Source organism: Phyllobates terribilis, unplaced genomic scaffold (genome assembly GCF_046119375.1).
Source record: "Phyllobates terribilis strain yellow unplaced genomic scaffold, ASM4611937v1 Scaffold_238__1_contigs__length_3037890, whole genome shotgun sequence".
In the NCBI taxonomy this organism is placed as follows: Eukaryota; Metazoa; Chordata; class Amphibia; order Anura; family Dendrobatidae; genus Phyllobates; species Phyllobates terribilis.
The window spans coordinates 24,773-93,211 of NW_027362998.1; the positions used below are offsets into that span (position 1 = coordinate 24,773).

The 68,439-nt window shown below is 46.3% G+C and overlaps 1 protein-coding gene across 2 annotated transcripts; it reads left to right on the plus strand.

The window, feature by feature from the left end:
* Positions 1–29,290: 29,290 nt before the first annotated feature.
* LOC141217354 (uncharacterized) lies at positions 29,291–44,379 on the plus strand. 2 transcript variants are annotated; one of them, XM_073665781.1, is made up of 7 exons: positions 29,291–29,366; positions 39,482–39,631; positions 39,761–39,940; positions 40,022–40,145; positions 40,229–40,326; positions 40,518–40,608; positions 42,685–44,379. In XM_073665781.1, exons 2-7 carry the CDS (start codon positions 39,554–39,556, stop codon positions 43,707–43,709), a joined length of 1,596 nt encoding a protein of 531 aa, XP_073521882.1. In that variant the 5' UTR covers positions 29,291–29,366; positions 39,482–39,553; the 3' UTR covers positions 43,710–44,379. The 2 variants fall into 2 exon arrangements, with proteins under 2 accessions (XP_073521882.1, XP_073521883.1); XM_073665782.1 differs by having other exon boundaries at positions 42,688–44,378.
* Positions 44,380–68,439: the final 24,060 nt, after the last annotated feature.

A 68,439-nucleotide genomic window follows, 5' to 3' on the forward strand; every position in this document is an offset into this window, starting at 1 on the left:
GACAGGACTGACTGGACTGATCTGACAGGACTGACTGGACTGATCTGACAGGACTGACTGGACTGATCTGATAGGACTGACTGGACTGATCTGACAGGACTGACTGGACTGATCTGATAGGACTGACTGGACTGATCTGACAGGACTGACTGGACTGATCTGACAGGACTGACTGGACTGATTGGACTGATCTGACAGGACTGACTGGACTGATCTGACAGGACTGACTGATCTGACAGGACTGACTGACTGATCTGACAGGACTGACTGATCTGACAGGACTGACTGATCTGACAGGACTGACTGATCTGACAGGACTGACTGACTGATCTGACAGGACTGACTGGACTGATCTGACAGGACTGACTGGACTGATCTGACAGGACTGACTGACAGATCTGACAGGACTGACTGGACTGATCTGACAGGACTGACTGGACTGATCTGACAGGACTGACTGGACTGATCTGACAGGACTGACTGGACTGATCTGACTGGACTGACTGGACTGATCTGACAGGACTGACTGGACTGATCTGACTGGACTGACTGGACTGATCTGACAGGACTGATCTGACAGGACTGATCTGACAGGACTGACTGGACTGATCTGACTGGACTGATCTGACAGGACTGACTGGACTGATCTGACAGGACTGATCTGACAGGACTGACTGGACTGATCTGACAGGACTGATCTGACAGGACTGACTGGACTGATCTGACAGGACTGACTGACTGATCTGACAGGACTGACTGGACTGATCTGACAGGACTGACTGGACTGATCTGACAGGACTGACTGGACTGATCTGACAGGACTGATCTGACAGGACTGACTGGACTGATCTGACAGGACTGATCTGACAGGACTGACTGATCTGACAGGACTGACTGATCTGACAGGACTGACTGACAGGACTGACAGGACTGACTGACTGACTGATCTGACAGGACTGACTGACTGACAGGACTGACTGATCTGACAGGACTGACTGATCTGACAGGACTGACTGATCTGACAGGACTGACTGATCTGACAGGACTGACTGACTGACTGACAGATCTGACAGGACTGACTGATCTGACAGGACTGACTGATCTGACAGGACTGACTGACTGACTGACAGATCTGACAGGACTGACTGATCTGACAGGACTGACTGATCTGACAGGACTAACTGACTGACTGACAGATCTGACAGGACTGACTGATCTGACAGGACTGACTGATCTGACAGGACTGACTGACTGATCTGACAGGACTGACTGATCTGACAGGACTGACTGACTGACAGATCTGACAGGACTGACTGACTGACTGATCTGACAGGACTGACTGACTGATCTGACAGGACTGACTGACTGACTGATCTGACAGGACTGACTGACAGATCTGACAGGACTGACTGACTGACTGACAGATCTGACAGGACTGACTGATCTGACAGGACTGACTGATCTGACAGGACTGACTGACAGATCTGACAGGACTGACTGATCTGACAGGACTGACTGATCTGACAGGACTGACTGACAGATCTGACAGGACTGACTGATCTGACAGGACTGACTGATCTGACAGGACTGACTGACTGACAGATCTGACAGGACTGACTGACTGACTGATCTGACAGGACTGACTGACTGATCTGACAGGACTGACTGACTGACTGATCTGACAGGACTGACTGACAGATCTGACAGGACTGACTGACTGACTGACAGATCTGACAGGACTGACTGATCTGACAGGACTGACTGATCTGACAGGACTGACTGACAGATCTGACAGGACTGACTGATCTGACAGGACTGACTGATCTGACAGGACTGACTGACAGATCTGACAGGACTGACTGACAGATCTGACAGGACTGACTGATCTGACAGGACTGACTAACCCTAACTCTTACTTTCTTTTTTATTTTATTTTTTTCACTTTTTCTGTGGAAAGGCTGACAGCTCTTGTCACACTGTTTCTCCTCTGCTCTCTCACTGAGATCGGAGGAGAAACAGTGTATTTATCAGCCAGATCGCCCGGGAAAGTTAGTTGCTAAAACAAACTTCCCTAGTGATCTCTCTGATTGGCTGGTGTGACGCTGACATCATCGAGACCTGAGCCAATCAGGTCTCGATGATGTCAGAGGTCACAGCACCGGGATCCCCGCCACTACTAAGGTATGTGGGGGGTCCCGATCGCCGACCACCGGCTGTCACTATCTTTTAAATGCCGCGATCGCTATGGATCGCGGCATCTAGAAGATAGGAACAGGTTAACATCATGGGGACCTGATCCAATCAGGTTCCCATGATGCCACATGTCGGAGCTATCGCTCTGAACCGGTACCGCAGCACTTGCAGGACCCTGGGGGTCCTGAGCGCTGCGGGACCACCCACAGTTTTTTAAACGTCGGCGCTGCACAGAGCCCAGGCAGCGCCGACGTTTATATACAGTGGGGCGTCGCAAAGCGGTTAATCCATGTTAACTGGCTGCAAGTGTGATTTAGTTATTGCCAACACCTGTTAGGTGCCACAGGTAAGTTACAGGTGCTGTTAATTACACGAATTAGAAGCATCACATGATTTTTCAAAGAGTGCCAATACTTTTGTCCACCCCCTTTTTTAGGTTTGGTGTGGAATAATATCCAATTTGGCTTTAGGACAATTCTTTTTGTGTTTTTTCATTGAAGACAAATTAAACGAAGATAATAATACCAAAGAATTTGTGATTGCAATCATTTTCAGGAAGAAACTGAATATTATCTGACAGAATTGCAGGGGTGCCAATACTTTTGGCCACCACTGTATATATAGAAACCCCACATAGCTACCATTGTAATGTGACCCCAACACGTTTCCCCATTTCTGTTCAATGTTCATCAGGAGGCTTTTTAGAAGTAACCTTTTTGGGAAGTGTAGGATCACTTGTGGTTTCAAAAATTCATGGCATCCGTCTCTCAGCATGTCATAATCCCATATACAGCACCCTTAAATATGAACTGTCTGTATGGAAATGTGCGCATGTAGCACAGCTGTGTGTGTGTATGTTTAAATGTGTACATGTAGCAGAGCGGAGTGTGTGTGCACTGTCCACGTAGAAGTGTTGTGTGTCTATATGTGCACTGTAAACTGTTTCATTAATGTTCGTACTGGAAGAGGAAAAAATTGCTTGCACCAACTACCTTGATGTTCTTATATCCATTCAAATGCTGGACTTCAGCAATCAAGCCTGATGGTACCGGTTTCTCACATAAATAAGTACATAAATGTGAAAAAAGTGGCACTCACAGGTCCTGTAAAATCCAATGTCTTTATTTAAAAAAATATTAAACCTGTCTGTGGAGAGGAACAGAGCACATGGAAAGGATGACTGCCATTTTGTGCTAGTCTGCGCTTCAATGGGTCTTTGGGAAATGTAGCGTCGGCGTCTCTGTCCCCTGCCAGGCAGAGACGCCGTCCCCCTTACCACCGCGGTCCTGCTCCGGCGTCTTCCGGCCTCCCTGCTGCTGGTGCGTGCAGCTTCCTCGGCACTGTGCTTAGGGCACTCGCGCGCTCCCTCCCTCTTAAAGGGGCCGCGAGCGCCGTCCTAAAAAGTCCCCGGCCAATGGCCGGAGGACTTTCTCTATAAAAGGCAACTCTTCCAATATGGAGGTGCCCGTGCAAGGTTGTTGCTCTGTTATACTTACTTTGCTTCAGCCCTCAGGTCCTCTGCAAGTCAGACTTGTCCGCCAGTCTGATCTTCAGTCCAGTCCGCCAGTCTGACTTCTTTCCAGCCCGACAGTCTGCCTTCAGTCCAGTCCGCCAGTCTGTCTATGGACTCTGCCCACCAGCTTACCTGGAAGCACCTGCCGTGCCTGCCAGTCTGCTTACCTGGAAGCACCTACCTGTTACCTGCCGTGCCTGCCAGCCTGCTTACCTGGAAGCACCTGCCTTTACCTGCCCTGCCCACCTGCCTGCTTACCTGGAAGCACCTGCCTGTTATCTGTTGTGCCCGCCAGCTTGCCTACCCGGAGCACCTGTCTGGCTATCAGCCGAATCAGCCTGCCTGACTACCTGGACCACCCGTCAGCCTGCCTGCCGTGCTCTTCCGATGTACCGGTCAGTTCCTGCCTTCTGACCTGTGGGAGTCACCTGCTCTCATACAAGGTCGGTCCCAGAGTGGCACCTGGTCCCTCTGCTCGGTCCCTCCCTGGTTCACGGAGTCGACTGAGCTGCCGTGCGACCCTGGTTAGGCCAAGTAGATACTTAGTCACGCCCCTCTGGTCCCTCCTTGCACCGCAGCACAGAGGTTCCACCACCCGGATCCGTAACAGGAAACATTTAATTTCCAGAACCCGTTGAAGCGCAGGCTAGCGCAAAATGGGCATCATCCTTTCCATGTGCTCTGTCCTTCTCTGCAACCAGTTTTAATATTGTTAAATAAATACATTGGATTTTACAGGACCAGTGAGTGCCACTATTATTATTATTTATTATAGCACCATTCATTCCATGGCGCTTTACATGTGAAAAGGATATACATAGCACAAACAATTACAATAAATTTTGAACAATGCAAGTCGGCAGCTGGTACAGGAGGAGCGAGGACCCTGCCCGCGAGGGCTCACAATCTACGGGGGATGGGTGAGGATACAGTAGGTAAGGGTAGAGCTGGTTGTGCAGCGAATGGTGGAGCGAGGGTTACTGCAGGTTGTAGGCTTGTTGGAAGAGGTGGGTCTTCAAGTTCCTTTTGAAGGTTTCCACAGTAGGCGAGAGTCTGATGTGTTGGGGTATAGAGTTCCAGAGTAGGGGGGATGCATGGGAGAAATGTTGTATACGATTGTGGGAAGAGGAGATAAAAGGGGAGTAGAGAAGGAGATCATGTGAGGATCGGAGGTTGCGTGTAGGTAAGTACCGGGAGATTAGGTAACAGATGTATGGAGGAGACATGTTGTGGATGGCTTTATATGCCATGGTTAGGCTTTTGAACATGAGTGTCTGGGCAATGGGGAGCCAGTGAAGGGATTGACAGAGAGGAGACGCCGGGGAATAGCGGGGGGACAGGTGGATTACTCAGGCAGCATAGTTTAGGATAGATTGGAGGGGAGCGAGAGTGGTAGAAGGGAGGCCACAGAGCAAGAGGTTGCAGTAGTCGAGGCTGGAGATGATGAGGGCATGCACTTTTTGCAGATTCGTGGCTGAGGAATGTGCGGATCCGGGAGATATTTTTGAGTTTGAGTCGGCAGGAAGTGGAAAGGGCTTGGATATGTGGTTTAAAGGAGAGGTTAAAGTCCAGAGTTACCCCGAGGCAGCGGGCTTGCGGGACTGGGGAGAGTGGGCAGCCATTGATTATGATGGATAAGTCAGTTTGGGGAGGTTGAGTGAGACGGTGGAAAGATTATGAGTTCTGTTTTATCCATGTTAAGTTTTAGAAATCTGTCAGAGAAGAAGGATGAGATAGTGGACAGACATTGTGGGATTTTGGTTAGTAGGGAGTAATGTTGAGCAAATTTGTTTGGCATTTCAAATTCGGGTTCGTATTCCGGGTTCCGGCCTGTTTGCACCAAAAAATTGGCTCCGCCCGTGAACATCCCTAATTTGCCACGCTGTCACGCAGATAGCATATGCATGATGGTGTGGCAAATCAGGGATGTTAATGGGCGGAGCAGATTTTTTTGCTGTAAACAAGCCAGAACCCTGAGCACATACCCGAATTTGAAATGCCAAACAAATTCGCTCAACACTAGTAGGGAGGAGATATCGGGTCCAGAGAGGTAGATCTGTGTGTCATCAGCATAGAGGTGATACTGAAAGCTATGGGACTCTATGAGCTGTCCCAGGGCAAAGGTGTAGATGGAAAAGAGCAGGGGTCCTAGGACTGAACCTTGGGGAAAACCGACAGATAGGGGGCGAGATGAGGAGGAGGTGTGTGAGTGGGAGACACGGAATGTCCAGTCTGTTAAATATGAAGAGATCCAAGATACGGTCAAGTCTTTGATGCCAAGAGAAGAGAGAGTCTGTAGTAAGAGGGAATGGTCCACTGTGTCAAAGGCAGATGACAGGTCCAGGAGGAGGACAGAGTAGTGTCGCTTGGATTTGGCAGTTAGTAAGTCCTTGGTGACTTTAGTCGGCAGTTTCAGTGGAGTGGTGCGGTCGGAAGCCGGATTGGAGGCGGTCAAAGAGGGAGCAGGAGGAGAGGTGGGGGGACAGTTGAGAATGGATGTGTTGTTCTAGTAGTTTTGAGGTGTAAGGGATAAGTGATATGGGGCGGTAGCTAGTCAGAGAGGATGGGTCAAGGGAGGGCTTTTTGAGGAAGGAATTTTAACACCTTTGTTCCTTGGTTTGCTACCTTGCTCACTCCTAAAACTGTGGGGCCAATTACACTTTCAATTATTTTAGGGAAACCCCAATGTGAGAAGACATTTTTCCACAAAAGTCTAGCTGTAGTCAGGGCAGTTGTTGCGCTCGCGCCCGGACTGACTGGCATGAGCGTGATTAGTGATCCCACTGTACCATGAACCGAGGAGTGCCTGGAGGGGCGTAACTAAGTATCAACCCGATCCGACCAAGGTCGCACCGCGGCTCAGTCGACTCCGTGAACCAAGGAGGAACCGAGCAGAGGGACCAGGTGCTACTCCAGGTCAGACCCCGGTCACAGCTGTTGACCCACACCGGGGAATGCAGGAACAGGCAGGTTAGACTGGCATACAGACAGGTGGGTATTGGCCGGCACGGCTGGTATGCAGACAGGTGGATACTGGTAAGCACGGCTGGTATGCAGACAGGTGGGTACTGGCAAGCACGGCTGGTATGCAGACATGTGGGCACTGGCAAGCACGGCTGGTATGCAGACAGGTGGGTACTGGCAAGCACGGCTGGAGTGCAGACAGGGAGATACTGGCAAGCACGGCTGGGGAGCAGACAGGGAGGTACTAGCAGGTTGGAGTGTAGGCTGGATAGGGTCCAGTACAGACTGAGAGACAGGAACAGAGCCACAGATGTGGTAGACAAGCAGAGCAAAGCGAAACCGCCGGAGGACAAGGCAAAGCAGAGCAGAACCACCGGAGCGGTGGACAAGGCAGAGCAGAGAGGAACCGCCAGTGCGGTAGACAAGGCAGAGCAGAGCGAAACCGCCGGAGCGGTGAACAAGGCAGGGCCGAGAGGAACCGCTGGTGCGGTGAGCAAGACAGAGCAGAGGGAAACCGCTGACACGGTGAGCAAGCAGAGCGGAGCGAAACCGCATGTGCGGTGGACAAGGCAGAGCAGAGAGGAATCGCCGGAGCGGTGGGCAAGACAGAGAAGAGGGAAACCGCTGACGCGGTGAGCAAGCAGAGCGGAGCGAAACCGCAGGTGCGGTGGACAAGGCAGAGCAGAGCAGGGCTGAAGGTGCAGGCAGAGAGGACAGGGCTCTGTTCACATGGAACAGACTGGAAAATGCAGGAAGATGGCTAGAACACAGGAGGTAGATACGGAGGAAGGGAAGAGGGACAAGCAGAACCAGATACACACAAGGTACTTACTATGAAGTAGCGAATGGACACAAAACTCACAAACAGAAGTACAGAGACAACGAGTTGGAGTTAGGTGCAGGTTCAGATACTGCAGGAAAAGGGAAGGTATGGACATAGAGACAAACAGGTAACAGGCTAGGATACAGTTCAGACAGGAACTGCTACTGCAACGAGATACAAGAACGAGCCGGGGAATACAGCCCCCAGAGTGGCGGAAACAAACTAGAAGTCAGAGATAACAGGCCTGGGTATACAGCCCCCAGAGTGGCGGAAACAGACAAGATAACAGGCCTGGGTATGCAGCCCCAGGGTGGCAGAAAAAGACAAGATACAAGACAAGACCTGGCAACTCAGAGGCAAGGAGCACACTGAAAGTTAGTGTTGCTCAGGCACCTCCTTCTGGGTGGAAGGGGTTTAAATATCCAGTGACTCACAGCAATAGGCCGGGGACGCATTAGGAGTGCGCCCACAGCAGCTATAAGAATCAGGAAGTAACCGGGCCGCCGCCCTAAGCAATCAGACAAGAGACATGCACACAGCATGAACTGGAGCAAGGTTTGCAGGCTGGACTGACAGGTAAGATTGCGGTCTTGCTTAGTGGGAGGTGGTGCACTATGCAAGCACACCGCCAGGGATGTTACAGTACCCCCCCCTTTTACGCCCCCTCTTCTTCAAGCCTGCAAGGGTCTTCTGCAGAGAATTTGGAGGCCAATCCTTCTCTTTAAGAGGATTACCTCTTCTGTCCATTAGAGGAAACGAAACTGATCTCATCATCTTGGTGACTAGGATGCTTCCTCCTATCAAGCCATCCTCAGCAACAGATGAAGTGGGTGAAGTACCAGGAACAGCACACAGGAAAGTCTCTCTCCATTTGTTATCAGGTAACACCCTGGTGGATTCAGGAGACAACTGGAGGTCCTCCGCCTGGTTGGAGGGGTGCAGAGACTCGGGGGTAATCACTGCTTCGAAGTACACTTTGCCAAGCTTACTAGATGAAGTGGGCGAAGTACCAGGTACAGGGTGTAGGAAAGTCTCTCTCCATTTGTTATCAGGTAGCACCCCGGAGGATTCAGGAAACAACTGGAGGTCCTCCGCCTGGTTGGAGGGGTGCAGAGACTCGGGGGTAAACACCGCCTTGATGGACGTAAGACCAGACCTATTAGAGACGGAGGGTCCTTGCTTTGGGACCATCTTCAATCTGGTTTCAGAGATGACATGTCTGCGAGGCGGGACGGTACCTGAAGCCAGATCATTGGTACAATCGTCGAGACTGTGTGGGGACATCGCCTCCGCTTCTCTTCCTTCGGAGACTTCAGCCCACAGCGAGTCAGCGACTAGCAGATCTGGTGAAGAAGAAGAAGAAACTGCTGACTGTCCTGAAGATATGGGGACTGGACACCCCTTGTACCTTAGCAGTCCCCCAGGATACACCATGCAGGATCTCCAGACCTGAGCGGGCACTAGATCTCTCGGCTCTGGACGACCTGTGGGTAAGCCAGTCAGCACCTGGAATGTGAACTTCTTCATGTGTAATGCTCCAATCTGAAGCTTAATTTGTACAGACATATTTTGACTGTTTCTGAGTAGGGCTCGTCCTTCTGCTGACAATGCACAAACTGGCTTCTGGAGTTGTCGGACGGGAATCAGACACCGACTCTTCAAGGCTTTAAGCCCGAAACTTCCGGTTAATCCGAGGCCTTCACTTGCCACGGAGACAGTCATGGTCATCTGTGGAGAGGAAACACTAACGCCAAGGGCAGCCTCTCCTACAGGCCTAATGTCTTGGGATTCTCCAACCTTCGCTGGACAAAGACCGTCAGGGGGTCCCAAACCACCGCAGCGGGACCGCAATCCGATTTTGTGACTGAGTTCTGGCTTCTGCTTTGCCTGACGAACATAGTCATCCTTCATGGATTCTGTGCGGAAAGCTGCCTCTACAGGCTGGGGAGCAGGAGGTCTTTGGGAGGACAGAACCTGGCGTGACGGTTTACCTCTACGCCTTGCACGTCTGGACTGCCTCTTGAGGTTGGGAAGAGAAGTATTCTGTGGAGCATAGTCATCCTGTGTGGATACTGGGTGGGCAGCAGTCTCTTCGGGCTGGAGGACTGGTAGGCTACCTACACACATTACCCATCGGGGCTGCTCCGGGATATTGGGAAGGGAAGCTTTAGCAGAGGCTTCAGGATTAGGGTCATTGAAGTCCATTAGAAAGGCCACCAGGAAAGCCTGCAGGTCAAAGACGATAGGATCCCATGCTTCCCATAGGGGGCGATCCATTTCAAGGCGTCACCAGCTAGGTAGGACATCATAAATCCCACTTTAACCCGATCGGTAGGAAAATAGTGAGCATAGAACTTGAAATGCAGCATGCATTGCTCCACAAATGCACGGCTTCGTTTTGGATCCCCATAGTACCGTGGTGGATCCGCAGGAGCGAGTGCTGATAGATCAATTTGGGCTGGTGCATAAATCGCCTGGGCCATAGTTTGAGAAAAAAAATTTTCTTGGTGCACGTATTCGCCAGACAAGGATTCAAAATGTCTCTGAGAGCAAAAGGCCGTGGGGCTCAACGGGAACCATGGCCTGAGCAAACTGTTACGCTCGCGCCCGGACTGACTGGAGTGAGCGTGATTAGTGATCCCACTGTACCATGAACCGAGGAGTGCCTGGAGGGGCGTAACTAAGTATCAACCCGATCCGACCAAGGTCGCACCGCGGCTCAGTCGACTCCGTGAACCAAGGAGGAACCGAGCAGAGGGACCAGGTGCTACTCCAGGTCAGACCCCGGTCACAGCTGTTGACCCACACCGGGGAATGCAGGAACAGGCAGGTTAGACTGGCATACAGACAGGTGGGTATTGGCAGGCATGGTTGGCATGCAGACAGGTGGATACTGGTAAGCACGGCTAGTATGCAGACAGGTGGGTACTGGCAAGCACGGCTGGTATGCAGACAGGTGGGCACTGGCAAGCACGGCTGGAGTGCAGACAGGGAGATACTGGCAAGCACGGCTGGGGAGCAGACAGGGAGGTACTAGCGTAGGCTGGATAGGGTCCAGTACAGACTGGGAGACAGGAACAGAGCCGCAGATGCGGTAGACAAGCAGAGCAAAGCGAAACCGCAGGAGCGGAGGACAAGGCAAAGCAGAGCAGAACCGCCGGAGTGGTGGACAAGGCAGAGCAGAGAGGAACCGCCGGTGCGGTGAGCAAACAGAGCAGAGCGAAACCGCAGGTGCGGTGGACAAGGCAGAGCAGAGCGAAACCGCCGGAGCGGTGAACAAGGCAGAGCCGAGAGGAACCGCTGGTGCGGTGAGCAAGACAGAGCAGAGCAAAACCGCAGGTGCGGTGGACAAGGCCGAGCAGAGCAAAACCGCTGGAGCGGTGAACAAGGCAGAGCTGAGAGGAGGGGAGGAGTCCTGAGGAGATAATTTGCATATTCCCACTGCATTTTGGGGTAAGTGAAGAGTCTCCGCGAGCTCAAAGAACACTGGATTTTGGCTGTTGGAGCTGAAAAGAGGACATCGGTAAACCAGGGGAGGAGTCCTGAGGAGATAATTTGCATATTCCCACTGCATTTTGGGGTAAGTGAAGAGTCTCCGCGAGCTCAAAGAACACTGGATTTTGGCTGTTGGAGCTGAAAAGAGGACATCGGTAAACCAGGGGAGGAGTTCTGAGGAGATAATTTGCATATTCCCACTGCATTTTGGGGTAAGTGAAGAGTCTCCGCGAGCTCAAAGAACACTGGATTTTGGCTGTTGGAGCTGAAAAGAGGGCATCGGTAAACCAGGGGAGGAGTCCTGAGGAGATAATTTGCATATTCCCACTGCATTTTGGGGTAAGTGAAGAGTCTCCGCGAGCTCAAAGAACACTGGATTTTGGCTGTTGGAGCTGAAAAGAGGACATCGGTAAACCGCGCGCCTTCCGGCGCGCGCATTTTGAAGATTTTTTTTTAAGCTTTTTTCACTGTTTTCAGAACATTAACAGTAAGAACATGGAAGAGTCCAGGAGATATTTGGTGAGCTGCATATCCTGCTACATGTTCACAGACTTGCCAGTGGAAAAGCCAAACTTCACATGCCAGAAATGCAAGCTTGTGTCCCTGTTGGAGGAAAAGTTGCGAAATCTAGAAGAGAGGTTAACTACCTTGAAAATCATTAAGGAAGGTGAAGAGTTCTTAGACAGAGCAGAATTATCTCTTCATGATTCAGAAAGAGAAGAAATTCGAACTGCACCTGAGGAAACAGAGGAATGGAAGCATGTGACCCAGAGAAGCAGGAGGATCGAGAGGCAGTCAGCACCCATACTGCTCAGGAACCAGTACCAGGCTCTCTCACAGGAGCACCATGAAGAAATACAGCAAGATAAGACTTTGCCCACAATGAAGAACCTTGTAAGCACTCAGAATCCTCCTGGATGGAGAAAGAAGAATGTTGTGAAGAAAAAACGGAGAGTGGTGGTCATGGGGGATTCCCTGTTAAGAGGAACAGAGGCCGCTATCTGCAGACCAGACATAACCTCAAGAGAAATGTGCTGTCTTCCAGGAGCAAAAATTAAAGATGTGTCTGACAGGATATCAAGACTCTTCAGACCTACAGATCACTACCCATTCCTGCTAATACATGTGGGGACAAATGACACCGCAAGAAAGGACCTGGAAACCATCTGCAGTGACTTTGAAGACTTAGGCAAGAAAGTGAAAGAATTGGGAGCGCAGGTGGTCTTCTCATCCATCCTCCCAGTGGATGGCCATGGAACAATGAGGTGGAATAAGATTCTACAGGTGAACAACTGGCTACGTCGATGGTGCCGTCAACAAGGATTTGGATTTCTGGATCACGGAATGAATTACCTATACGATGGACTACTTGCTAGAGATGGGGTGCACCTTACAAAGACTGGAAAACATGTATTTGGAAGTCGCCTTGCTACACTCATCAGGAGAGCTTTAAACTAGAACAATGTGGGAAGGGAAGCAAAAGGCCAGAAAAAGCCATACAGCTGACAAATACTATTGAGATCTCTGCTACTGGAAGTGGAAAGGAAGAACAAAGACAAAACAATTTAAATAATAAAAATATGGGAGGAAGAGAAACCAATCACAAACTAAAATGTTTTTATACAAATGCACAAAGCATGGGCAACAAACAAGAAGAATTGGAACTACTAATGCAGGAAAAGAAATATGATGTCACTGGAATCACTGAAACTTGGTGGGACGATACACATGATTGGAATAAAAGGCTAAAAGGATACAACTTATTTGCAAGAAATAGACTTGATAAACGAGGAGGAGGTGTCGCATTGTATGTTAGAAAAGCGTATATCTGCACAGAGATTGAAGCTTCAGAGACTGGGAGTTCTGTGGAAACTGTTTGGTTAAGAATACAAGGAGAGAACAACGGAAAGGACACCATTGTAGGCATTTACTACAGGCCACCTGGGCAAGCTGAAGATATGGATGAACTCTTTATGTATCAAATGACCAAGTTCTCAAAAAAATATGACGTAGTGGTCATGGGAGATTTCAACTATCCAGACATTTGTTGGGAATCTCTCTCAAGTAAAACTAACAGGTCAAGCAAATTCTTATCCTCTCTTGCTGACAACTTTATCTTCCAAAAGGTAGGGGAGAAAACAAGGGGATCTGCTACTTTGGATCTAATCCTTATAAACAGGGATGAAATGGTTGAGGAGGTAAAGGTGGCTGCGACCCTAGGAGGCAGCGATCATGCTATTATAGAATTTTCGATAACTAGAGGAGGAAGACATGTGAAGACTCAAACTTCAAGGTTAGATTTTAGAAAGGCAGATTTTAAGAGACTCAGAAAGAGAATAGGAGGGATCCAATGGCTGGATGTCCTTAAGGACAAAAATGTCCAGGAAGGATGGGAAATTTTTAAAAATGAGATTCTCAAAGCACAATCGTTAACAATCCCGAAAAGTAGGAAGAATAGGAAGCATTTAAGGAAACCAGGATGGATGAACACAGAACTTAAACACATGCTAAAAAGAAAGAAAGAAATAAAGAAATGTTTATTAAATGGAAAGAGGGAGGCATATCTAAAGAAGATTATAATGCAGTCTGCAGATCCTGTAGGGCACGTATCAGGTTAGCTAAAGCTGACAATGAATTAAGGCTTGCAAGAGATGTCAAAAGCAATAAAAAAGGATTTTGGGGGTATGTCAAAAGTAAAAGAAAAGTCAAAGATGCTATAGGATTTTTACAGGATGAAAATGGAGAAATGGTAAGAGAGGATGTTGAGAAGGCCGAACTTTTTAATTCCTATTTTGCATCTGTTTTCTCTCAGAAAGAAAATGTAACATCAACTGATCTTCACTGTCGTTTTAAAGGAATAGAAGAATCCAAGTTATCTGTAAACAGAAAGATTGTGAGGGAATATTTAGCTAACATAAATGAGTTCAAGTCTCCAGGTCCAGATGAATTACACCCCAGAGTACTTAAGGAGATCGTAGAAGAAATTTTAGAACCACTCTCCATAATCTTTGAAAATTCTTGGAGAACAGGAGAAGTCCCAGAAGACTGGAGAAGAGCAAATGTTGTTCCTATCTTCAAAAAGGGGAAGAAGGTGGACCCAGGGAACTATAGGCCGGTGAGTCTGACTTCTATACCAGGAAAGATCTTTGAACAAATTATTAAACAACATGTATGTAAGTACCTGGATAAGAATGAAGTGATTAACCAGAGTCAGCATGGGTTTGTAACTAACAAGTCATGTCAGACTAACTTAATTTCCTTCTATGACAGAATCACTGACTGGGTGGATCAGGGAAATGCTGTAGATATAGTATATCTTGACTTCAGCAAAGCATTTGACAAAGTATCCCACACCATCCTTATTGAAAAAATGACCAAGTATGCAATGGACCAGGCAACTGTTAGGCGGATTCATAACTGGCTTAGTGATCGGACTCAAAGGGTGGTTGTAAATGGCTTCACATCCAGCTGGATGAATGTCTCAAGTGGGGTACCACAGGTCTCCGTCCTGGGACCTGTATTGTTCAACATCTTTATCAATGATTTAGATGAAGGAATTGAGGGTAAACTGATTCAATTTTCTGATGACACAAAGCTAGGAGGGATAGCTAATACTAGAGAAGAGAGAGAGAGGATTCAAAAAGACCTAAATAAACTGGAGCAGTGGGCAGCAACCAACAGAATGGTTTTTAACAGGGAAAAATGCAAAGTACTACATCTGGGCAATAAAAATGAAAAAAGCATATACAGAATGGGAGGAATAGAGCTAAGCAACAGTACATGTGAAAAAGACTTAGGTATACTAATAGATCATAGACTGAACATGAGTCAACAGTGTGATGCAGCAGCAAAAAAGGCAAATACAATTCTGGGATGTATTAACAGAAGCATACAGTCTAGATCACGTGAAGTCATTATCGGACTTTACTCCTCTTTGGTCAGACCTCATCTGGAATACTGTGTACAGTTTTGGGCACCACATTTTAAAAAAGACATAGACAAACTGGAGCAAGTTCAGAGAAGAGCGACCAGAATGGTGACTGGTCTGCAAACCATGTCCTATGAGGAACGGTTGCAGGATTTGGGAATGTTTAGCTTGCAAAAAAGAAGACTGAGAGGAGACTTAATAGCTGTCTACAAATATGTCAAGGGCTGTCACATTGTAGAAGGATCATCTTTATTCTCATTTGCACAAGGAAAGACTAGAAGCAATGGGATGAAACTAAATGGGAGGAGACACAGATTAGATATTAGAAAAAACTTTTTGACAGTGAGGGTGATCAATGAGTGGAACAGGCTGCCACGAGAGGTGGTGAGTTCCCCTTCAATGGACGTCTTCAAACAGAGGCTGGACAGACATCTGTTTGAGATGATTTAGTGAATCCTGCTTTGAGCAGGGGGTTGGACCAGATGACCCAGGAGGTCCCTTCCAACTCTACATTCTATGATTCTATGAGAGGAACCGCTGGTGCGGTGAGCAAGACAGAGCAGAGGGAAACCGCTGACGCGGTGAGCAAGCAGAGCGGAGCGAAACCGCAGGTGCGGTGGACAAGGCAGAGCAGAGAGGAACCGCCGGAGCGGTGGGCAAGACAGAGCAGAGGAAAACCGCTGACGTGGTGAGCAAGCAGAGCGGAGCGAAACCGCAGATGCGGTGGACAAGGCAGAGCAGGGCTGAAGGTGCAGGCAGAGAGGACAGGGCTCTGTTCACATGGAACAGACTGGAAAATGCAGGAAGATGGCTAGAACACAGGAGGTAGATACGGAGGATGGGAAGAGGGACAAGCAGAACCAGATACACACAAGGTACTTACTATGAAGTAGGGAGTGGACACAAAACTCACAAACAGAAGTACAGAGACAACGAGTGGGAGTTAGGGTCAGGTTCAGATACTGCAGGAAAAGGGAAGGTACGGACATAGAGACAAACAGATAACAGGCTAGGATACAGTTCAGACAGGAACTGCTACTGCAACGAGATACAAGAACAAGCCTGGGTATACAGCCCACATAGTCACAGAAACAGACTAGAAGTCAGAGATAACAGGCCTGGGTATACAGCCCCCAGAGTGGCGGAAACAGACAAGATAACAGGCCTGGGTATGCAGCCCCCAGGGTGGCAGAAACAGACAAGATACAAGGCCAGACCTGGCAACTCAGAGGCAAGGAGCACAATGAAAGTTAGTGTTGCTCAGGCACCTCCTTCTGGGTGGAGGGGGTTTAACCCTCCGTCACATACAATATCGGTTCTAACGAGTTCACATACAATGTGACTGTCAGGCGCAGGCTAGAAAAATACCTATAATATCTAATGTTTGCAATTTCAGTGCTCTAAAAGTGATCAGTGACCTTCATAGGGATGTAATAAAAGAGACTACACATAATCAGGTGCAAAAAAAAACATTTACTTAACATAAAACTAATAACTCTGAAATACAAACATTTCAAAACTCCCGCCAAATAAAAGAGATATGCCTGTCAAGCCTATTGTATGTGACGGAGGGTTAAATATCCAGTGACTCACAGCAATAGGCTGGGGACGCATTAGGAGTGCACCCACAGCAGCTATAAGAATCAGGAAGTAACCGGGCCGCCGCCCTAAGCAATCAGACAAGAGACATGCACACAGCATGAACTGGAGCAAGGTTTGCAGGCTGGACTGACAGGTAAGATTGCGGTCTTGCATAGTGGGAGGTGGTGCACTATGCAAGCACGCCGCCAGGGATGTTACAGCAGTATTGTTTGTGGCTAGGAGTGCCTCTACCCATTTAGAAAAGACGTCGACTAACACAACGGCATATTTAAAACCTCCTTTTGCTGAAGGGAAGGGACCAATAAAATCAATCTGAATGGACTGCCATGGACCCTCCGCTACTTGTTTTCTCCGGAGATGGGGCTTGCCTTTTCCTTTGGGATTATTCTGTAAACAAATAAGGCATCCATCATGTATCGCATGACACAAAGCTCTCAAGTGGGAATGTAAGGCACAAGCTTGTTATTAACCCTTTTGTACTACAGAGACTCCCCTTTTCCAATAGACAGAGACTCGAGGGAATTAAACAAGGATGTGTCTCCATCCTTGTCCTGTGCTTTTATAAGGTCCTGAGAAAGAGAAAAAACAAGCGGGGGCTCTTGAGGCTTCTTAGTAACAGCAGAGATCACTTAATGAGGGTATTTTTCCTCCGCTGTAAGGGCGGCTTCCTTGGCTGCGTGATCTACATATGTATTGCCAAGGATGTGGGGGTCGTGAGTTAGTTTTTGGTGACCTTTGATTTTATAAAAGGACCATAAATTTGGGAATTCTTTCTCTGCTACACAATTTGTCTGAGAATCTTTATGTTGTAAGGGCTTCCTCTGTGAATCAACCATCCTCCTCAGGGCTGTAACCTTTAAATACAAGGTGAGGGAGGTAACAACATAGGCACGATCAGTGAAAATATTCATAGGTTCGCTGAACGCTGGAATAACTTGTAGAGCTGCTTCTAATTCAGCTCTCTGGGCAGAAAAGTGACCTGGGAGTCTGTACTACAGCAACAACTGTTTATCGGGAAACCATACAGCATAACTTGTGGCATAGCATCCACAGCATTATACCAGTATCGAGCTTCGTCAATATAGGCACAAGGGACGCCCTCCTGAAAGTCTGCTTGGAAGGGGAGGGAGTGACATTAGCCTGTTCAACTTGACAATTGTGACATTTGCCTGCGTACTGCATCATCTGGGCTAAATTATATTTTTCACCCACTTCAACTTGTAAGTCTCTGGTCTCAAAGTCAATGATCCATTGAGCCATTCTCTGTGAATTTACCCCCCAGGATTTTCCTTTCAACAGAGTTTTTAGAGTAACATGTGGGTTTGTAGAACTTACGGAGCAAATCCCACTATGTGTTTTACTTGATTCATCGTCCAGTGCACGCCCAGTAAGTGCTTCATGCACGGATTAAAACCTTTCTCCACAGGGGTCAGCAACCTTGAGTAACCCAGGGCATACAACTGACTGGACACTTCAGGACTATCTTTGGGACATTTTTGTAAAAGCACTGAGGAAATAGATATATCACCGGTGTGGGCTTGAATGTAAAAGGTCTGGAAAGGCTCAGGGCTGACTAACGCAGTGGCTGCCGTAAGGGCTTACTTCATACCTTCAAAAGCCTGTAAGGCTTCTCCCTCTACAATGACAGGGGCGTGATCGTTATCAACTTCTTTTAACAAATCATACAATGGTTTAGCCAGATGAGCAAAGTAAAATTCTCTGGAAAAATTAATAAGACCCCCAAATTTTGTAAGTGTTACGGGTCTGGGGGGTAGAACCTCTGTGCTACGGTGCAAGGAGGGACCCAGAGGGACGTAACTAAGCATCAACCCGGACCGACCCTGGTCGTACGGCGGCTAACGACTCCGTGACCAGGGAGGGACCGAGCCGAGGGACCAGGTGCTACTCTTGGGACGACCTTGTAAGGGAGCAGGTGACTCCCACAGTACAGATGGCAGGGACTGACCGGAATAGCAGGTAGGCACAGCAGGCAGGCTGGCGAGCAGAAGCCTCCAGGTAGGCTATCAGGTAGACACGGCAAGTGACGGCAGGAGTCTCTAGGTGGTAACGGCAAGTAACGGCAGGAGTCTCTAGGTGGGCTGGCAGGTGGTCACGGCAAGTGACGGCAGGAGCCTCGGGGAAGGCACGGGAGGTAACAAGCAGGTAACAGGCAGGTCACAGGCAAGTGCTCCCAGGTGAGTGAGCTGGCAGGCACGGCAGGTAAGAGGCAGGCAACAGGCAAGAGCTCCCAGGTGAGCGGGCTGGCTGGAAAGACTGGTAGTCAGGCTAGCAGCGGGACCTGAGGGCTGAAGCAGAGGTCAGAAACACTGTGCAACAACTTTTGCTCAGGCACCTCCATTTTGGAGGATGTGCCTTATATATGGGAGGACCCCCGGCTATTGGCCGGGGACTCCTTAGGACGGCACGCGTGGACCCTTTAAGAGGGAGGGAGCGCGCGCGCACCCTAAGCACAGTGCCCGGGGAGCTGCGCGCACTGGCAGCAGGAAGAGGAGCGCTGGTGAACGCAGAGCGGGGAGCGAGGAGGTGAGTGGGACGGCGTCTCTGCCTGGCAGGGGGCAGAGACGCCGATGCTACAGTAAGCTCAATAATATTAGTTGGTATGGGAACAGATTCATTAGCATTAACCCTGTCAGGCATTGTTTTGTTTTATCTTCTGCTGAAATTGACACACCAAAAAGTTTAACCTCTGACTTCATCAATTGTACGTTGTCAGGCTCATTTTGAGTCCCGCGTCAAGTTTCAAGGGTCTCTTTGTGTTCATATTCATCAGCAGTTTGAATTAACAAATTATCAACATATTATAAGACTTTGTCTCCGTAACCAAGGGGTTCTAAGACCTGAGCCAATGCCTGATGGAAATACACAGGGGAACTGTGGAATCCGATGGGCAACCGCATGAACAAGTATTGCATATTCTTAAACGTGAATGCAAAGCGGAGGACAGATTCAGGTGTTAGGGGTACTGAGAAAAAGCCATTTGCAATGTCTAAACAAGAAAACACATTACAATCACTCCTCAGCTGTGACATAACTTCAGGGACAGATGCAACTAGTTGAGCAGCTAAGGGAATGTACTTATTTACAAAGCTCAAGTCTACAACCATTCGAAAGCTACCATCTTCCTTTTTTACAAGTAAAATGGGACTGTTACATGGAGAATTACCTTTTACAACAAAACCTTGTTTTTCTAATTAACTGACCGCAACCCTTATGTAAGGCATTGCATCCTCAGGAATTTGGTGCTGATGCTGGACAGGTGGTAGCTCTTCATTATCAATTTTAACTTGAGTTTGGCATTAACACAATCAGTTTTCTTTGAGATCCAGAATTCCGGGAACCTATGTTTCAATTCATTTTTAAGAACATCATTATCAACATTTTCATCATTTTCATCAGTAAGTACATAAACCTAAACTGGCAATGGGTAATTGGTGACTCTTCAACTCCTCCTCCACAGGTACAATTCTAGAAAAAATATTTGCTTCTTTGTTCCACAACAGAACTTTGTTACATAAATCAACAATTCCCATTAATCCCAAAACATTGGTACCCAGAATAGTGGACCATAATTGTGGATTTACCCAAAAAGTGCATCGAAGACCCCTTTTCTTCGAACCCCCTGCATCCTGAAATTTCAGGTTCCCTGGATGACTTTTTATTGCTTGAATACAGGATCTCTCAAATCCTACCAAAGTGGTAGTCTCATGCAGTCCACGGGGTGACTGCAATTTGTGTCCTGTTGCTGAAACTGAGGCTCCTGTATCGATGAGGATGTCTTCCCATGGCAGTCCCTCTATTCTCCCTTTGACATAAGGTCTTCCATCTTTGCCCAGGGAAAAGGGGACAAGGAAGGCAAGGGGAACATTATCAGTCAGTGTTACCTGCGGTGGGAAGCCCAAAAAATCCATCATCCCCATCTAAGAAAGTTTCCATCCTTCAGCTCCCACCTCCGCCCCAAAGAGATCTTCAGTAAGAAACCGGTCCTCATGATCCCGCAGCTCCTTCATTAAAGAAGCATGGAGATGAGGGGTGGCTCTTCCCTGAATAACATTGATCTTCGTGCTGGACAGCTGGGGGCTGCTGGAGAGAAAGCAAGAGCAGAAGGCTCCTGAGAAACAGGGTTAACCATTTGAAGACCCCTATACTGCTGATATTGCCTAGGATCATGCACAGCAGGATAAGGAGATCACCGGTTAACAAAGTCTCTACAACATCATCAATAGATTCAGCATTCTGCAAGACTCCTGACTTGAAAGCCCCCTTTAAGGGTATTTTCTATAAAAATTACATAAACTCTTTTCTAAACTGTTCCTCAACGCTTTCAAGATGTCTTATCACCACATTCTGTTTCCCCAAATGTTCTCTGATCCATTTTTCTATTCTTAGTCTCCTGTCCTCAATCTTATTCCTGTCAATCTCTACTACCCCTCCCATCTCATCAATGACTATTTGTAAAGCCCTGTATTCATACCCATCTTTCCCTACTATCTCTGATTCCTTTAGAGTTTCATCCAGCTTTTCTACTCTCTCTCAGAACACTGCCCCTCCCTGGGTGATCACATTAACATGCTGTCTTGCAGGAAATCTATCAATGGACTGAAGAAAGCAATAACTCTTACACAAAGCCACTGTTTAGCTACTATCTTTCCCTAACGCCCTTTTCTCATCTAGTTCCCTGCTTTTTTTTGTTAACCACTGCATACAATTTAGCCAAGTGGATTTAACATTAACCCCCTTCAGCTAGGGTGTGCCAGTATGCTTATCAGCCTGCTTTCTGTAACCACTCCATACTGGAGGACTATAAGGATGCGTTTTCTCTGTTCTGGTATTAACAAGTGCAATTTAAGCAAAAGTTAGATACTCACACCTCTCTGTCTGGAAGACCCTTTGCCGGTCTGAGTCGACCAAAAGAGGTGTGGCCAGCCTCTCTCGCTACGCTTGCCAGGCGTCTCCCTCCGCCTTTTAAAGCCTCTTTGCTACCGGGCTCACAACGTATTCTTCACGGCTTTGTAGATACCTCACGTAGAGGTTTCTTCTTGGTTGCACATATATGTTTATAGTCCTTCGCTTTTTGTAGTTTTCTTATAAATTCTGGCAGGCTTGAAGCGCTCCACGAGAGGTCTTCTATCCGGCTGGCTGACTTTGAGCGATTTACACGCGGCGCCACGCCTTTTCTACCCTTCCAGTCTCTAGCTCCTCATCTACAATCCTCTCCTTTGGTTCTTCTGGAGGCAGCTCTCCTGAGCCGCTCCTCCTGGCTGGCTCGCCAATTGTAAGAAAGTTCTTACTAAGAGCTGAAAGAGCCTGGAAAACAGAGTAGATAATTCTTCAAAGCAGAGAATGAAGTTTATTCAGAAGTACGCGGCAGAACAGTTCAGAACACAGGCAGGGAAAATACACTTGACACGCACAGGTGTCTAGATAAGCAAAACAGCATTGGGATATCTGGCAATGGTCTGGCTTCGGTCTGGCATTGGTGTGGCCTTGGCGATGTACTGCCTATAGACTGGCGATAGAATGGCCCCAAACAACAGTATCAGAGCCATTTTATGCATAGCTTAAAAGGAACTACATATTGCGGCAAAAGGCGTATACATGATAACATCATAATGCAGGGAAAAACATGCATTTTAGAATAGAATCATAGAATGGTAGAGTTGGAATGGACCTCCTGGGTCATCTGGTCCAACCCCCTGCTCAAAGCAAGATTCACTAAATCATCCCAGACAGATATCTGTCCAGCCTCTGTTTGAAGATGTCCCTTGAAGGGGAACTCACCACCTCTCGTGGCAGCCTATTCCACCCGTTGATCACCCTAACTGTCAAAAAGTTTTTTCTAATATCTAATCTGTGTCTCCTCCCATTCAGTTTCATCCCATTGCTTCTAGTCTTTCATTGTGCAAATGAGAATAAAGATGATCCTTCTACAATGTGACAGCCCTTGAGATATTTGTAGACAGCTATTAAGTCTCCTCTCAGTCTTCTTTTTTGCAAGCTAAACATTCCCAAATAACCATTCCTCATAGGACATGGTTTGCAGACCGGTCACCATTCTGGATGCTCTTCTCTGAACTTGCTCCAGTTTGTCGATGTCTTTTTTAAAATGTGGTGCCCAAAACTGGACACAGTATTCCAGATGAGGTCTGACCAAAGAGGAGTAAAGTGCGATAATGACTTCACGTGATCTAGACTGTATGCTTCTGTTAATACATCCCAGAATTGTATTTGCCTTTTTTGCTGCTGCATCACACTGTTGACTCATGTTCAGTCTATGATCTATTAGTATACCTAAGTCTTTTTCACATGTACTGTTGCTTAGCTCTATTCCTCCCATTCTGTATATGCTTTTTTCATTTTTATTGACCAGCTGTAGTACTTTGCATTTTTCCCTGTTAAAAAACATTCTATTAGTTGCTGCCCACTGCTCCAGTTTATTTAGGTCTTTTTGAATCCTCTCTCTCTCTTCTCTAGTATTAGCTATCCCTCCTAGCTTTGTGTCATCAGAAAATTGAATCAGTTTACCCTCAATTCCTTCATCTAAATCATTCATAAAGATGTTGAGCAATACAGGACCCAGGACAGAGCCCTGTGGTACCCCACTTGAGACATTCATCCAACTGGATGTGAAGCCATTTACGACCACTCTTTGAGTCCGATCACTAAGCCAGTTATGAATCCACCTAACAGTTGCCTTGTCCATTCCATACTTGGTCATTTTTTCAATAAGGATGGTGTGAGATACTTTGTCAAATGCTTTGGTGAAGTCAAGATATACAATATCTACAGCATTTCCCTGATCCACCCAGTCAGTGATTCTGTCATAGAAGGAAATTAAGTTAGTCTGACATGACTTGTTAGTTACAAACCCATGCTGACTTTGGTTAATCACTTCATTCTTATCCATGTACTTACATACATGTTGTTTAATAATTTGTTCAAAGATCTTTCCTGGTATAGAAGTCAGACTCACTGGCCTATAGTTCCCTGGGTCCACCTTCTTCCCCTTTTTGAAGATAGGAACATTTGTTCTTCTCCTGTCTTCTGGGACTTCTCCTGTTCTCCAAGAATTTTCAAAGATTATGGAGAGTGGTTCTAAAATTTCTACTATGATCTCCTTCAGTACTCTGAGGTGTAATTCATCTGGACCTGGAGACTTGAACTCATTTATGTTAGCTAAATATTCCCTCACAATCTTTCTGTTTACAGATAACCTGGATTCTTCTATTACTTTAATAGGACAGTGAAGATCAGTTGATGTTACATTTTGTTTCTGAGAGAAAACAGATGCAAAATAGGAATTAAAAAGTTCAGCCTTCTCAACATCCTTTCTTACCATTTCACCATTTTCATCCTGTAAAAATCCTATAGCATCTTTGACTTTTCTTTTACTTTTGACATACCCCCAAAATCCTTTTTTATTGCTTTTGACATCTCTTGCAAGCCTTAATTCATTGTCAGCTTTAGCTAACCTGATATGTGCCCTACAGGTTCTGCAGACTGCATTATAATCTTCTATGCCTCCCTCTTTCCATTTGATAAACATTTCTTTCTTTTTAGCATGTGTTTAAGTTCTGTGTTCATCCATCCTGGTTTCCTTAAATGCTTCCCATTCTTCCTACTTTTCGGGATTGTTAACGATTGTGCTTTGAGAATCTCATTTTTTAAAATTTCCCATCCTTCCTGGACATTTTTGTCCTTAAGGACATACAGCCATTGGATCCCTCCTATTCTCTTTCTGAGTTGCTTAAAATCTGCCTTTCTGAAATCTAACCTTGAAGTTTGAGTCTTCACATGTCTTCCTCCTCTAGTTATCCAAAATTCTATAATAGCATGATCGCTGCCTCCTAGCGTCCCAGACACTTTTACCTCCTCACCATTTCCTCCCTGTTTATAAGGATTAGATCCAAAGTAGCAGATCCCCTTGTTTTCTCCCCTACCTTTTGGAAGATAAAGTTGTCAGCAGTAGAGGATAAGAATTTGCTTGACCTGTTAGTTTTACTTGAGAGAGATTCCCAACAAATGTCTGGATAGTTGAAATCTCCCATGACCACAACGTCATATTTTTTGGAGAACAACAATGTGATAATGCAACATGACAATGCTCATAAGTATTTTTTACCAAACTCCATTAAATCCATAAATCTCCATGTCCTTACTTAAGAAATGACATATTGACAACTATAATGTCCTAATTTCTATACAATTACAATAACATTATTTACTACCTTACAACACCACTTATTTACTCTCACATTGACCTGCAGCTGCTGCTATTAACCTTTGTGTATACTAACCATACTTGCTAATGGCACGACATCATTTTATGGCTCCATTGTGACTAGGACATGTGTAGGACATGCATCTTATTAGCTGCAAAACTCAGTTCTCAAACTTCTGAACAAGATGGCTGCTAGGTTTAACATGGCTGTTCAGAATATTAGGACTTCACATTCTCTTACAATGTCACTGCGAAGAGGAACAGAACGGTGCTGGACACCGGAGAGAGTGGCGGTAGGTCATTATAGTAATACACTCACACTACATTACAAGCACATACACACATTTACTGAATATAACACTTAATGGCCGTGCTTCTCTAATACAGGAGAAATGTGGCCCCTCAAATCCACTTATAAAATGACTTGGTCTCTAAAGAAGAAAGATCGATGTTGGATATTTGTTACTGAACCAATAAACCTTCTAATGTCCTAAAAAATAAAAGGACATTGAAAAATATAAAGCCGCCATATAGTCCGGTAACTAGTAATAATCACCTCATGTGTCATCTATTTGTCTCCAAGCAGAGAAAATCCCAAGTTACATTCCACACATAAAACTGTAGAAAAGGGGTAATTGTGCCAGTAGTGAGGAGCAAATAATGCTGGAAATGTCACTGACTAAGGAGAAGTTTCTCCACTGGCTCTGCAGGAGGAGTTATGTGGAGATTCCCCATTATTCGGCGCAGGCCACATTAACCCCTTCAGCACTGAGACTGTTTTGGTAATTTTGTGTTACCACCTTCTAAGAATTCTAATTTTATTTGTATTGTTTCCTCTGATAGATATATACGACCCAACTATGAAAGGCAACATCATGGAAACACGTATTTCTGTCATAGTACGGTGCTCCATTCTTGGTCCCTCACAGTGTGATACCCCCACTGTGCCTCCCATGTAATATGTATGATGCCCCCACTGTGCCTCCCATGTAATATGTATGATGTTCATACTGTGCCTCCATTGTAATATGCATGCCCCCACTGTGCCTCCCTTGCAATATGTATGATGCCTCCACTGTGCCTCCCGTGTAATACGCATGAAGCCCCCACTGTGCCTCCCATGTAATACGTATGATGTCCCCACTGTGCTTCCCATGTAATACGTATGATGCCCCCACTGTGCCTCCCGTGCAATACGTTTGATGTCCCCACTGTGCCTCCCGTGTAATACGTATGATGCCCCCACTGTGCCTCCCATGCAATACTTTTGATGCCCCCACTGTGCCTCCCGTGCAATACGTTTGATGCCCCCACTGTGCCTACCATGCAATATGTATGATGTCCCCACTGTGCCTTCCATGCAATATGTATGATGCCCCCACTGTGCCTCACATATAATATGTATGATGCCCCCACTGTGCCTCCCATGCAATATGTATGATGCCCCCACTGTGCCTCCCATGCAATATGTATGATGCCCCCACTGTGCCTCCCATATAATATGTATGATGCCCCCACACACTGTAAAATGTTCCTACATTATCGAGTGCAGATAAAATGGAGGCAGCTCTATTCTCTCTCTGAGAACCTCGAATAAAATGGAGGAGGAGGGAGAAGAGTGCTAGCTCCTGAACCAAACTTAGTGATGCCAGATTTGGGTAATTATCATGAGTGTGAGATATACATTGGAGGGTTATAATCTTTTTATACAGAATAGGTGGTCTTGTAGTGGATACTCCCCAGTCTCACCAATTAAAGCAAGTGAGGTTCTGACACAACTTATCATAGCAGGGATGCACAACTCCAGTCCTTAAGGGCCACCATCAGGGCATGTTCTCAGGATTTCCTTAGCATTGCACAAGGTGTTGGAATCATCATTTGTGCAGTGGATTAAATCATCACCTGTGTAATACTAAGGAAATCCTGAATCATGCACTGTTGGTGGTGGTTGGTAGTAGTGGGAACTACTGTGGGCCATCCACACGGTGCGAGGGAACCACTGAGGGCCATCCACATGGTGTGAGGGAACTACTGGGGGCCAATCACACGGTGCGAGGGAACTACTGGGGGCCATCCACACGGTGCGAGGGAACTACTGGGGGCCATCCACACGGTGAGAGGGAACGACTGAAGGCCATCCACACGGTGCGAGGGAACTACTGGAGGCCATCCACACGGTGCGAGGAAACAACTGGGGGCCATCCACATGGTGCCCAGGAACTACTGGGGGCCATCCAGACGGTGCCCGGGAACTACTGGGGGCCATCCACACGGTGCCCGGGAACTACTGGGGGCCATGCACACGGTGCGATGGAACTACTGGGGGCCATCCACACGGTGCAATGGAACTACTGGGGGCCATCCACACGGTGTGCGGAGGAAGACTAGGGATGACCCATACAGTGTAGGGGGCTACTGGACTACTGAGGGCCTTCCATAAAGTGTGGGAACAACTTGGAGCCATCAACAAAGTGTAGGGGGAACATTGGGGGCCATCCACACAGTGTGAGGGGAATACTGAAGGCCATCCATACAGTGTGGGGGGACTATTGAGGACCATTATACAGTGGGGAGCCTACTGGAGGGAATCATACAGTGCAGGGGCTACTGTGGGGCCAATCATGCTGTGTATAGGAAGCTATGGGCCCAACATGCTGTGTATGTGGGAGCTGTGGGGGTTATCATGCTGTGTAGAGGGGATCTATATATGGGGGGACTCGGGACCTTATTAAATTTTACGTCGGCACCTAAGATGCATAATTGTTATAGGGGCACTCAGGGTATTGTGACTGTCAAAAGGGTCCACTGGAGGCATTATTACTTTCTAGGGGCAAAATATGTGCACTGTTTTCTACGGCATTTGCACAGGGCATTAGTGTTTTCTAGGGCACAATTTTACCATTTAAGGGCACAAAGGAGGCATTTTACTTTGTAAGAGGCACAGTGGTGGCATTATTATGTGAGGCATTAAGAGGATCAGTAATAGGGACACAGCAGGGGCTCCGCATTGGAGTGAAAGCAGGATGAGGAGTTAGTGCCGGTTGAGAATAGATGGGGACGGGGCTGGAAACGTGAGAAGTCAGATGTGTTTGTGCTGGAGAAGTCGTGATATCGACCTGGACCAGATGTCCACTCCGCTCCGTACACCTCGTACACACACGGCTCCGCTCTGTACACGTGCGGTTACGCTCCGTACACCTCGTACACGCGCGGCTCCACTCCGTACGCTCCGTACACGCACGGCTCCGCTCCGTACGCCTCGTACACACGCGGCTCCGCTCCGTACACCTCGTACACACGCGGCTCCGCTCCGTACACCTCGTACACACGCGGCTCCGCTCCGTACACCTCGTACACACGCGGCTCTGCTCCGTACACCTCGTACACACGCGGCTCTGCTCCGTAAACACGCGGCTCTGCTCCGTACACCTCGTACACACGCGGCTCCGCTCCGTACACCTCGTACACACGCAGCTCTGTTCCGTACGCCTCGTACACACGTGGCTCTGCTCCGTACGCCTCGTACACACCCTGCTCCGCTCCGTACATCTCGTACACACGCGGCTCCGCTCCGTACACCTCGTACACACGCGGCTCCACTCCGTACACCTCGTACACAAGCGGCTCCGTTCCGTACACCTCGTACACACGCGGCTCCGCTCCGTACACCTCGTACACACGCGGCTCCGTTCCGTACACCTCGTACACACGCGGCTCCGTTCCGTACGCCTCGTACACACGCGGCTCCGCTCCGTACGCCTCGTACACACGCGGCTCCGCTCCGTACGCCTCGTACACACGCGGCTCCGCTCCGTACGCCTCGTACACACGCGGCTCCGCTCCGTACGCCTCGTACACACGCGGCTCCGCTCCGTACGCCTCGTACACACGCGGCTCCGCTCCGTACGCCTCGTACACACGCGGCTCCGTTCCGTACGCCTCGTACACACGCGGCTCCGCTCCGTACGCCTCGTACACACGCGGCTCCGCTCCGTACGCCTCGTACACACGCGGTTCCGCTCCGTACGCCTCGTACACACGCGGCTCCGCTCCGTACGCCTCGTACACACGCGGCTCCGCTCCGTACGCCTCGTACACACGCGGCTCCGTTCCGTACGCCTCGTACACACGCGGCTCCGCTCCGTACACCTCGTACACGCGCGGCTCTGCTTCGTACACCTCGTACACGCGCGGCTCTGCTCCGTACACCTCGTACACGCGCGGCTCTGCTCCGTACACCTCGTACACGCGCGGCTCTGCTCCGTACACCTCGTACACGCGCGGCTCTGCTCCGTACACCTCGTACACACGCGGCTCTGCTCCGTACACCTCGTACACACACGGCTCCGCTCCGTACACCTCGTACACACACGGCTCTGCTCCTTACACCTCGTACACACGCGGCTCTGCTACATCCACACTGTAAACCCCTCCTGACCCCACACATAAACTTCAGCTCATCCAGCACCATGACAACCAGCACAGCAGAGTCCTGCATCCACTGAGGCCCCTGATCATGTGACCCCTGACTCCGCCCCTCCTGTGACCTCATCACAGCTCCTGTGCGCACAGAGCAGCCATATATGTGGTGGCGGCTCTGCAGGTGGAGGTATGTGGAGACCCCATTACTGGGCGCAGGGGGCATTAACTCCTTCAGCACGGAGACTCTTTTGAGGTCTTGTTGCCCCTTTATAAGAATCATAAGGTTTTTGTTCTGTTTCCTGTAATAGATACATACGACCCAACTATGGAGACAGGAAGGGAGGAAATGTATTGTTCTCATAGTACAGGACCCCTTTACTGGCCCCACAGTGTAATGCCCCCATTATGCCCCTTATGCAGGATGTATGATGCCCCCCCACAGTGTAATGCCCCATTAACCCCTTATGCAGGATGTATGATGCTCCCACACAGTGTAATGCCCCCATTATGCCCCTTATGCAGGATGTATGATGCCCCCCACAGTGTAATGCCCCCATTATGCCCCTTATGCAGGATGTATGATGCCCCCACACAGTGTAATGCCCCCATTATGCACCTTATGCAGGATGTATGATGCCCCCATTATGCCCCTTATGCAGTATGTATGATGCCCACACACAGTGTAATGCCTCCATTATGCCCCTTATGCAGGATGTATGATGCCCCCTCACAGTGTAATGCTCCCATTATGCCCCTTATGCAGTATGTATGATGCCCCCACACAGTGTAATGCCTCCATTATGCCCCTTATGCAGTATGTATGATGCCCCCACACAGTGTAATGCCCCCATTATGCCCCTTATGCAGGATGTATGATGCCCCCACACAGTGTAATGCCTCCATTATGCCCCTTATGCAGGATGTATGATGCCCACACACAGTGTAATGCCCCCATTATGCCCCTTATGCAGGATGTATGATGCCCCCACACAGTGTAATGCTCCCAGTAGGCCCCTTATGCAGTATGTATGATGCCCCCACACAGTGTAATGCCTCCATTATGCGCCTTATGCAGTATGTATGATCCACACACACAGTGTAATGCCCTCATTATGCCCCTTATGCAGGATGTATGATGCCCCCATTATGCCCCTTATGTAGTATGTATGATGCCCCCACACAGTGTAATGCCCCCATTATGCCCCTTATGCAGGATGTATGATGCCCACACACAGTGTAATGCCCCCATTATGCCCCTTATGCAGGATGTATGATGCCCCCACACAGTGTAATGCTCCCATTATGCCCCTTATGCAGTATGTATGATGCCCCCACACAGTGTAATGCCTCCATTATGCCCCTTATGCAGTATGTATGATGCCCACACACAGTGTAATGCCCCCATTATGCCCCTTATGCAGAATTTATGATGCCCCCACACAGTGTAATGCTCCCATTATGCCCCTTATGCAGGATGTATGATGCCCCCACACAGTGTAATGCCCCCATTATGCACCTTATGCAGTATGTATGATGCCCCCACAGTGTAATGCCCCCATTATGCCCCTTATGCAGTATGTATGATGCCCCCATACAGTGTAATGCCCCCATTATGCCCCTTATGCAGGATGTATGATGCCCCCACAGTGTAATGCCCCCATTATGCACCTTATGCAGTATGTATGATGCCTCCACAGTGTAATGCCCCCATTATGCCCCTTATGCACTATGTATGATGCTCCCACACAGTGTAATGCCTCCATTATGCTCATTATGCAGTATGTATGATGCCCCCACACGGTGTAATGCCCCCATTATGCCCCTTATGCCGGATATATGATGCCCCCCACACAGTGTAATGCCCCCATTATGCCCCTGTAATCAGTTGACCGGATGTATCGCACAGACAAGCACAAACCCTCTAACCGTATGTTATTTTATCCACTGACAAGGGTGATGGTCCGGACACATATAGGCCATTATGCTCTCCGGCGTGGAACATGTAACTACTGGCATGCGCAGTCACGGGTACGATTGGCGCAGTGGTAATCAGTTTATCTTGCGTTTCAGTATAAAGCACGTCACTTCCGGACATGCACACTAGGGGATGGACATTATCTGACCTCTAGCTCATGAGAAGTAGCTCAAGCGCAGTACATTATTGTAGACAGACTCCATTCTATATATTCTGTGACTATTCACCTCCAGGAATGGGAATGGGCCTCCTAGTCTGGGGAGGGGTTTTGGATGAAGTGGGATATTTATACATGGACACCTGGCTATTAGGCACACTATGCTGAACATCATGAATTATCATCCCTGTATCAAGCCTCCTGATGAACACGTTGAGGCGGATTATTGAAACATTCTCTGATGAGTCCATACCTTTTCTTTTATACCTTGAGATATATCTGGTTCTATTTAATGTATCAGTGTATTTTTTGATATATATCACAGTTAACTATGGCTTCTGAGGTATAGCCAGCAGTGAGCGGGGGCGCATTATCATCCCTTAAGGTGCCAACCTCTGTATGTATGTATGTATGTATATAATAATCTTGTTAGTCCAGTTTTCAAAGCATATATGTAAAAAAGGTTTAGGATTTCATTTTAGAGGGGTTTTCCCACAGTATTGCCCCCTACACACACAACATGGTACCATCCACCCCACCGACTACCCCACGGCTAATGAATAAATACTCACCGAGCCCCATTCTTGGTGCAGATACTAATGAACCCATTACCTATGAGATATTTACCATACAATAGTTAGCAGGGTCGTATCATCCATAGTGGCATGCTATGGTGCCCATGAATTGAGACTGCTCAGCACCGAGCAAGCTCTCCTTGCCCATCATCACAATTTCAGTGATATCCACATTCCAATGATGGGGATACTATTGAATAGAATAGTAAATCAGGGAGTTGAAATCTCCCCGATCCACCATTCATCCTTCGCCTGTGAGTCTGAGACTCCGTGCACTGCCGGCACAATGGCGTCACTACATCACACCTGTAGTAGGGAGCCTCAGTACTCACACTGCACAGACCAGAGCTGCACAACTCAGGAAAGGGGTTGATTGAGTAATGTGTGTTGTTGCTTCTGTTTTTTTTTATATATATATATATATATATATATATATATATATATATATATATATATATATATCAGTAATTGTGGGGGTAATACTGTGTGGGAGCCCTCATTCTGAGCTGTATGAGCACACAGGAGAACAATATCCTGGTGATGAGTCAGATAGGGATAAGTAAGTGAGAAATACAGACATTCAGTCCATCTGGTTGCAGACTTGAATTGATATGGTGTTGTGTGCCAGGAGGGAGACCTCAAATAGTATGTTCTAAAGGAAAGCAAAGATATAATGGCAGTGTGTATCTGGATTTCAGGCAGGGAGCATAGTGGAGACAAAGAGCCGGATAAGGTCCTTAACTCAGGTCAGGAGGCCAACTTAGATGGTATAGAACTTTGCCCTGAGTGGACAGTAGGCCTAATTAAAGGAGATTAAGTTAAGGAAGGATTCCTTATCATAAGCAAACAATTGTCTATACTAGAGCGGAAGCCACAGTGTTGCCAAACTGGGACACAAGTTCTCCTATGGACAACTGAAGATTCAGTGACTTAGAAAGGAGTATGTGGCCCTCATCGAATGGACTTTCACATTACTAGTGAGGAGTTTTACCGATACACCTCAGCCAGTGAGGTCCTCACAAATCAACTGGGAGCTGAGAGTAGGTCTGAGGGACCTTAGCGACTCATCTCAACCCGTATGATCCCCACAAGTGATGATGGGCCTTCCCATAATACGCTGCTCAAAAAAATAAAGGGAACACTTTAACAGCACAATGTAACTTCAAGTCAATAACACGTCTGTGAAATCTACCTGTCCAGTTATGAACAACACTGATTGTGAATCAATTTCTCCTGCTGTTGTGCAAATGGAACAGACAACTGGTAGAAATGATAGGCAATTAGCAACATACCCCCTATAAAGGAGCGGTTCTGCAGGTGGTGACCACAGACCATTTCTCTGTTCTCATCCTTTTTGGCTGTTGTTTTGGTCACTTTTTCATTTTGCCATTGCTCTCACCCCTAGAGATACAGTAGCATGAGGCGGTGTCTACAGTACAACCCACAGAAGTTGCTCAGGTAGTGTAGTTCATCCAGGATGGCACATCAGTGCGAGCTGTGGCAAGAAGGGTAGCTGTGTCTGTCAGCACAGTGTCCAGAGCATGGAGCAGATACCAGGAGATGTGGAGGGAGCCATAGGAGGGCAACAACCCAGCAGCAGGACTGTTACCTCCTTTGTGCAAGGAGGAACAGGAGGAGCACTGCCAGAGCCCTGCAAAATGACCTCCAGCTGGCCACAAATGTGCATGTGTCTGCACAAACGGTTAGAAACCAACTCCATGAGGGTGGTATGAGGGCCCGACGTCCACAGATGGGGGTTGTGCTCACAGCCAGCCCAACACCGTGCAGGATGCTTTGCATGTGCCACAGAACAGGATTGGCAAAGTCGCCACTGGCGCCCTGTGCTCCTCACAAATGAAAGCAGGTTCCCACTGAGCACATGTGACAGACGTGACAGAGTCTGGAGACGTCGTGGAGAGTGATCTGCTACCTGCAACATCCTTCAGCATAACCGGTTTGGCAGTGGATCAGTAATGGTGTGGGGTGGCATTTCGTTGGAAGGCTTCACAGCCCTCCATGTGCTCGCCAGAGGTAGCCTAACTGCCATTAGGTACCGAGATGAGATCCTCAGACCCCTTGTGAGACCATATGCTGGTGCGGTTGGCCCTGGGTTCCTCCTGATGCAGGACAATGCCAGACCTCATGTGGCTGGAGTGTGTCAGCAGTTCCTGCAAAATGAAGGCATTAACGCTATGGACTGGCCCGCCCGTTCCCCAGACCTGAATCCGATTGAGCACATCTGAGACATCATGTCTCGCTCCATCCACAACTGTCCAGGAGTTGGCGGGTGCTTTAGTCCAGGTCTGGGAGGAGATCCCACAGGAGACCATTCGCAACCTCATCAGGAGTTTGTTGAGTCCATCTCATGCTACCACGAGTGTGAAAGCACAACCAACATTCAAAAGTGACCAAAACATCAGCCAGAAAGCATTGGTACTGAGATGTGGTCTGTGGTTCCCACCTGCAGAACCACTCCTTTATTGAGTGGGTCTTGATAATTGCCAATAATTTCCATCTATTGTCTATTCCATTTCCACAACAGCATGTGAAATTGATTGTCAATCAGTGTTGCTTCCTAAGGGGACAGTTTGATTTCTCAGAAGTTTGATTTACTTGGCGTTATATTCTGTTGTTTAAGTGTTCCATTTTATTATCATTATTATTATTATTATTATAATAAAAATTTTCCCCTTTTGAGGTTGGAAGCTGAAGAACCTGGGAGCTATTGCTGTGGAACCTGTGATTTCTATGTACGTCGATGTGTATAGGATAATATAATAGTATAATAAAGTTGTTGTTATGGATGTGACTTAACTAACATTGTGCAGTCAGTCTGTTTTCCCTATAATGATGGATATTTCTTGTTGCTAAAACTGATATTTTTTTCACGTTTAAACTTTTTTTTTATCCCCTTAACGACCGTCGTTATTCATTAAAACGACTGTCGTTAAGGGGCCGTTTTAAAACTGCAATAGGGAATAAGTGAATATTGCCGCCTGGAGGTGGCAATTCCCGCTGATATCAGCTGTATGTGCTTCTGACACCCTGTAGTATCAGCCTAAGACAGTTTTAATCCTTAAATATTCAATCGTGACAGCAGTATTTAAGTTGTTACAAGGGGGTCACAAGACCCCTTTTGTAACCATCGGACCCCCGTGATGAGAATTGCGGGTCCCGATGGTTACCATGGTACATTGAGATCATGTGATGACCCCAGGGCCTGTGAGATCTAGCTATAAGATGACTACTTAACAGAATTGGGGGACGTTACCCCAATACCAGTATCAGCAGCAGACCCCCCCTCCCCCATAACAGTGCATCATGACCACATTTTTTGCTTAATTTTTTATTTTTATTTCCCTCCTCTAAAACCTAGGTGCGTCTTATGGTCCGGTGCGTCTTATAGTCTGAAAAATATGGTATTCTAGCAAAATTTGTGCTCCAAAAGCCAAATAGCGCTCCTTCCTTCTCAGCCTTGACGTGTGGCCTAAAAGTAATTTCTGATGACATATGGGGCATCACCGCGTTCAGAAGTAATTGTGCAATAAATTATGGGGTCCAGTTTCACCTATTAATCCTTGAGTACCTGAAAATTTGTAGCAAATACAATAATTACATTTTTACCACTAAAATTTCATATTTCCATGTTTCAGTGTTATAAAATTCTGTGAGGCACCTATGAGTTCAAAATACTCACTACACCCCTAGATGAATTCCTTAGGCAGTGAAGTTTCAAATATGGGGTCACGTCAGGGGGTTTCTGCTATTTTTGCATGTCAGGGGTTCTCCAAATGCTACATGGCATTCACAATTTATTCCAGACAAATAGCACTCTTTCCTTTCCTAGCCCTGACATGTGCACAAACTGAAGTTTTTGACCACATATGCAGTATCATCGCATTCGGAATAAATTACATAACAAATTATGGGATCCATTTTCACCTATTATCCATCGTGAAAATTACAGATTTGGGGCTAAAACAATATTTTCGTGAGAAAAATTAAAATTTTCTATATGACGACCTAATGTTATCAATTTCTGTGTAATACCTGTGGGTTCAAAATGCTCACTATACCCCTGGATAAAATCTTTGAGGGTTGTAGTTTCCAAAATGGGGTTACTTGTTGGGCGTTTCCACTGTTTAGGCACATCAGGGGATCTCCAAACGCGAAATGACACCCGCAGACTATTCCATTAAAGTCTGCGTTCCAAAACGTCACTCCTTCCTTTCTGAGCCCTGCCATGCTCCCAAACAATAGTTTTCCTCTATATATAGGGGGTATCAGCGTACTCAGGGGAGATTGAACAACAAATTTTGGGCTTCAATTTCTCCTGTTATCTTTGTGAAAACAAAAAATTTGGGGCTACAATTACATTTTTGTAGAAAAAATATATTTTTTTATTTTACCTGCTCTACTTTCTAAACTTCTATGAAGCACCTGGGGGTTCAGTGTGTTCACCACATACAGTACAGACCAACAGTTTGGACACACCTTCTCATTTAAAGATTTTTCTGTATTTTCACTTCACAGGTGTGCCCTGTCTGGTTTAATAAGTGGGATTTCTTGCCTTATAAATGGGGTTGGGATCATCAGTTGTGTTGTGCAGAAGTCAGGTGGACACACCGCTGATAGTCCTACTGAATAGACTGTTAGCTGCTTTTTTCTTGCCATAATACAAATTCTAAGTAAAGAAAAACGAGTGGCCATCATTACTTTAAGAAATGAAGGTCAGTCAGTCCGAAAAATTGGGCAAGCTTTGAAAGTGTCCCCAAGTGCAGTTGCAAAAACCATCAAGCGCTACAAAGAAACTGGCTCACATGAGGACCGCCCCAGGAAAGGAAGACCGAGAGTCACCTCTGCTTCTGAGGATAAGTTTATCCGAGTCACCAGCCTCAGAAATCGCAGGTTAACAGCAGCTCAGATTACAGACAAGGTCAATGCCACACACAGTTCTAGCAGCAGACACATCTCTACAACAACTGTTAAGAGGAGACTTTGTGCAGCAGGCCTTCATGGTAAAATAGCTGCTAGGAAACAGTGTAATGGCTATTTGACCAAGAAGGAGAGTCATGGGGTGCTACGCCAGATGACCTGGCCTCCACAGTCACCAGACCTGAACCCAATCGAGGTGGGCTGGACCGCAGAGTGAAGGCAAAAGGGCCAACAAGTGCTAAGCATCTCTGGGAACTCCTTCAAGATTGTTGGAAGACCATTTCCGGTGACTACCTCTTGAAGCTCATCAAGAGAATGCCAAGAGTGTGCAAAGCAGTCATCAAAGCAAAAGGTGGCTACTTTGAAGAACCTAGAATGTAAGACATATTTTCAGTTGTTTCACACTTTTTTGTTAAGTATATAATTCCACATGTGTTAATTCATAGTTTTGATGCCTTCAGTGTGAATTTACAATTTTCATAGTCATGAAAATACAGAAAAATCTTTAAATGAGAAGGTGTGTCCAAACTTTTGGTCTGTACTGTTATCTAGATACATTCCTTGAGGGGTGTAGTTTCCAAAATGGGGGCACTTATGGGGGGGGGGGGGTTTCCACTATTTAGGCACATCAAAGGCTCTCCAAACGCAACATGGTGTCCGCTCTTATTTCCAGCCAGTTTTGCTTTCAAAAATTCAAACAATGCTCCTTCCCTTCCAAGCCCTGCAGTGCACCTAAACAGTGGTTTTCCCCCACATATGGGATGTCGGCATGCTGAGGAGAAATTGCACAACACATTTTGTGGTCCATTTTCTATTGTTACCCTTGTAAAAATAAAAAAAAAATTGGGTCTGAAGTAAAATTTTTGTGAAAAAAGTTAAATGGTTATTTTTTCCTTCCACGTTGCTTCAGTTCCTGTGAAGCACGTGATATAACTCTCTCTGATTTAAGGGCATAAGAATTCAAAGTTTGAAAATTGCAAAATTTTCAAAATTTTCGCCAAATTTCCATTTTTTTTCCACAAATAAATGTAAGTCATATCGAATAAATTTGACCACTATCGTGAAGTACAATATGTCGCTAAAAACAATCTTCGAAACAGTAAGATCCGTTGAAGCGTTCCAGAGATATTGCCTCATAAAGTGACACTGGTCAGAATTGTAAAATTTGGCTTGGTCATTAAGGTCAAAATTTGCTCCATTACTAAGGGGTTAAACAACTCTCTTTAGTGCGATCATAAAACATACACGCCTCTGATTGCTCAGATGATGCACTGTACTACTGTAGTGCCGTGTATTATCACTGCTTGTCATGTAATACTAACGGCCCCATACACATGAGATAAGTGTTGGCTGAACAGTCATTTGGCAGATGGCTGTCTCTCCCAACTCCCCCATACACAAATATTCCAGCTTTCCTGTGATGTGTATGAGCGAGTCACCACCAGACTCCTCTAGCGGAGGATTATCTACAGGAAAAATAAATGGATTAGCCTCTGAAATTCAGGATGCCAGACCCTTCTCTGCCCTGACATCATCTGTCGGGAGGCCCCCAAATACATTATATAGTCGGCCAAACCCCCTGAAATCAGTGCTTTCATGCAACTTTAGTCTAATATGTATGGGGAGCATTAAAAACTAACTTATTGGATGTTGCCTCTGGCCCAGCCTAATAGACTTTTGTACATTGCAGGCCCAAACACCATTATTGGCCATTTAAGTATCGAAGTAACTAGGCTGCCCCACACTATCGAGTACTTGGGGGGAGGAGGGGCATTGAGCCGAACTCTTGTCAAACCTTCTTAGATGCCATGTTTGCTTTTGACAGCAGCAAGTGGTTAGACTGCCAGGGTTGGTGTAGCAGTCGTACCTGTGCCATCCCTGTGGTGTACATTTATGTTCTGGTGCCCAAAAGAGTTACTTTTTAACATGTTAAACATTTGTTTTAAAAGAAATTAACAAAATGTGTCTTGTGCTTTTTGCATGTTTTTTTTCTTATTACAAGAATTGTTGGTGCCAATTTTCTTTTGAAACATTTTAATATCTGCTTTTTTATGGAGTTTTTCTTGTAATATAGGAAAGCCTAAGGCCAGAAATAAGCCCCACAAAACACTGTCCATGGAGACTTTGGTATCAAATAGCTCCTGTCTTTGTGTTCTTACAAACAAGCTTTTATAAAAGCCTCAAAGTCTATGTGTGAATCAGACCTGAGATCTAACGTGATAGAAGATGACAGTCCGGTGAAGACGGTAAACCTAGACGGCCGGTGGTGATGTAGTCAGTGACGGACTCTGGCCAAATACGTTTATAGAGCCGTAGTAGAAGATGAAGATTTCGTCCTCATCATGAAGTAGCTATTCCTCATGTCACGTGTAATGAATATCTCCTGCAGTATTGATAATACCGATTCCAGTGTCGGTAAATGAGATGAGAATTAGCAATAAGGAAGATGAGTCTATGAGAAAGGTATTCACCTGCAGATTCCGAGGAAGAAACTGCTTGTTGTCTGTGGCCTTAAATATATAGGTTTTATTAGTAGATGTAAAGAAGAAAATTAGATACTGTAAACATAAATTTCCTCAAATGTTTCCCATATTATCTCCAGTAATTTTATTATTACACAGGATTTTTATGACGTTACATCCGCTCATTTTCTCATTCAGGTCTCTACAATTTCGGATCCTCTCAGTGAAGATCTTCTATATAAGAGAATTTTCCTGATTTACCCATCAAGGATGGATATGGACAGAGACAAGATGGCGGAGAGGATATTACACCTCACCCTAGAGATCCTCTTCCGTCTTACTGGAGAGGTGAGAGATTCTGGTGACGTCACATTACATCATTCTTATCTATGGGAATAACAGATGGACAGAACTGGAGAGGTGAGGACGCTGGAAATGTCTGGAGTGAGATTTATGAATGTGTCTCTCCATAACCAGGATTACACAGTAGTGAAGAAGACCTCTAGTGAGCGCTATCAGGACCCTTTGTCTGAGGGATGGGGAAAAACCCTGAGCCCAATCACGGAGCTTCCACCTCACCACCTGATACATGAGGACATCAATGACCAGAAGATCCTAGATCTCACCTACAAGATGATTGAGTTGCTGACTGGAGAGGTGACACTGTTAGGATCTGGGACATTTTATAGTAAAGCTATGAAGGGATCGGGGGGATAACTCTATCATTGTATGTGTCAGTTTCCTCTAAGGTGTCAGGATGTTTGCGTCTATTTCTCCATGGAGGAGTGGGAATATTTAGAAGGACACAGAGATCTGTACAAGGACATCATGATGGAGGTTCCCCAGCCCCTCACATCACCAGGTAATAGACAGGACTGAATACACACGGCCTATAATTATCTTTATGTGAAGAATGAATTCAGTCCCTGTATGTGTTTTTTCCAGATCTATCCAGTAAGAGGACAACACCAGAGAGATGTCCCCGTCCTCTTCTTCCACAGGACTGTAAACAAGAAGATCCCAATGTTCCTCAGGATCATCAGGTAGATGGAGAGAAGGTGTCATGAGATCTCCCCTATGATGTGTAGACGGCTGTGAAGGTCTTGTGCTCAGTCTTGCTTCATCCACCAGTATTATATGGTTCATACTTGTGTAATGAGAATGGTCGAGATGGCAGGATTAGAGCTGATCATATATGTGACTTCTCCATCTGTCTGTACAATATTTGTTTCAGGGTGAAGATCTGACCCATATTAATACTACAGAGACATATGTGAAGGGTGATGAGCGATGTAAAGAGGAGATTCCTACATATGACTACCCAGGTGAGTAGTAACCACTAAATGCAGAGAAGTCACAGATTCTTCTCAGTCACCGGCTGTGGCTGGTTTACCGGTCATGTAGTCCAGCTGTATCACAATCGTGTGATCACCATTTTACATCTATACCAAAACATTCTCCTTCACCAAAAACTGTTCAAATCACTTAGGACATTGAAACCCCTTTTCTATAGAACTTAAAACCTGGAAGATCCACCTACCAACTGAAATTAGAAGATCCTGACTCTTACCTGCCCAGATCTGTAAACTACCAATCCAAATAACAGCGTTTGTAGAAAGTGCTGACAAGTTATAAAATCACTTGTAGACAAATATCATGATGAGCCTATGAGAGAAAGCGAAGGGTAATGATGCTGTTGGCTTCCTATAACCCTGATATCTTATTAGATGAATCTACCGTCTCTCCCTTCTGTGCCGCTGAATGTCCTCATATGCTCCCTACAAGACCAGGTCCAGTCTTTATGACTAAACCTCACTTTTATGATTGACAACATTAAATGTGCAGTGAGGGCCAAGTGTGAATTTCTGTACAGTAACAGCAGTTTCCCTTTATCCTGACTTTTCAATTTCTTTTTAAACCAAATAACTTCAAAAGGAATTGCGATAAAGTATACAAAAAACATTACACCTGTGCCTTGATATATCTCTAAGCTGTGCGTGGCTGATGGCTGTAATATACATTTCTTCATGTCTGCCGGCGATATGTTGGCATGATGTGAGCCTTGATTTCATGGATTCACTCCACGTCATAAACTATATCTATCCTAAAGAATTCAGATACAATCTATCCTGAAATGGGGAGCACTAATACTTTATCTACTCTTCTGGTCAGGACTCATAGTAGCTCCAATGGTCCACCATAAATAAGTGCAACTCGGATTTAGTGTTGGAGTTCTCCTACCAAACATATCTTCTTGTTGGGGATGTAACTTGTTTTTTTTATTCTGTCTTGTTTTTTACAGGTTCATTCTATGATAGTTTGATTGTGGTGGGTTCGGCCTGCCTCATTTATGTGAGTTTGTAACTCCCCTGTAGTCTTTAAAAAAAAAAAGGTCTCCATTGTCTCTTCCAAATGCCCGAGATCTAAATTTAAGACACCTCAGCTCTGCACTATTATAAAAAGTTCTCATTAAATCTATAATTTTTTTTGAAACTCATCTGACAGAAAATATTGACCCTTATTATAGTTTAAATTGCCAGAAGCTACCAAGAAACATACTCTAATTACCCCAGAGAGATTTCACCACTAGTTACTCTCTTTTTTTTTTTTTGATCTTTTCATTAGGTGTGTTATTATCTATAGTCAAAGTTTTGCCCATCACCCTTTAACCCCTCTACATGGATCTGTTCTTGCACAAATAGACCCCTAGGTTTGGGCTACAGTGTTGCCTGCTGTTCTGTGGTGTGAGATGACAAGAAGAATAGTCAGGTGGCCGGATCAGAACCAGGAGGGCAGAGAAAATACAAAATCAGAAGACACAATAGTAGTCAGTAAACCGACCGGGATCACGAGAAGAAACTAAGAAGAAAAAACTCAATGCGGGAGCTGAACACAGAGGACTTAACCAGCAGAGAACAAGGCTGTATCTGGCAGCTTCCGGCATTATGCATGAGCTTTAGTAGGGTGTGGTGCTTTCCATTTGAGTTAAGCAGGAAGCATATTTGACTTTGGAAGAGCGGATTTTGCTGGATTAGTTTATGGAAGCCATGTTTCTTTTCAAGAGCCTTTGAGCCACTAATGATGTGGAAACCTCTGTTCTTCCATTGACAGATGGTGGAGCTGAGTGGGAGCTTGATTTTTTGTGAGATGAGTAGAAATTTTTATTGGTATCATTTTTGCATATTTCATATTTGGGAGGCAGAATGAACAAACAGTTGAACACCACGCTCTACTAGTTCATGCTATGAGGTTTTCTATTAGACTGTGAACTGTCATTGTCTTGGTGAATAATTCAATATTTTTTCATAACTTGCCATTTGTACCAACAGTTTAAATAGAAATGTTCAAAAATATAAATTTCAAGAATATTTTATTCAAATATAATATTTTTTTTTACTTAGCAGATGACTGTACCAGGAGATCAGAAGGACAGCCGACATCTTCAATTTTAAAATCAGATGAACTTGAGATCCCACAGGATACAATTGAAGGAAATTCCATTACCCCAGATATACCATCATCCCTTCACAGCAAAGATGTGTCATCTGATCCTTTGAAACAGATCCTGTCTTCTGATTCATTACCGACTACTAAGGAAAATCAAAGTCACAAAATAAGCATTAAAAAACTAACTGCTCCTAAAGCTAAAAAGTCATTTTCACAGTCAGAAGATGGAAATAGTTTTCCCGTCAAAAAGTTTTTTCTCAAACATCAAGAAATTGACACAGCAAAGAATAGATTTTCTTGTTCCAAATGTATGAACTGTTTTAACAAGAAATCAAGTCTTCTTAGTCACCAGAGAACTCACAAAGGGGATAAGCCTTTTTCATGTTCAGAATGTGGGAAATGTTTTAACCAGAAATCAGCTGCTGTTATACATCAAAGAACTCACACAGGGGAGAAGGCTTTTTCCTGTTCAGAATGTGGGAAATGTTTTAACCGGAAATGGAATCTTGTTATACACCAAAGAACTCACACAGGGAAGATGCCTTTTTCATGTTCAGAATGTGGGAAATTTTTTAACCAGAAATCAAATCTTCTTAGTCACCAGAGAACTCACACAGGGGAGAAGCTTTTTTCATGTTCAGAATGTGGGAAATGTTTTAACCAGAAATCATCTCTTGTTACACATCAAAGGACTCACACAGGGGAGAAGGCTTTTTCCTGTTCAGAATGTGGGAAATGTTTTAATCAGAAATCATCTCTTGTTACACATCAAAGGACTCACACAGGGGAGAAGGCTTTTTCCTGTTCAGAATGTGGGAAATGTTTTAACCAGAAATCATCTCTTGTTACACATCAAAGGACTCACACAGGGGAGAAGGCTTTTTCCTGTTCAGAATGTGGGAAATGTTTTAACCGGAAATCAAATCTTGTTATACACCAGAGAAGTCACACAGGGGAGAAGCATTTTTTATATCCTTAATGTGGAAAATGTTTTACTTGAAAATACACACTTTTAGCAAGAAAAAATCTTGCTACTAAGGGAGTGTGTCCAATAGACTGGAAGTAGCTTCCTATGACTGAGAACAAGGAGACAGTGTCCTTCCTGATCAGTGAGAGAACTGCTCTCTCCTCCAGCCCCACACTTATCTAACGGATTGGTGCAGAGCAGGAGAGGAAGGTACCGGGACCTGTACAGAGGCTGCACGTCCTGACTGAGCTGCTGAAGAACCTTTCACCCGACTAGCTCAAGGACCTTTCAGATCACGTAACACTGTTTTACATAACATTTAAATCTATCAGGTTTCATTATGAACTGAGCCATTTCTTAATGAGTTTGACCTCCTGAATTCAAACTGTACAATGAATTTTCCTTTTACTGCTACATATAATTAACGATAAAAAGTTTCAGTACTTTCAAACATTATTTTTGTAAATATACAGATGCGGAATATTTTGTTATGCCAACTTTCTGATAGAGTTGTGCTCAAAAGTTTACATACCCAGGCCAAATTTTTACTTTCTCCACTCATGGTTATTGATGGGTGAAGCCATTTATTGTCAAACTACTGTGTTTTCTCTTTTTAAATCATAATGACAACCAAAAACATCCAAATGACCCTGATCAAAAGTTCACATACCCTGGTGATTTTGGCCTGATAACATGCACAGAATTTGACACAAATGGGTTTGAATGGCTACTAAAGGTAACATCCTCACCTGTGACCTGTTTGCTTGTAATCAGTGTGTGTGCATAAAAGTTGAATGAGTTTCTGGGATCCATACTGACTCTTGCATCTTTTATCCAGCTACTGCTGTTTCTGGATTGTGAGTCATGGGGAAAGCAAAATAATTGTCAATGGATCTACGGGAAAAGGTAGTTGAATTGTATAACACAAGAAAGGGATACAAAAAGATACCCAAGGAATTGATAATGCCAGTCAGCGGCGTTGAAACTGTGATTAACAAATGAAAAATCAGGGGCTCTGTAAAAACCAAACCACGGTCAGGTAGACCAACAACTTTTTGGCCACAACCATAAACCTTACATTTGGAGAGAGGTCAACCAGGCCTATGATACAAGAAACACCATTCCTACTGTAAAACACGTAGGTGGATTGCTGATGTTTGAGCTACAAAGGCACTGGAAACTTAGTAAAAGTTGAAAGAAAGATGAATGCAGCACGTTATCAGTAGTGATGAGTAAGCACTAAAATGCTCGAGTACTCGTTGTTCGAGTCGGGCAAATTGGAATGCTTGAGTGCTCGGTCCGAGTAACGAGCCCAATATAAGTCTATGGGAAACTCAAGCATTTTTCTGGCGGCACCACCCTCCACACCCCCCCCCCCCCCCTCCCGGCGATCTGCAGAGGTCCTAAAAAATTCCAAAATTGATGGGAGCAGTGCTCAGTTGTCATGGGAACATAATGGGGAAGACCCCTGGAAGTGTTGTCCGAGTATTACGCTACTTTTATGGACTCACAATGAAACATACAAAAAGGAAACCAAAATGGAATTTCCTGGGAAATTGTATATAAGGCAAAATAAATAACCAAAAGCAAAAATGCTCCTCCACACTTTGAGCTATGTTCATACGTAGCGTTTTTGATGCGTTTTTGCACTTTTGTATTGCTATCAACAGTGACAAAATACATTCACCGTGAAATGTCATTTTAAAATTTTACAACCTTATCTGGCCAAGTGGTGTGTGACACATCATCACACATCCTGTTTCATTTATGAAGGAGGTACTCTGAAAGTCACAAAGCCTATTTTTATAGAGCCATCAGGCGCCCCTTACTATTATTAAAGGGCCAGTAGCCGTTCCTCGCTATTGTTGGAGAGACATCAGCTGGCTATGCTTTATTAACAAGAGGGTCTCCTATACTGTTATTGCGTATGCAGTGACTGCAAGGGCTGCCAAAAATTTTGACGCAACCATACCCCCTTGAAGAGACATAGAGGAGGGTCTCAGTAACAAAAAATGTTCCCATTATAAAGGAGCGGGTCTCCTATAGTGAAAATGTCCATGCTGTGACTGCAAAGGCTGTGAAAAATTGAGAAAAACCCCACTAACAATTTAAAAACACACAGAGCAGGGCCACAGTAACGGCATGTTCCCATTAGAAAGGAGTGGGTCTGCTATCCAGTTACAGGGTATACAGTGAGTCCAACGGCTGCCAAAATTTGGCAAAAACCCCACTAACAATTTAAAGACATATAGAGCTGGGCCACAGTAACAGCATGTTCCCAGTACAAAGAAGAGGGTCTGCTATACAGTTATAGGGTATGCAGTGAGTACAACAGCTGCGAAAAATTTGGAAGAACTCCAATGCCCCTTGCAGGAGACGTAGAGGTCGGAGGGCCTCATTAAAGCAATATCCCCATTATTAGGAAGTGGGTCTCCCATACTGGTTGCCTATGCAGTGAATGCAACGGCTGCCAAAAATTTGGTGGAACTCCAATGCCTCTTACAAGAGATGTAGATATGGCGGTGGAGGATGAGGAGAAGGAGGAACACAAGAGCAAATAGACACAATCAGGAAGCGTATACCCAATGTCTGGGTGTGAAGACAATGAAGGAGGGACTCAAAGTCACAAAGCCTATTTTTATAGGGCCATCCGGCAGCCCTTACTATTCTTAAAGGGCCAGCAGCCGTTCCTCGCTATTGTTAGAGAGCCATCAGCTGGCTATGCTTTATTAACAAGTTGCTCTCATATACTGTTATTGCATATGCAGTGACCGCAAAGGGCTACCAAAAATTTTGACGCAACCCTATACCCCTTTGAAGAGACATAGAGGAAGGTCTCAGGGAAGGTCAACAATTTAAAAACACACAGAGCTGGGCCACAGTAATGCCATGTTCCCAGTAGAAAGAAGAGGGTCTGCTATACAGTTATAGCGTATGCCGTGAGTCCAACGGCTGCCAAAATTTGGCAAAAACCCCACTAACAATTTAAAGACACCTAGAGATACCCAATGTCTGGGTGTGAAGACAGAGGTGCATGGGAATAGAATTAAACCTCCCAAAAAAAAGACACTGTTTTTGAGTTTGTTACGCTGCTATCATTCGGAGGTGTTGAGAAGTCTGGCCCAATCCAGCCCTTGTTCATTTTTATAAGAGTCAGCCTGTCAGCATTTTCAGTTGACAGGCGGATGCGCCTATCAGTTATAATTCCACCGGCGGCACTAAAAACCCGCTCTGATAAAACGCTAGCAGCAGGGCACACCAGGACCTCCAAGGCGTAGAGAGCCAGTTCATTCGACGTGTCCAGCTTGGATACCCAATAATTATAAGGCACAGAGGAATCACGGAGGACGTTGTACGGTCGGCAAGGTACTCCCTCACCATCTTCCGAAACTTTTCCCTCCTTGTAAAGGTACCCCGCGCCTCAGGGCCTGTGCGATGGGAGGGTCTGAGAAAACTGTCCCAGAACTTATGCAGTGTTCCCCTGCCTCTACTGCATTGCATTTATGTCTCTCTTGCCTGTACTCCTTGGTTGTCCAACGTACCGTGACCTCTGCCGCCAGTGTTTTGAGATGGGAATTTTTTTAATAATTCCGCAACAAGGGCATTCTGGTACTGCCCCATTTTATGAGCCCTGTCCAGCGTGGGAATAAGAGACAGAAAGTTTTCCTTGTAGCGTGGGTCTAGAAGTGTCACCAACCAGTAATGACTGTCACCCAAAATTTAGACAACACGAGGGTCACGGGAAAGGCAGAGTAACATAAACTCAGCCATGTGTACCAGACTGCAAAGAGGCAAGACTTCCTTGTCATCACCAATAGGACGACTGACCATGCTCTCCTCCTCATCCCTGTCCTCAGGCCATCCCCGCTTTACAGACGATATGACAGTTTCCTGCGCTATAGACGGTACTACTATCTCCTGTTACTCCTCATTGTCACCCATTCCACGTTGGGATGAGATGAGACTGGGCTCTGTGGAATCACCCTGTATGGTTCCTTGCTCCATCTCATCGTGCTCCGCCTGCAATGCATCCTCTTTAATTGTGAGCAGAGAGCGTTTCAGAAGACAGAAGCGGGATGGTGATGCTAATTATGGCGTCATCGCGGCTCACCATGTTGGTGGAGTCCTCAAAGTTTTGGAGGATGCTACAGATGTCTGACATCCATGCCCACTTCTCAGGTGTTATGTGTGGAGTCTGACCTGAATACCGACAGCCTTGTTGATGCTGATAGTCAACAACTTCCCTCTTCTGCTCACAAATCCTTCCCAACATCTCCAATGTAGAGTTTCAACGCATGGGGACATCGCAGATCAGTCGGTCAGCCGGAAGCTGCAAACGCTGCTGAAGCACGGCAAGGGCGGCGGAAGCTGTAGCTGACTTTCTAAAATGGGCACACATGCGGTGCACTTTGACAAGCAGATCCGGGTAGGTTTTGAGAAACCGCTGAACCATGAGGTTAAGCACATGGGCCAGGCATGGTACATGTGTGAGCTAGCCTCAGAGCCGCCACCAGGTTCTGGCCATTGTCACACACGACCATTCCTGGCTGTAAGGTCAGTGGTGTCAGCCACAGATCTGCTTGCTCTTTCAGAGCTGTCCACAACTCTTCAGCATTGTGTGGTTTGTCACCTAAGTATATTAGCTTCAGTACAACCTGTTGCCGCTTGGCTGAGGCAGTGCTGCAGTGCTTACAGCTTGCGACTGATGTGGTCATTTCGGAGATGGAGGCTGAGGAGGTGCAGGACCTGTAGAATGTGGGGGCAACCCTGATTGACCCAGGGCCCGCAGTCCTTGGCGTCAGGAGGACGTGTTCCGTCCCAAGGTCCGACTGGGTCCCGGCTTCCACTATATTAACCCAGTGTGCCGTCAGTGAGATGTACCGTCCTGCCCACAAGCACGTGTCCGTGGTTAGGTGGACTTTCCCAGTAACTGCGTTGTTGAGGGCACGGCTAATGTTGTGGTAATGCTCATGTAATGTAGGGACAGCACACCGGGAGAAATAGTGGCGGCTGGGGACCGCGTACCGAGGGACGGCCGCCGCCATCAGGTCGCAGAAAGCTTCCGTCTCCACGAGCCTAAAAGGCAACATTTCGAGCTCAAGCATTCGCGAAATGTGAGAATTTAGTAGTGTGGCCTGTGGGGCGTTGGCTGCGTATTTGCGCTTGCGTTCTAAGGACTGGGGTAGGGACAACTGAATGCTGCGCTGGGACAAGGACGTGGACATGCTTGCTAGTTGAGAGTGTGCAATGACAGGTGCAGGGCGGGAGGCATCTTGGCATTCGCCATGGACAGGGGATTGGTGTGCGCGCACAACAGCGGAAGGAGCAGTGGTGTCACCCGCAGACACTTGCTAGACCCTGTGGTTCGGCCCACTTAGTCGGATGCTTTGCTGCCATGTGTCTGATCATGCTGGTGGTGGTCCGGCTGCTACTTTTGCTACCCCTGCTGATGGTGTCCTGGCAGGTAGTGCAAATGGTCTTTTTGGGGTTATCTGCAGAGTCTTTAAAAAATAACCAGACTCTGGAAGACCTAACAGTTGTACTAGCAACTTCCGTTGTGTTGGCGTTACGAGGAACACTTTCCCGCCTTGGGTTTGCGGCCACCACACTGCTTCTTCCTGCCTGTTGTGGTGCTACGCCTCACTCCCCCTGTATGCTGCTGTCCTCGCTCTCTATGTCCCCCTGCCAGGTTGGGTCAGTTACTATATCATCCACCACCTTCTCTTCCACTTCCACACCCTGGTCCTCCTCCTGACATTCTGGCAATTGCGTCTCATCATCATCCACCTCCTGCGATAGTAATTGCACTTTTCCAACCATCGTGTGACCGTGGCTGCTACAATATTTTTGCACCGCTACACGCTTCCTCCTCTTGACTCACTTAAAGCTGGCCGGGCAAGAGGCCCGAATCTACAAATGGAAAAGTGAATAGCTCTTCTGAGTGTCCAAGTGTGGGATCAGTTGTCTCTGGGCACTCGGCATGGTGGGAGGAAGGAGGTTCAGGGTGAGGAATATGCGATCCAGATTCACGGCTACTGACACTTGACCGTGTGGAAGACAGGGTGGTGGTGCTATCCTGCCAACAACCTTTTGACACTGCTCTGGGTTCAATAGTGTTGTGCTGCGGTCCCCTAGTAATTGGGACAGGAAGGTCAGGCTTGTCCACGGACACGTCCTCGGCATCTGCATGCACCATCACCATCATGTCCACTTCCTCGTCCCTTGCCACTGACCTTGCCCATTTTAAATGGAGGACAATATTTTCCACGTTCACTAGAAATGGCTGATTTTGGAACATAGTTATATGTGATACATGTGACAGAGAACCACAGTTGTAAATAACAGGCCAGTAATTTACTGATACTATTCTTCACAGACACCTAGTGTGAATAGCTTGACCGACACACTGCAACAAAATGAAAATGGAAGAAATGGCTGATTTTAGAACACTCTCTTATAGGTGATAAATCTGACAGAGAACCATGGTTTTAAATAGCAGGCCTGTAATTCACTGATACTATTCTTTACAAACACCTAGTGTGAATAGCTTGACTGGCACACTGCAACAGAATGTAAAAGGAGGCCAATATTTTCCACGTTCAGTTCAAATTTCTGGATTTTTATTGCTCAAATATGGAACAGATCTGGCTGTATTCTCTAGTGCTAACAACAAATGGAGCACAAAAATGGTGTACTCTGGATTACTTTTAAAGCAAATAACCAGGATTAAGATAAAAAAAAATTTTCCTGGCCCCTGATATCTGGGTCTATGTCTACAGATATTTGAAATTATTACAGCAGCAACAGACAAGACATTCAATGAACCCTTTTGTGCTATATGAACTTCAGTCTGCCACGTACACTGCCTGCCCAACTCCTGCCTAGCACTGATTATTAGAGATGAGCGTTGTTCTACTCGAACTGTTCGCCAATCTAAAATTCGAGCTGTTTTGGGCGGTGTTCGAGCCGTTCAGCGAACACGAACGATTTGAGAAAAATTCGGCTGTTCGAGGTTATGTTCGATAACTGTTCGTGCACCAAAATCATAACTGGATTTTTTCTCAGTAATGATGAAAATTAATGTTAATACGCAGTTTGAGTGTACAGCGGGGTGGGGGGTGGGGCAGGGGATGGATCTCTGCAGGAATAATGAAGATCTCCATTTTTTTTTCTCTTTCCCGCATTTACAGTGGGGAGGTGCAATCTGTCAGCCTATCAGCAGCGCACACACGGAGCGAAGTGCTTTTTTCACACAAGCAAGGGCATGTGTCATTGGCAGTGTATGTCACATGTCCTTGCCCTATAAGACCAAGCCATTTTCCCCGTCGCCACCATTTTCTCACTGCTGCAGCTGCGTTTTAGACGGCACCACTGTTGCTGTGTGCGCTATACCTTGTTAATTTCAAGCCAATTTTCGCACAAATCTACAGATAGCTTGGGAGTAGGGAATAGTTGTGATTGCAGTCCTTTTAAGGACTAGGTTACAGCATTTCCTATGACTTTTATCAGGCAGGTCTGTGCTCTTAAATAGATAGATTGTGGGAGTAAAGACTAATTGTAATTGCAGTCCTTTTCAGGACTAGGTTACATCAGTTCCTATCAGTTTTTGCCAGGCAGGTCTGTGCCAGTGCTGTGCAAGTTTTTTTCACAGCATTTGGCTGAATCTAGCAAAGCTAATCCTTTTTGGCCTATTGCAGAGTGTGTTAGTCAGTGGAGTAGCCTATCTGTGTTGCAAGATATACCACCTGTGTATAGAATACCAATTTTTTTACTGCACCTAGTGAAGTAAAATCTTTTGGGCATAGCATCATTCTATTAGTCCATCTATACTGACCTCCATCAGGTTGCAAATTGAATATAATTTTTTTCTGCATCTAGCTCTGAAAAAATATTTGGGCTTCTAGCAGTGTGTGGGACTTGTTCTATTAGTCCATCTATACTGACCTCCATCAGGTTGCAAATTAAAAATAATTTTTTGTCTGCATCTAGCTCTGAAAAAATATTTGGCCTTCTAGCAGTGTGTGGGACTTTCTCTATTAGTCCATCTATACTGACCTCCATCAGGTTGCAAACTGAATATATTTTTTTTCTGCATCTACCTCTGAAAAAATATTGGGCTTCTAGCAGTGTGTGGGACTTGTTCTATTAATCCATCTATACAGACCTCCATCAGGTTGCAAACTGAAAATAATTTTTTGTCTGCATCTAGCTCTGAAAAAATATTTGGCCTTCTAGCAGTGTTTGGGACTTTCTCTATTAGTCCATCTATACTGACCTCCATCAGGTTGCAAATTAAAAATAATTTTTATCTACATCTACCTCTGAAAAAATATTTGGGCTTCTAGCTGTGTGTGGGACTTGTTCTATTAGTCCATCTATACTGACCTCCATCAGGTTGCAAACTGAATATAATTTTTTTCTGCATCTACCTCTGAAAAAATATTTGGCCTTCTAGCAGTGTGTGGGACTTTCTCTATTAGTCCATCTATACTGACCTCCATTAGGTTGCAAACTGAATATATATTTTTTCTGCATCTACCTCTGAAAAAATATTGGGCTTCTAGCTGTGTGTGGGACTTGTTCTATTAATCCATCTATACAGACCTCCATCAGGTTGCAAACTGAATAGAATTTTTTTCTGCATGTACCTCTGAAAAAATATTTGGGCTTCTAGCAGTGTGTGGGACTTTCTCTATTAGTCCATCTATACTGACCTCCATCAGGTTGCAAATTAAAAATAATTTTTTGTCTGCATCTAGCTCTGAAAAAATATTTGGCTTTCTAGCAGTGTGTGGGACTTTCTCTATTAGTCCATCTATACTGACCTCCATCAGGTTGCAAACTGAATATATTTTTTTTCTGCATCTACCTCTGAAAAAATATTGGGCTTCTAGCTGTGTGTGGGACTTGTTCTATTAATCCATCTATACAGACCTCCATCAGGTTGCAAACTGAAAATAATTTTTTGTCTGCATCTACCTCTGAAAAAATATTTGGGCTTCTAGCTGTGTGTGGGACTTTATCTATTAGTGTATCTATACTGACCTCCATCAGGTTGCAAATTGAATATAATTTTTTTCTGCATCTAACCCAGCCAATAGTTTTGGCCTAATACCACAGTTTGGCCACTCAGCTCTGCTCGGTTCCCATCCATTGTTTTTTTGTGCAAACAACTCCAGAGTTGTGAATTAGTTAACCACCAAAATGAGTGGAAAAAGGCCTGCTGCTGGTGGAAAGGGGAATAGGCGTGTTGGGAAGGGGAAAAAAGGTTGTGTCCGTGGGGTAGATGTTAAAGCAACAGTAACATCTGCAGAAGAAAGACCATCTTCCAGCCAAACTAAAATGTCTACTTCTTTTAGCGGACAATGTGATAAGATCCCTTTCTTACGGCCACGCCAATCGCTACAAATTCCAGATGAGGCACAAAAACAGCATGTGCTTCAACGGATATCAAGTGCTCCTTTAAGTGGGCTCTCCTCCACATCAACTTCAACATCACAAATACTCCAGTCCTCAAAGGTGTCACCCCAATCGCACTTGCTTCCTCAGCTCCCAGATCTCCAGCTGCCCGTCTGAGTATGAGGTAGAACAGATGGTTGAGTCTGCAGAGCTGTTTACTCATACTATAGCCTGGGAATCGGAGGTCGACTCCAGCGCTTCTGTGAATCCAGACGAGGAAATGATCTGCACTGATGCCCAGAATCTTTATGAGTCGGATCCAGGACCAGACGCAGAAGGTTCTGACCATAATGTAGACCCTCATTCCCAAACTGTAACTCCTGTTGGTGGAGACAATGAGGAAGACGATGATGAGACTCAAATACCTGATTGGAGCGACAACTTTAGTTTTTTGTCAGGGCAGGAACAGGTTGGCTCTGAGGATGACGGGTGTGATAACGCACAGGGTGAAGATGATGAGGTTGGAGATCCCACTTACTGTCAACCCATAGTCAGCCAAGAGATGAGGTCAGCAGAGGAGGTGGAGGAAGATGCTAGTGACGACGAGGTCAGGTTGCGCCTTCCTGGACAGAGACGTAGTACTGGAAGCACGTCAACAACTGCATCCTCAAACACAACTCTGCCTCTCACCACAAGTCGTGGTGGCTCTTCAGGTCGCATGGGTGCTAAGCCTTGCATAGCCTGGGCATTTTTTCAGATCGATAAAGATGACCCAACTCGTGTTATCTGTAACATTTGTCAGCAAAAGCTAAGTAGAGGCCAAAAAATACATAGTTTGAGTACTTCATGCATGAACCGGCACATGGACATGAAGCATAAGTTGCAGTGGGAAGCTCAGTGTGCTACAATGCGGCCTAGCCGGCCGGGCCAACCACCGTCTGCCATATCTTGTGCATCCGCGGCCTCTTCATCCTCTGTGACTGGGGGGACAGCAGTCACACTTGTTTTGGGGCGCAGACCTGCCACCTCTTTACCCGCAACAGCCAGCGTGATTGGCAGGTCATCATTTTCTTTGGAGGTGGTAACACCAGCTGGTGTTGAGCGCTGTCCGACATCGATAGCACCACCTTTGGATCAAGGCAACCTAACATGTCCGCCTGCATCTTCCTCACAGACCGGCAGTTTGCCGGGGACACCCTTATCAACCCCGTCTAAGCACAATAGCCAGCCCTCGGTCCCTCAGATGTGGACAAGTAAAAGACCATTTCTTCCTAGCCATGAGAAAGCTAAGAGGTTGAATTTCACCATCTGCAAGCTCTTGGCTACAGAAATGCTGCCTTTCCGCCTGGTGGACACAGAGGATTTTCGAGACCTTATGTCCGTCGCAGTGCCCCAGTACCAGATGCCCAGTCGGCACTACTTCTCAAAGAAAGGTGTGCCTGCTCTCCACCAGCATGTCGCACACAACATCACCGCTTCTTTGAGAAACTCTGTGTGTGACAGGGTGCATTTCACCACAGACACTTGGACGAGTAGGCATGGACAGGGGCGTTACATGTCGCTGACTGGGCACTGGGTAACTATGGTGACAACAGGACAAGGGGCTGCTGTCCAAGTCTTGCCGTCCCCACGAGTTGTGCGTCAATCCTCTTTATGTCAAAGTTCCTCCACTGCTTCTGCCTCCTCAACCTCCTCTCGGTCTTCCACCTGCACCCAAAGCCTGTCTGGTCATGCCACAAGCTTTCTAACTGCGCAGAAGGGATCCTGCACACCTCCTTACTATGCTGGCAGTAGGGCTCAACGTCATCAGGCGGTTTTTACTTTGAAATGTCTGGGAAATGTGAGTCACACAGCTGAGGAGTTGTGGTCAGCTCTGGAGAACCAATTTCATGAATGGTTGTCTCCACTGGACCTGAAACCAGGGAAGGCCGTGTGCGACAATGCTGCAAACCTGGGTGCGGCCCTTCGCCGGGGCAATGTCACACACGTGCCTTGTATGGCTCACGTGTTGAACCTGGTTGTCCAGCAATTTTTAGCCCACTATCCCAGACTAGATGGCCTTCTGCAGAGGGCACGGTTGCTGTGTGCTCACTTCCGCCGTTCGCATCCCGCAGCTCAGCGACTTACATCTCTACAGAAGTCGTTGGGCCTGCCACTTCACCGGCTAAAATGCGATGTGCCTACCCGGTGGAATTCAACTCTGCACATGTTGCAGCGACTGTGGCAGCACCGACAAGCCCTGGTGCAATACGTTCTGACGTATAGCCTGGGCCAACGAGATCCGGAGGTGGGGCAAATCACGCTGGAGGAGTGGTCTCAGATCAGGGACCTATGCACCCTTCTGCACAGTTTTGAAATGGCGACGAAGATGTTTAGTGCTGACGATGCCATTATCAGCATGACTATTCCGGTGATTTACATGCTGGAGCACATGTTAAACAGAATTCGGAGTCGTGTGGTGGCACAAGAGGAGGTGGAGGAAGTAGAGGAGGAGGAGTTGTATGCGGAAGGGCTAACATCTGCAAGGTCCAGACGGTCGGCAGCACCAAGGCGGCAGGCATGTGAGGGTGGGGGAGATGGTTTTACCAGGGCGCATGGTAGCAGCCAAACTAGTGAGGAAGGTGCAGGAGCCCAGGAAGAAGTGGAGGACGAACTGATGGAAGACTCATCAGATGAGGGAGACCTTGATCACATTTCTGTTGTGCGAGGTTGGGGGGAGAGGACAGAGGAAGGAAGCATGATTGTTACCTCGCCACCAACACAACAGGGACTTGGTGCTCCTGGATGCGCAACACACATGAGTGCCTTCTTGCTGCACTACCTGCAACATGACCCTCGAATTGTGAGAATTAGAAATAATCCTGACTACTGGGTTGCCACACTGTTAGATCCCCGGTACAAAAGTAAATTTGCAGAAATTATTCCTGCTATAGAAAGGGATGCACGCATGCAGGAGTATCAGCAGAGACTGTTGCAGAATCTTACATGTGCTTTTCCACAAAATACCAGTGGTGCACGTAGTGAATCTCACAGTTCCAACTTGCCAACCGTGGGACCGTCAAGTATTCAGCACTCAAACCGTAACAGAACCACAGTATCTGCTGGTAACATCAATTTTGCGGAATCATTTCACCACTTTTTTAGCCCATCCTTTGCAAGGCCACAGGAGACAAGAAGTCTGACACATAGTCAACGCCTAGAGACGATGGTACAGGAGTATCTCCAAGTAAACATTGAAGCCATGACTGTGTCACTAGACCCTTGCTCTTTTTGGGCTTCCACTCTGGATAAATGGCCGGAGCTAGCCACTTACGCCTTGGAGATCTTGTCATGCCCCGCAGCCAGCGTTCTGTCTGAACGTGTGTTCAGAGCTGCTGGTGGTGTGCTGACAGATAAGCGCACGCGGCTCTCCACTGATAATGTAGACAGACTCGCGTTCATAAAGATGAACAAATCATGGATCCGAAACGACTTTTCTACCCCTGTGTCATCCTGGGGAGAGTAAAAGCTTGATGATTGGTTAAAATCACCCTACCAACCGTTTTAAGCTTTCAAATTACTAATCATGTTTATCTGTATCTTGACTGGAAAATAATTTGGGCTTTGTAGCAGTGTGCAGCACTGATCCTATTAGCCCATCTATACTAAGCTCCACCAGATTTAAAATTAATAATAATTTGTAGCTGCATCTAGCCCGGAAAATAATTTTGGGGCTCCGAGATGCGCAAGACACATAAGTGCCTTCTTGCTGCACTACCTGCAACATGACCCTCATATTGTCAGAATTCGAAGTAATCATGACTACTGGGTTGCCACACTCTTAGATCCCCCAAACTTTTCGATCAACCTTTTCCTTTTAATATAGACCAAAAAAATGGTCATTTTTGAAATTATAAGCATTAGCAGGTTGTTAGAAACTGAAATCAAACAGTTTTCAACTCAAAACTTTATACTAGGTGATGTTACATTTTCACATAGGACCCCTTGTTCAAAAGGAGCTTCTGAACTCTCTCGTCCATTGAATTTGTCAGGTTTTGGATGGTTTCTGCTTCAATTGTTTTGCATGAGGACAGAATACCCTCCCAGAGCTGTTGCTTAGATGTGAACTGCCTCCCGCCATCATAGACACTCCTTTTGATGATGCTCCAGAGGTTCTGAATGGGGTAGAGGTCAGGGGAGCATGGGGGTCACACCATAAGTTTGTCCCCTTTTATGCCCATATCAGCCAGAGATGCAGATGTTTTATGTGCAGCATGAGATGGTGCATTATCATGCAAAAAAATGATCTTGTTGTGAAATACACGGTTCTTCTTCTTGAACCATGGCAGGAAGTGCTGTTTGAGAAAATCCACATACATTATGGAGTTCATCTTTAGCGCCTTCAGGGATCCTAAAGGGGCCGACAATCTCTCTCCCCATGATTCCAGCCCAAAACATTACTCCACCTCCTCCTTGTTGGCGCTGTAGCCGTGTTTGCGTGGGGTGTCCATCAACCAGCCATCCTCCACTCCATCCATCTGGACCATTGAGCGCTGCACGGCACTCATCCGTGAACAAAACAGTTTTGAAATCAGTCTTCATGTAATGTTTGGCCCACTGGAGCCGTTTCTGCTTGTGTGAAGTGGATAGAGGAGGTCGACAGGATGGCATATGCACAGCTGCAAACCTCTGAAGGACCCTGCATCTTGTTGTTCGGGGGACGTTGGAGGCACCAGCAGCTTCAAAAACTTGTCTGCTGCTATGACAAGGCTTTTTTGCCGCTGCTCTTTTAACCTGACGTAATTGCCTGTAGGAAAGAGTCCTCAATTTGCCCTTATCAGCACGCACACGTGTGTACTGTGAATCAGCTACATACTTCTTGATTGCCAAGACACTTCATCCTGATCATCGCACAATGTTGATTGTAGTCATGCCTTGACCTAAACACTCCCCAATTTGTTGCTTCTCAGCAGCCGACACATCCTTTTTCTTTCCCATTTTGGCAGAAAATGTAGGCTGCTTAATAATGTGAGACAGCCTTCTTAAGTAGTCTTGCCTTTCATTGGACACACCTGCCAAACTAATTAGCACAGGTGTCTGCTTACAGTGATATAAAGAGCCCTGACACACATCACCATCAATGAGTTTAACTGACAAACAAACAAATTCTTCCCTTATCACTCCTAAACACTTTTTGCATAATAATTTGGAACACAGTGTACATGTGCTTTTCCACAAAACACCAGTGGTTCACGTAGTGAATCTTACAGTTCTAACTTGCCAACCGTGGTCTGTATGGAGTTGTTCAATAAAGGGCCCAAAATTAAGATAACATAGATGGGAGAGGTCTCTATGAATAGGAATTCCTAAGTATTTGATACCCTGTGAGGGCCAGGCAAAGGGAAAGTTGGACTGGATGGAATCCTATATGGATTTGGGGAGGGAGACATCGAGGGCCTCAGACTTCGCTGCATTGATTTTAAAATTTGACCATGTAACAAAGTGATCTATTTCAGCCATAACAGCATGGATGGATATATGTGATTGAGTGATATATACTAGTACATCATCAGCAAATAGAGAGCACTTGTACTCGGTGCCTCCCACCTCAATCCACCTAATATTTGGGTTATGGCGAATTGATGAGAGCAGGTGCTCCGTCACTAGGATGTATAAGAGAGGGGACAGAGGACATCCCTGCCTTGTCCCATTGGTGATTGTGAAAGATGATGAAAATGTTCTGATGCACCTGACGCGCCCCTGGGCCTTCTGTGTCGTGCGGCATCGCGCGCATGGGGGCTTACCCGGAGCCGGATCAGATGGGGGTGGTAGTCTCGTGGCGGTGACCCGGTCCGTGCCCAGGGAGTCAAGCTGAGCGGCAGTGTCTTGAATAGTAGGTGTTGTACGACTACGCCACCCGTTGAATGCAGCTATAGAGCTGCTGCTGCAGGACAGTCCGCTGAGGCCGGTGGAAGGATTGTGCAGCGTAGATGGTATAACCCCCAATGGGAGGGGTATGGCCTCAGGGCAGCAGGAGTAGATGATGGTGGTAGTGATGGTGCAGCAAGGAGACTCAGAAACGTATGATGCAGTTTCAGGGTTTTTACTCACAGATGTTGCTTCAGTCACTTCGGCCGGGAGTGACCACCCGAGCCGTACTGCGTTCACCAGGTGCGGGACTCGGCTAACCCCCAGGCAGTTCCGGAGCGTGGTCCTGAGCTCCCCTCTCTCTCTCTCTCTGGCCGTCCCCACCAGGGATCCACCTTTGTCCGGCTCCCTCGGGCCTCTTGGTGGTTAAACCTTCTCTGGCTTTCCTGACCATACTCGTGGTGTGCCTTCCTGGTGGATATGGTGAGGGTCGTGGCAAAACTTGACCACGACCTCCGGTTCCTGGCTGAGGATCATTAGCCTCCACCAGTTTGGGTTCCGATACCCGTTTCCGCCAACCCTTCACCCTTCTGGTTTACTTCTGGGATCTCAGGGTTCCCTCTTGTCTTGTGTCTCTGGGCCTTTCTTCCTCCTCTCTCTCCACTGCAGGCCTGGCCCTGGAGCTGGGCCCAGCCGGAGCCACAGCTCCCTGTCAGCCCTCTTAGCTGAGCTCCTCTCTGAACTGACTCTCTCTGTCTCTAGATGGTGCCCACCATATATACTCCCTCTATGTGTGAGCCCAGGTGACTAGCACCCAATGGGCTCCTACCTCTATGCCCGGAGTCCCTCCCCTATCTGCCCCTACACTACTGGGATGTTCCTCCCCCCTCCCCACTCCAGCCAGGGACAGACGCTATCGTACCTGCACATCTATTTGGTGGGAGTACCGTTGTTCTGTCCCCCGGAAATGGGGTGAGTGTAGTGCATGCAGCTAGCTAAGCTCAGTCCCACACTCCATCCTTACCCGGGAGTGGAATACCACACCTCTGGTTCGAGGTGCAATACCCCTGTAGCAGCCGAGTCCTCGGGGTGCTACACACCCCCTGGGCCTTGGGACACCCGGAGCCGGACCCTTTTTGGTGGATGTGGTGGTTGTAGTCTTCGTGGCGGCGACCCGGTTCCGTGGCTCAGGGTGGTCAAACCAGTGGCGGAACTATTTATGTGGTTTTGATGTTTAAATGTCCGACTACGCCACCCGTGGATTGCGGTCAGAGTGAACCGCCGCTGCAGGGCAGACCGCTGAGGCTGGTGTTGTGGGTGCAGCAGAGCGTAGCATAACTCCCCACGGGAGGAGTATAGCCTCAGGGCAGTGTATGCGGAGGATGGGGGTGATGGTGCAGGGCAGCAGCAGTAACGACACGGAGTCAGTGATGCAGTCCAGGGCCTTTACTCACAGTTCTTATTATCCAGACCACGTCTGCAGGTAACGGCTGCCCACGTCGTACTGTGCTCACCAGGTGAGGGGCTCAGACAACTCCCAGATAACTTTGGAGCGCTTCACAGGACCCCCTTTGTGTGTCCTTTGTCTGGCCTTTCTTGCCAACCCTTCTGTCCGGCTGCCTCGGGCCTCCTCTTGGTAAACTTGGCGCCAGTTTCCCTGACCCTATGTGCTGCCCTCCTAGCGGGTGTAGCGAGGGGCTGCGCCACATAAAATGTCACAGCCTCCGGTTTCTAGCTGAGGGTCGTTTCCTGCCTCCACTAGTTTCGGGGACCGGTCTCCCCCTTTGGCCTGACCCCTCCATGCAGGTGGATTCGGGCGTGTGGTGGCGACTCGCCCGTCCGCACCCCTGGGATCCCTTCGTTCCTCATTCCTGGAGCCTTCTCCGCTCCTCTTCCTTCCTTCTCCCTCTTTCAGGCCTGGGCCTCTGTTACTAGGCCCGCCTCCGGAGCAGAGCTCATGCAGAGCCCCTGCTCCCTGCCACTTCTGCTCAGACTTCTCTGCACTGAACTAAGATGGTGCCCACCTTTTATACTCCCTTCTCAATGCACCCAGGAACTGCTTCCTCCCTGCTCCTGCACTACAGGGTTCCCCTTCCTCAGTGTTCCCTCCCCCCACTCCAGCCAGGGACAGGGACTGTCGTGCCCATCTCAGGGGCATATTGGTCGCCCTGCCCCACGGCAATGTGGTGTAATGCATGCAGGTGTCGGGTCCTGATCCACACTCCATCCTTACCTGAGAGTGAGATATCACACCTCTGGGTGAGGTGCAATACCTCTGTAGCAACCGAGCCCTCAGGGTGCTACAGTTCCATTTATCTTCAGCCTAGGTGACGTATTGCGATACAGGGCCGTGATTTTGGCTATAAAAGGGTCCCCTAGACCCCTACCCCAAGCTTTTTAAGAGAATCATATATGGGGTGCCAGGAGACTCTATGGAATGCTTTCTCAGCATCCAACGAGAGTATCTAATTACAAATTTTTAACTGCATCTAGCCCAGGAAATACTTTGTGCCTAGTAGCAGTGTCTGCTAGTCAGCGGAGTATCCCGGCTGTTAAGCAAGCTACACCACCTGTAGTTTGGACACTTAATTTTTTCAAAGGAAATGCTTCGGGACCACGGGATACTCAGTGAAGAGCATCAGGAGGCACCCCAAGGCATAGGGGCTGGGACTGGCAGTAGGATGCCTTGCGGTGGACAGCCGAACTCGATCCTTATAAAAGCTTTTTAACTGCAGCAGCTTTAGTGGACGCTACTGGAGCTGGAATTACGCGGCTGCTGGCATGAGACTTGCCCTCCAATAGATCCTTGTACAGTTATATGAAAAAGTTTGGGCACCCCTATTAATCTTAAGCTTAATGTTTTATAAAAATTGGTGTTTTTGCAACAGCTATTTCAGTTTGATACATGTAATAACTGTTGGACACAGTAATGTTTCTGCCTTGAAATAAGGTTTATTGTACTAACAGAAAATGTGCAATCTGGATTCAAACAAAATTTGTCAGGTGCATAAGTATGGGCACCCTTATCATTTTCTTGTTTTAAATACTCCTACCTACTTTTTACTGACTTACTAAAGCACTTTTTTTGGTTTTGTAACCTTATTGAGCTTTGAACTTCATAGCCAGGTGTATGCAATCATGAGAAAAGCTACTTAAAGTGGCCACTTGCAAGTTGTTCTCCTGTTTGAATCTCCTCTGAAGAGTGGCATCATGGGCTCCTCAAAACAACTGTCAAATGATCTGAAAACAATGATTATTCAACATAGTTGTTCAGGGGATGGATACAAAAAGCTGTCTCAGAGATTAAACCTGTCAGTTTCCACTGTGAGGAACATAGTAAGGAAATGGAAGAACACAGGGACAGTTCTTGTTAAGGCCAGAAGTGGCAGGCCAAGAAAAACATCAGAAAGGCAGAGAAGAAGAATGGTGAGATCAGTCAAGGACAATCCTCAGACCACCTCCAGAAAGCTGCAGCATCAACTTGCTGCAGATGGTGTCACTGTGCATCGGTCAACTATACAACGCACTTTGCACAAGGAGAAGCTGTATGGGAGAGTGATGCGAAAGAAGCCGTTTCTGCAAGCACACCACAAACAGAGTCGGCCGAGGTATGCAAAAGCACATTTGGAGAAGCCAATTTCTTTGTGGAAGAAGGTCCTGCAGACTGATGAAACCAAGATTGAGTTGTTTGGTCATGCAAAAAGGCGTTATGCATGGCGGCAAAAAACCACAGTATTCCAAGAAAAACACTTGCTACCCACAGAAAAATTTGGTGGAGGTTCCATCCTGCTTTGGGGCTGTGTGGCCAATGCCGGCACCGGGAATCTTGTTTAAGTTGAAGGACGCATGGATTCCACACAGTATCAGCAGATTCTTGACAATAATGTTCAAGATCAGTGATAAAGTTGAAGTTACGCAGGGGATGGATCTTTCAGCAAGACAATGATCCAAAACACCGCTCCAAATCTACTCAGGCATTCATGCAGAGGAACAATTACAATGTTCTGGAATGGCCATCCCAGTCCCCAGACCTGAATATCATTGAACATCTGTGGGATCATTTGAAGAGGGCTGTCCATGCTCGGCGACCATCAAACTTAACTGAACTGGAATTGTTTTGTAAAGAGGAATGGTCAAAAATACCTTCATCCAGGATCCAGGAACTCATTAAAAGCTACAGGAAGCGACTAGAGGCTGTTATTTTTGCAAAAGGAGGATCTACTAAATATTAATGTCACTTTTCTGGTGAGGTGCCCATACTTATGCACCTGTCAAATTTTGTTTGAAGGCAGATTGCACATTTTCTGTTAGTACAATAAACCTCATTTCAAGGCAGAAACATTCCTGTGTCCAACAGTTATTACATAGATCAAACTGAAATAGCTGTTGCAAAAACACCAATTTTTATAAAACATTAAGCTTAAGATTAATAGGGGTGCCCAAACTTTTTCATATAACTGTAAATGGATTTAAAGTGTATTCATTCAAATTAGAGAGACAATTTAAATTAAAAAGCTTAGAGCTGCCTCCACCACAGGGGGGCTCGCTCGACCCACCAGCGGACAGGCACCAGTATTGGGAGAGGGGGGCTGGCCGTCAGGGTTCACCGCGGCTCTGGCACAAACCCGGTGGCACGGGCAGGAGCGGACTGAACGTGTCGGCTTCTCACTTTTTGGATTTTAGAAGGGCATGACATGCCTATATCTGTGTCTCCCCCTCCTTTTACTCCTCCACCTCTTTTCTTTTCTCATGACTATATGTACTTGTCACTTTTCCATGTGTTAGTTGTGTCTTCTGAGCAGTTTGTCAGCTTTTGGACACCTTTTGAAGGTGTTTTCTATGTGTTTCTATGTGTTTTTGTTTGCCTGCCATTGGTTTTAACGGTGTTCGAAGGTGTTCGACGAACAGTTCGGCGAACACACGGGTGTTCGACGAACCGAACCGAACTCGAACACTACGGGGGTGGCTCAACACTACTGATTATATGCAGCTGGATTAGTCCTCAGAAGGACTGTTAGTTCAGATAGAAACAGTTGTGCTCAAAAGTTTACATACCCCAGCAGAATTTTTCCTTTCTTGGCCTTGTTTCAGAGAATATAAATGATAACAAAAAACCTTTTTCTCCACTCATGGTTATTGGTTTGGTGAAGCCATTTATTGTCAAACTACTGTGTTTTCTCTTTTTAAATCTTAATGACAACCGAAAACATCCAAATGACCCTGATCAAAAGTTCACATACCCCAGTTCTTAATACCATGTATTGCCCCCTCTAACATCAATGACAGCTTGAAGTCTTTTGTGGTAGTTGTGTATGAGGTTCTCTATTTTTTCAGATGGTAAAGCTGCCCATTCTTCTTGGCAAAAAGCCTCCAGTTCCTGTAAATTCCTGGGCTGTTTAGCATGAACTGCGCGCTTGAGATCTCCTCAGAGTGTCTCAATGATATTGAGGTCAGGAGACTGAGATGGCCACTTCAGAACCTTCACTTTGTTCTGCTGTAGCCAATGACAGGTCGACTTGGCCTTGTGTTTTAGATCGTTGTCATGTTGGAACGTCCAAGTACTTCCCATGCGCAGCTTCTGGGCTGATGAGTGCAAATTTGCCTCCAGTATTTGCTGATAACGTGCTGAATTCATCTTTCCTTCACCTTTTACCAAGTTTCCTGCACCTTTGTAGCTCACACATCCCCAAAACATCAGTGATCCACCTCCGTGCTTTACAGTGGGAATGGTGTTCCTTTCATCATAGGCCTTGTTGACCTCTCTCCAAATGTAACATTTATGGTTGTGGCCAAAAAGTTCAATTTTGGTCTCATCACTCCAAATTACCTTGTTCCAGAAGTTTTGAGGCTGGTCTCTGTGCTGTTTGGCGTACTGTAGATGAGATTCTTTGTGGCATTCGTGCAGTAATGGCTTTCTTCTGGCGACTCGACCATGCAACCCATTTTTCTTCAAGTGCCTCCTTATTGTGCATCAAAAGCCACACCGCTAGTTTTCAGAGAGTCCTAAATTTCAGCTGATGTTATTTGTGGGTTTTTATTTGCATCCCGAACAATTTTGCTGGCATTGTGGCCAAATTTTTTGTTGGTCTACCTGACTGTGGTTTGGTTTTTACAGAGCCCCTGATTTTCCATTTGTTAATCACAATTTGAACACTGCAGACTGGCATTATCAATTCCTTGGATATTTTTTTGTATCCATTTCCTGTGTTATACAGTTCAACTACCTTTTCCCGTAGATCCGTTGATAATTCTTTTGCTTTCCCCATGACTCACACTCAAGAAACGTCAGTGGCTGGATGAAAGATGCAAGAGTCTGTCTAGATCCCAGAAACTCCGCAGCTTTTATGGAAACACACTGATTACAAGCACACAGGTCACAGGGGAGGATGTTACCTTTAGTAGCCATTCAAACCCATTTGTGTCAAATTCTGTGCATGTTATCAGGCCACAATCACCAGGGTATGTGAACTTTTGATCAGGGTCATTTGGATGTTTTTGGTTGTCATTAACATTTAAAAAGAGAAAACACAGTAGTTTGACAATAAATGGCTTCACCCAACCAATAACCATGAGTGAAGAAAAAGTTTTTTTGTTATCATTCATATTCTCTGAAACAAGGCCAAGAAAGGAAAAATTCGGCCGGGGTATATAAACTTTTGAGCACAACTGTGTATATATATATATCTTGTGGAAAACTTTTACTAACTATAAACAAGCAAATCTCTCCCTCACACAAAAGCAACTCTTCCTACTCTGCCTCGTTCCGGGGTAGACAGTGATGAGCATAGCAATGCCAGGTCTTATATAATAATCTTTATTTTTATATAGCGCTAACATATTCCGCAGCGCTTTACATACATTATCATAGACCTGATGACGCTGTGCGGCCAGCCAAACACTGTAATGCCCACGACCAACATGCCTACGGCATTACAGTGCGTGACAGGCAATCCCTGCATGTTTATTGGCTCTTTAAAGAGCGCCAAACATGGAGGGAGGGGACCAGAGTTCCCGCCTGAGCAACCCGGAAATACTCGTCGAGCACAGTGATGCTCAGGCGCGTACCGAGCGAGTTATCAGCAAATACGGGGGGCAAATTTGCACTCATCAGCCCAGAAGCTGCGCATGGGACGTACTTGGACATTCCAACATGACAACGATCCAAAACACAGGCCAAGTCAATCTGTCACTGGCTACAGCAGAACAAAGTGAAGGTTCTGGAGTGGCCATCTCAGTGTCCTGACCTCAATATCATTGAGACACTATGGGGAGATCTCAAGCATGCAGTTTCATGCTAGACAGCCCAGGAATTTACAGGAACTGGAGACTTTTTGCCAAGAAGAATGGGCAGCTTTACCATCTGAGAAAATAAAGAGCCTCATCCACAACTACCACTAAAGACTTCAAGCTGTCATTGATGTTAGAGGGGGCAAAATACGGTATTAAAAACTGGGGTATGTGAACTTTTGATCCTAGGGAAAAGGTAGCGCAAATAGGGTCTTATCCAACAAATATTTAAGAGTATTTGTATCAGATTGTGCTGTATTCTTTTCTTTGGCGTTTTAAGTTTGATGTTCCGCTGCTGTGGATCCATGGATTTGTCAAAACCGATGAATATCAGGATCTGGAGAAATTTGTGGATAATTCCCGCGCTGCTGGTTTATTGAAGACGTCAATTCAGAAAGGTTTATTAAATAAAATAATTGAATATGGAATGTGCAAATCTTTCAGATATTTTTTGACATCAATGAATTTGGCTCTTTGTTTCTGCACTTCTAAAGAATAATCTGGAAAGATCGATATTTTGGACCCATTGATTGTTACATCTGGGTGCCCATCGCAGGATAATATCTCTGTCCCGGTAGTGTAAAACTTTAGCCAGGACAGGTCTTTGTGGAAGCCCCGGAGGTAGAGGATGGGTCGGCACCCTATGAGCTCGTTCTACAGCTTATAGGGGGGGGTTAAGGTTTCAAGCCTTATAATTAATTTCAGCCAATTTTCAAAGAATTCAGTAGGAAAGGAGCCTTCTATCTATTCTAGGCACACCAATAAGTGGTATATCATTGAGCCTTGACCTATTTTCAAGATCATCTATGTCTGCCAGCAGTGCTGATATTTGCTGTGCTGCAAGCCTGTTCTCATTGCTTTTATCGGCTATCTGGTCCTCAATGGCGCTGACTCTGCCTTCCACTGCCCCTGCTCTATTTTCTGCAGTTTGTGTGGTATACCTGCTATCTCATCTTTAAGACCACCAAAATGTACATTCAGAGCAAAGTGAGAATTTACAATGTACCACTGCAATGAAAACATATTTTAAAGTAGGTTTCTCAGGTACCTGTATGTCCCATTGGTGCAGATTAGGGCGTGGGGCAGTGAGTATTGAGCCACATGCAATTTTCTGGTCTTTTCATCCCCTTCAACGCGGCTGCCTCTCCCATCTCCTGCTCACCCAACTCCTCCACTCTGGAGCTCGTGCACAGGTGCGAGGTAGCTGCTATAAGAAGGCCACTGATACCTGCTGAGACCTGCGTTTCTGTGCAGGCAAATTGCTCCAACCTGGCCACCACTTACCTTCTCCTCGTCTACCCTGCTCAATCTGTCTCCAGTGTGACAACTGTGGTGTCATCTTGGAGCTGAGAGCCTGCTTCTCTCGCAGTCTTTCTATGGCTTTTCCTGGTCATTTTTTCCCCCTGGCGCAAAGTACCAGACTCAGAAAGTTATTTGGTAGATGTATGATGATTTTCAGGATGGTCGTCAGGTCCTATATCGGATAAATAGCTAGATGCTCAGCCGGAGCGCCTACATCTGCTTGTTCACACATGTCGTTACGGTTGTTGCCACCTTATTTGGTTGCCAGGGTGGATACACAAAAGTACTGCTGCTTTCTATGTGGGATAGTCGTGCAAGAGAATATTGCTACAATAATAATAATAATCTTTATTTTTATATAGCGCTAACATATTCCACAGCGCTATACATACATTATCATCGTTGTCCCCATTGGCGCTCACAATCTAAATTCCCTATCAGTATGTATTTTCGAGTGTGGGAGGAAACCCACGCTAACACGGGGAGAACATATAAACTCCTTGCAGATGTTGTCCTTGGTGAGATTTGAAAACAGGACCCCAGTGCTGCTAGGCGGCAGTGCAAACTAGGGTCACCGTGCTGCCCAATAAAAGGGACTGGCCTTTCCCACATTCACTTCAGCAAGGGAGTAAACTGTCCTGCATCCAGAAGTTGAGAACCCACCTAGGCAATGGTGGTAACAAAATCTTATGAAGTTGGGCCTAATTAAGAACTTTGTAAAGGCAATGGATAAAAATGTGAAAGCGTGCATGCATCTCATTGATAACTTTCCAAGGTTAAGTAAAGGAAATATAAAAGGAGGAGTCTTTATTAGACCTCAGATTCATAAGCTTCTTCAAGACGAGGAGTTTCTTCGTTTGTTGCAGGGTAAGGAAAAGGCTGTATGGTTTACATTTGCATTTGCGAT

What these genes read in the sequence shown, in the direction of transcription:
- LOC141217354 (XM_073665781.1), top strand. Translation starts at nt 39,554, where the DNA reads ATGGATATGGACAGAGACAAGATGGCGGAGAGGATATTACACCTCACC. An exon ending in TCTTCCGTCTTACTGGAGAG is followed by an intron (nt 39,632 to 39,760) that starts GTGAGAGATTCT and finishes CTCCATAACCAG; the next exon opens with GATTACACAGTAGTGAAGAA. An exon ending in CCAGCCCCTCACATCACCAG is followed by an intron (nt 40,146 to 40,228) that starts GTAATAGACAGG and finishes TGTTTTTTCCAG; the next exon opens with ATCTATCCAGTAAGAGGACA.